Source organism: Coptis chinensis, chromosome 8 (genome assembly GCF_015680905.1).
Source record: "Coptis chinensis isolate HL-2020 chromosome 8, ASM1568090v1, whole genome shotgun sequence".
Lineage (NCBI taxonomy): Eukaryota > Viridiplantae > Streptophyta > Magnoliopsida > Ranunculales > Ranunculaceae > Coptis > Coptis chinensis.
The window spans coordinates 7942386-8014474 of NC_141463.1; the positions used below are offsets into that span (position 1 = coordinate 7942386).

General features: G+C 37.4%; 5 protein-coding genes across 5 annotated transcripts; 1 reads left to right on the forward strand and 4 right to left on the reverse strand.

The window, feature by feature from the left end:
• Window positions 1-6586: 6586 nt before the first annotated feature.
• LOC147479678 (major latex protein 146-like) lies at window positions 6587-8649 on the reverse strand. Its single transcript, XM_086580918.1, has 3 exons — window positions 8510-8649; window positions 7387-7660; window positions 6587-7086 (listed from the first exon to the last, which is right to left on the reverse strand). The coding sequence occupies exons 2-3, from the start codon at window positions 7574-7576 to the stop codon at window positions 6815-6817; spliced, it is 462 nt and encodes a 153-aa protein (XP_086437044.1). The 5' UTR covers window positions 7577-7660; window positions 8510-8649; the 3' UTR covers window positions 6587-6814.
• Window positions 8650-9805: 1156 nt separating this feature from the next.
• On the reverse strand, window positions 9806-20981 carry LOC147479679 (major latex protein 146-like). The gene is made up of 3 exons (XM_086578472.1): window positions 20792-20981; window positions 20561-20708; window positions 9806-9902 (listed from the first exon to the last, which is right to left on the reverse strand). The coding sequence occupies exons 1-3, from the start codon at window positions 20979-20981 to the stop codon at window positions 9806-9808; spliced, it is 435 nt and encodes a 144-aa protein (XP_086434598.1).
• A 6888-nt stretch (window positions 20982-27869) lies between these two features.
• Window positions 27870-28920, reverse strand: LOC147479680 (major latex protein 146-like). The gene is made up of 2 exons (XM_086581305.1): window positions 28646-28920; window positions 27870-28277 (listed from the first exon to the last, which is right to left on the reverse strand). Exons 1-2 carry the CDS (start codon window positions 28833-28835, stop codon window positions 28006-28008), a joined length of 462 nt encoding a protein of 153 aa, XP_086437431.1. The 5' UTR covers window positions 28836-28920; the 3' UTR covers window positions 27870-28005.
• A 29050-nt stretch (window positions 28921-57970) lies between these two features.
• Window positions 57971-58435, forward strand: LOC147479681 (uncharacterized). Its single transcript, XM_086578473.1, has one exon. The coding sequence runs from the start codon at window positions 57971-57973 to the stop codon at window positions 58433-58435; it is 465 nt and encodes a 154-aa protein (XP_086434599.1).
• Window positions 58436-69043: 10608 nt separating this feature from the next.
• On the reverse strand, window positions 69044-69734 carry LOC147479682 (major latex protein 149-like). The gene is made up of 2 exons (XM_086578475.1): window positions 69546-69734; window positions 69044-69271 (listed from the first exon to the last, which is right to left on the reverse strand). Exons 1-2 carry the CDS (start codon window positions 69732-69734, stop codon window positions 69044-69046), a joined length of 417 nt encoding a protein of 138 aa, XP_086434601.1.
• Window positions 69735-72089: the final 2355 nt, after the last annotated feature.

The window sequence follows — 72089 nt, forward strand, 5'->3', positions numbered from 1 at the left end:
CGGTTTCATCAGGGCTTACATCAAGAGCTTTATCCCATAGAAACCTTGCCAAGTTAAGGGTGGTCAAATAGAAGAGCATCTTCAGTTGCCAGCGCTTGAAATCAGTTCCATTGAACTTTTCAAGCTTCTCCCCATGCGGAACATAATGGGAAACAACAGTAGGAACAGTAACAGCAGGGGTAACTGGTGGTGTTGCCATATTTTGAAATACAACTACACTTTGTTATTCCCTTAAACCAAAAAAGAAAAGAAAATATTAACAAATTCTATTCGGTAAAGAAGAAGAAGAAAATAAAATATGTCTTAAGTTGTTAGGAATATACAACTTAATTGTACTTACTCTTTACCAATTACCAAACTATACAAACCTTTTGTCTTGTACGTGTCTTGTACTTCTTAGTTAAATCCGAGCATAGTGTAGATACACTATGTCCTTAAGACAGATTTTCAATTCCCCCTCACGATGCTTGAAGGTTGATAGGAAACTATCTCCCAAGATAGAACGGATTTCCTTCTATAGAAAGCTAGCACTTCAATTCTATAGAATCAGCAAACACAACATAGTATTTGACTAAAAACAGGGGGAGAAGAGAAAGATCAGAACTCTGTGTGATCTGGTGTGTCTTTCTCTCCAAATTCATCCACTATTTATAGGTGAGTGGTGCCTCTTCGAAACAATATAGTGACTCTTGGGAAAAAGTAAGCAACTCTTTGAAAAGTCACATGTTTCGAAAAGACACACCATTTCGGCATAAAGCACTGTTTCGAACCAGTGCCTATTTCGAAAGGTCACACCTTTTCGGCATGATGCACTGTTTCGAACCAGTGCACATTTCGAAAGGTCGCACCTTTTCGGCATAATGCACTGTTTCGAACAAGTGCATCCTTTTGAAAAGATTTTTCTCACTTTACGTATTGTTTCAAGATAAACCCATTTCATCTCAAGTGGGGTAACTTGGGAGACAAATTACTCATTTAAATCTCAGTAGACTTCATTTTTCTAACAAGAATGTCAAACAATTATTTCAACCAAACCAATTAAATTTTCAATAATGACTAATATTTTTACCCCTAACTCGACTAACATGATTCCCAATTCTTATTCCAAAAGCACCGTCACTCGATCCGCGTGTCAAAAGAGTTTTCCTAGTGAGCGGGATAAAACCCGTCCTAATGCAAAATACCTAAGCAGGCTGGTCAATGATCAGACCTCAAATATGTGTTTTTATCCCCTTACAATGCTTCAATTTAGTTAATTATAGGATTAATAATATGGAAAACTCATGTTCTTATTGTTTTTTCAGGGTACAAGCCTATTTTCGGATGAAATATCTTAAAATATGAATTATAGCACCAAAAGGAGCCTAACTATGACATTTTACGAAAACTAAAGCTTATTAGAAAAAATGTCAAAAAGTCAAAGTCAAAGAAAAAGGACGAAAGACCAAGGATTATTCTTCAAAACCCTAGAAGACTTGTCTTCAACTCAAAAGTCTACAAGATGAATTCATTTGATCTTATATAGTGTTTGTATTTGAAATAGAAAAAGTAATGGAGACAAAATCCATAAAGCATAAATCAAAAGGAAAAACAAATGTGATGTCACTAGAAGAATGGAATAGAGCAAATCTATAATCATGGAAATGTTCGCTACAAAAAGGAAAAATGTGGAGAGAGATATTAACTAGGATATAGGTAATTAGGTATAGAATAGTTAGGAGTAGGAGTAGGTTTAATTAAATAGTTTTTATTTGTTTTTCCTTATTTTCCATTGTTATCATTTCAAGTTTCAAGTTTTATTCAAATACAAAGTTCTTTTCTTTATTTCAATTTTGTTTCAATCATTGGTTATTTACATCAACTTGTTTTAATCATTAGTTTTCCATACAAACTCTTCCAATCATATTTTGATCATTAGCCTTCCATACAAACCATTCTAATCATGACTCTTCCATACAAATCATTCCAATCATGTTTTTAATCATTAACTTTCTACACAAACATCATTCAAACATGTTTTCATCTTGTTAATCATTAAAAAAAGTTAAACCACAAAAAGAGAGCTTCATAACCCTTTCTTCCATCAAAATCATCCCTAGTTCATTAGGAAATCCATTGGCGAACTTCGAACTCACACAAAAATACACAACTAGTCAAATAGTGCCACTGTCATGGATCTACCTCTTAAACAAAGAATGATTCGGATCAAAGAAGGGAAGCATCATTCTTACCCCTTCATATTTTTCATTTTTATTTTTAAGTTTTCTTTGTTTTTTCATCTTCACTACTGATCTGTGTGTGTGTTTACAAATACATGTACGAAGTTGGAATCTACTCATCAAGAAGAACCACTCGGCCCAAGTCAGAGCAATCTCGTTAGAGTTAGACGGGTGACCGCCCCTTCTAGGAATGCATCCACCCCTCTCGATGGAATGAAGGTTTTGTTTGCTAAGAATGAAGATATTAATGATGATCCCGTGTGGTATTATTGGTGCTCCTATCTTTGATGTGGGATTAGACGACATACCTAAAGAGATAGTAACTGCTGATAGGGGCAAACTTCTAGTGGTGCACCGGCTATGTTTTACTCTTAAAAAGACTGATGGTGATGGATAGCTCCGCAATCATATTTTCCAGTCGACTTGTACCATTCTCAGGAAAGTCTGTAAGCTGGTTATTGACTTAGGTAGTTGTGAGAATGTCATCTCTTCTGAAGTTGTACACACACTTAATCTATCCACTGAGAAACATCTGGCGCCTTATTCTCTCTCTTGGTTGAAGAAAAGAACAGAGGTAACAGTGTCTAAACGTTGTTTGGTTCTTTTTCTATTGGCTCTAAATCTAATGATAAGGTGTGATAAATGTGCTGTTGTTACTATACAATGGATGCTTGCAATTTGTTATTGGGTTGCCCCTGGCAGTTTGATTGCCCAGTTTCTCATGATGGTTGGAAGAATACTCATAACTTTTTGTTTGAGGGTGTTAAAATTGTGTTAGTACCAAGTAAGGAACCTATGCCAACAACACCTGCATAACTGAAATCTTCTTGCTTGGTTATCTTGCAGTTTTGAGATCTGAATTGATGGCTGCTAGTCGCGTGTTTATTTTAATGTGTGAACCTAACACGACAAAGGCTGTATTGCTAGAGTGTATGCAGGGCTTGTTACAAGAGTTCTCAAACCTTTTTCCGAATGATCAAGTACCGGCTGGGTTGCCTCCTATGAGGGATATACAATGCTAAATTGATTTGGTTCCTGGTTCTAAAATCTCTAATCGTCCACATTATCGAATGAGTCCGAAAGAGCATGTTGAGTTACAAAGACAGGTAAGAAAATTGTTTGACAAGGGATTTATTTGTGAGAGTCTCAGTCCTTGTGTTGTACCAGCAGTGCTAGTTCCAAAGAAGGATGGTACCTTGGCGTATATGTGTAGACAACAGGGCTATTAACAAGATCACTATGAAGTACCAATTTCCCATTCGTCGCCTAGACAATTTTTTTTATCAGCTACATGGTGCTGCAATACGTATTCACCAAGCTTGACTTAAAGTCTGGAGATTATCAGATCCGTATTAATACCGATGAGTGTAAGGCGACTTTTAAAACAAAAGAAGACCTTTATGAGTGGCTAGTTATGCCTTTCGGCCTTTCTAATGCTCCTAGCACCTTTATGCGTGTCATGAACCAGGTTCTGAAGCCAATCGTAGTCAAGTACATGGTAGTTTATTTTGACGACATTTCGCTATACAACAAGGACGTCCGTCCAGTCTCATATCCATGATCTTAGGACTGTGTTGTATGTCTTACGTCAAGCTCAACTCTTTGTTGTTTTTCTTAAGTGTGTAACGTATTTTGTACTGACTCAGTTTTGTTCCTCGGTTATGGGGTTTCGAAAGAAGGTATCTATGTGGATAGTTCTAAAGTCGATGCAGTTTGCTTCTGGCCTAGCCCGACGACATTAACTGAAGCATTTAGTTTCCATGGGTTTGCTTCTTTTTATCGTCGTTTTGTTCCTAACTTTAGTATTATCATTGCTCATATTAATTAATGAATGTTTGCATGGTAGTAAGTTTCTTTGGTCTCAGGCAGCTGAATAGAGTTTTCAATTTCTCAAGACTAAGCTTATTTTGGCACCAATCCTTAAACAGCCGGATTTTTCCTCTCCCTTTGAAGTGTGTACTGATGCTTCTAAAGTCGGTATTGGGATTGTTCTTAGCCACAAGTTTGGGGTTCAAAACCGTGTGGTGGATGCTCTTAGCAAGCGTTCTTTTTTATTGGTGTCCTTGTGTACTACTATTTTGGGGTTTGACTCTTTTCCTGATAAGTACCCCTGTGACCCAGCCCCTATTTTTCGCATATTCTAACTGTTATATAGTATGGCAAGTTATTTGAGCTTTCTTTATAGGAAGGGTTTTGTGTTTAAAGGTAAGCAATGACTCTGTGCTCCTGACTGTAGTGTTCGTCTCCGTCTCCTCACTGATTTGCATAATGAGGGACACTTTGGCCGTGACAAGACACTAATGCTCTTCTTATCTTAGTCTTATTTTTGGCATGGTTTAAGCATGGATGTTCATAATATAATAAGTTTGTTGTTAGTTGTCAGATTTGCCAAGTCTTGAAGGGCCATGCTACTAATGCAGGTTTATATATGTCTTTACCTGTTTCGAGTCATCCATGCATGGTGTGATATTAGTATGGACTTTGTTCTTAGTCTTCCTCGTTTACCACGGGGGTTTTGACTCTATTTTGTGGTGGTGCAACGGTTCTCTAAGATGACTCATTTCATTGTTTGCAAGAAAACCATAGATGTTGTCAATGTTACACAATTGTTCTTTCGTGATGTTTACCGTTTGCATGGTCTGTCTGATTCTATTGTTTTTTATCGTGATACTCACTTCCTTAGTCATTTTTGGTGTTGTTTATAGAAGATGATACATACTTAATTATTTAGAGTTTAGTAGTGCATATCATCTTCAGACTGATGGCCAGACAGAGGTTGTTAAGCACTCCTTAGGTAATTTATTATGTTGTTTGGTGGGTACTAAGGTAAAGCAGTGTGACTCTCATTTCGCCCAAGCAGAGTTTGCATTTAACCGTTCGGTTAATCGGAGTTCTAGGTATAGTCCTTTCCAGGTTCTCTATATATTAATCTCCTATTCTTGGTTTACAACCTATTCATTCTACTGCTTCTGAGATTGCTCGACACCTTCAGGAAACTCGATCATGCTACTATTCGTAAGAACTTATTGGAGTCTAATGCGAAGTACAAGACTGTTGTTGATCACCATCGTCGTAATATTCAATTTGAGGTTGGTGATTTTGTTTGGGTTGTGCTTACTAAAGACAGGTTTTTAGTTGGTGACTATAATAAGTTGAAACATCGCAAGATTGTTCCTGTTGAAGTGGTTGAAAAGATTAACTCTAATGCCTATTGTCTTCGATTACCCAATCATATCCATACTTTTGATGTTTTCAATGTCAAACGTCTCTTTCCATTCTTCGGTGACTCTTCCGATGATGAGGATGGATCGAATTCTCGAATGAATTCCTTCTATCCAGGGGGGAATGATGCAGTACAAGCTATAGCAGATGGTTTTATAGACACTCGTGATCGTGCGTCAAATGCTTAGTTGATATTGAGTGGAAGACATGGGCGGGCGCCTGTATTCCCAACTCAAATAAGGGGTGTGCGCCCACTAGTGAATTTTATTACATGTCTATTTCTTTTGGTAGTTTCGGGCCTTGTTTTGGCCCATATTTTCTGGTTTGTTTTAGGTCGCCTATATAAGGCTAAGTGTAAGGTTTTGAGACTCACTTCTTGATTAATAATATTATTCTTGATCAACTCTTGGTTAAATGGTGAATATTCATTATCTTTTCTTGGTTAAATGGTGAATATTCATTATCTTTTCTTGGTTAAATGAGAGGTATTTATATTGTTTGAGAGCTAATGCGCGTTCTTAATTAGTCATACATTAACATCTTTCACTAGGCAACAGTTCTTTCAATTATGGCTTGACGTTAATCACTAGGAATATTGTATGTAGTTTGAGAATATTTCAGAGCATTTTGATTTCACGATAAGTATGATATTTATAACATTGCGGAATAATATTTGATACTAGTTTGTCACATGTGGTACTGGTATTCCTAAATTTATATACGGACAACAATCTTACCATCTATACATATATATGGATCTAGGAGAGCCGACACATCTTTATCTATACATCTATATGGATCTAGGAGTGTGCGTGGGGGCGGACGCACCTTCAGAGATTTGTAAAAGTCAGATAATGTGTTAGTAATTTGTTAGAAAAATGGCTAGACTATAAAAATTCACAGCCTCCAAATTTTCTACAAATTGAAAGCTTCAATAGCTACCACACCCCTAGTTCAATTACTAGGTTGCATATACTTTTGCACCCGAGACATCGAATCCTGGTTCCGTCCGTGAATATATACCATCACTCCATCACCAACAATCTTAGCCTACGTGCCCCATGCCAGCATTTTGAATTAGTTGCAATAAGTATATGTCGCCCAAGTATTACCACTAATATAGATAATAATAGCAAATTAAGTAGTTTTCATATATACTATACAACAGTACATATTTTATTGAGCAACCGAAAGGAATCGAAAGTACATTGGGTTATTGGATCTGAGACTTTTATTCCAATAATGCTTATGCATGCACTGGGAACTAAGGAAACACACATTTTTTTAGAAACTTAAAATACATACATATTGCATACCCAGAAATAGATAGTTTACACAAAGCGCCGTGTTTCACTAAGCAAACACAGTGGCTTTTATGCCTTGTGAATATGGGCGTCCACCTTCTCAGTCAGAGTGTTAAGCAGGTCCAAATAGTGATGTGGATCAGGGATTTCACCATGGTGTTTTTCGAACTCCACTGTCCATTTCACCAAGCTCCCACCACCCTTGGGAGAAACTTGAATAGTGAGCGAAAAATGTTTATAATGATCATGCAGATCTCCTTCTTCCACATACAGCACTACAATCATATTCACGTCGTCCTGTTTGGCAGTCCTCGCCTTTACAGTCATTTCCTCGGTACTACCTGTGATCATTAATTAGTTCATCATGCATATATGGTGAATTTTTTAGTGGTGAGATCAGCAAGTATTTTGGTGAGCGACATCATAGCACTGTCATTCTAGTCTACTCGAATCTATGAAATTTCAAGGCAACCCGTGTTTCCAGTTTTTGAGTTAAACAAGTTTCATATCTAGAAAATTTCCAGTTAATTAATTAAAACTATTTTTTTCTTATATTCAAAATCATGCATTTTGAAGGAAAACGATTTGAGTAGTTGACAATTTAGGATTTTTGGACCTAGAGTATGTATGATCTTAATTACCTGGGAGAAGATATTTCCAAAGCCTAAGAGAGCCCTCACTCTTTCCATCTCCTTCGAGTATTTGAGCATCAGTATACCCCTCTGGGAATATGGCAGGGAGATCGTGCAAACTCTCCTTGATCAACTCATAGAACTTGTGTGGACTGCACTTCACTTCTTTCTCAGATACTGCTTTACAAACTCCAGCCATCTTTTAATTACAGGGAAGGTGGTAGTGCAAGTATAATGCAATTGAGAACTAACAGTGGTTTGTGTGTACCATGTCGTGATTCACATTGACTCTTCAATCGTTTTGACATTATTGGCCTATCCAGTTATCCTGCAAAAGCACGTAAATATTTAGATTTACTCATAATGGCAATTGGCAAGACGTAAGGGACGTAAATGCCATAATTTTTGGAATCATACTTTTGAGCATGATTCCGTTTTTCTTTTTTATGGTTCGACAAAAAATAGATAAAAAGTATCCGACAAATTTTGTTGCACAACGCCCCAGACAGTTCGGCTGGCCGGACACGCCACATTATATATAGAAAACTAGCATCATGCCTATCTTAACGTGGGTGAGCCCACCAAAAATTGAAATATTTTGCATAAACAAAAAGAATCAAAATCAAACTAAAAGACCTTTCCAAACATTTCATGTGGTTGTATCTTTAAAATAGGTTATGATTTTGCCTTTAAAAAAAAATTATACTATTTTAGGATGATGATATATGTCAATGAATTTACAATTTTTCATCAGTTGTAGCATTTTTTCTTTTTTTTTCTTAAAAAAAGTTTGACTATTTATTTAAACTTTTATTTTATTTTATCTGTTAAAACAAACTTAAATTAGGATAAATATTAAAATAGACTGATCTATGACAAAGACTACAGCTCCTTTAATAAATGATAAATAGTCTAGACATCTAGCATCTCTTAGCGTTGCTTGAATACAAACATTCATATTTAAAAATTGTCTTTTCCTTTCTAATATATATATATTAGATATGAATATATTAAAAAAAATTATGATACAAATTTTAACTAAAATTAATTGATCGAGTACGGGGAACAATTGCACTAGGCGGTCTAGGCCTATTCAGCCAAAATATTGAAGATGATAAAACAAATAAATCATGTTAGTCTTCCATTGACCGGGCCTATCCACTCAAAATCCTAGGTTCCCTTGTGAAGATAAATAGAGAAAATAATTTTGATCCCACTGTTATCCATTTCTAGGTTCAACAGAAAAATAATATTCATATCAATCAATAAAAATTTCCAAACATTTCAGGTGGTTGTATCTAGTGTGATTGGACTAATTATACTATTTTAGCATGATGATAACTGACAAGTTTGTCTTTTTAGGTTATTTATTTAAATTTATACAAATCCAATTGCTCACAATCATTTTTCAAGAAGTAATCTATCATAATTTCATCACTAGATCTTACAAAATCTGTCTCAAAAAACTTGTATAGACTAGTTAATAACAAGTTTTCGATATAGCAAATATTAAAATGGCACGATGAAGGAATTTATATTTGATTATTAGGATGACCTGCAACACGATCAAGAAAAATCTAATATCTTGTTTTTATTGGGGTGGGCACTTGGGATTTTGATAATCGTTTCAAATTCAAAGTTACTGGAAGCAGTTGAGATTTTGAGAATATATAGTAAAGATATACGTCAATCCCCAATTGGCAGGGTCAATTTACTTATATTTTTCATCAGTGACCATCTTTTTTTTTTCTTCTTTTTCTTAAAAAAAAAGTTTGACTATCTTACTAGTTATCATATACTAGCAAGATACACTTGCTATGCACGCGATGTCAAACAAAACTTACCGAAGAGTGTAAACATATATAATTTTGGTGAACACACTTACAATTGACATTATGCCTGAACAAACACACTGGCAGCCGTTTAAATAGCTTGGTTCCCAACTTCAACCTATGAGTAAAGTTCTTGGATCAATCCTTGGCGATGGTGTTGCACCGAGACCAGACTTTTGTTTTTGGGTATCTTTGGCCAGTCCATGGAAGCAACCACGCCTTTCATCTACCCACAAAATCAAACTCTATGTGTTGGGTAGTACTTAGGCTCCAGTCATGCCCCACGGGACATTGTCCCACATCAGAAGTATAAACTTTAAAGTCTTGCATAATAGCATATGTGTTCTTGGGTCGGCTCCACTCATTGCCAATTGATTTTGAGTTAGATATTCCAAAGTTTAATACACTTACATAATACTCTATAAAAAAAAATGAGAACACGAAAAGCTATAAATATTCATTTGAAAGCACTGTATTATCTTATCAGAGGAAGATTTATCTAATCCACTTAAGATCACTCTTGTAAGAACATATAAGAGCATTGTATTAAGAAGTTAATTACCCATTCAGCCAAGCTTCTATCAGATTTTGAAGACTCAGATTGCAAAACTTCTCCCACTTAGTAACTCCAACAGGAATACTCCATAGCTGTATACATCACTTCTATCTGAAGATCTCCCAAATTCTTTCACCCTATAATCAGTAAAAGGAGATAGATAAACAGAAGCTATAAAGAAAAATTGATTTTGGTACGTGATCACTTTATTCACTTATAGTAAAAACATAAGACCGTAATGATGTTGCAATACTCGGAAACCAACTTCATGGAGTTGAACTATGTATTGGTTTAAACTTTAATACCTAATGTACCATACTCACAACGCCCAACTAAGAACGAAATGTCTCAAGGCAAGCGCATACTCACCGGGAGCATTTATCCAAGCCCAAGGTACAGTTAACTTAATTTAAACAACACACAATGTTTTTTATTATTTGAAAATACAAATGATATAGTAGAGGCAAATAGGAAATTACCATTTTGCCTCTCAAAAAAAAAAAAAAAAAAAAAAAAAAACTACAAAATTACAACTTTACCCCTGTAACCTACGTGAAAACACTATTCATCAGCCCCCAGATTTTTCTATATAGCAAAGATATACATCAATCCCCAATTGGCATGGCCAATTTACTTATATTTTTCATTAGTGACCATCTTTTTCTTTTCTTTATTAGCGGGGAAAAAAAACCATTTTTTTTTCTTTTTCTTTTTTTTTTTAAAAAAAAGTTTGACTATCTTACCAGCTATCATATATATATAACATTTAGCCTGAATTTGCAATAATTTCTATCCATTAAGACAAACTTAAATTAGGATAGATATCAAAATAGACTGGTTTATGACAAAGACTACGACTCCCATAATAAATGATAAATAGTGTAGACATCTATCATATCTTAGCGTTGCTTGAATACTGTATGTACCAGTGTACTCATACCCCTACGAACGACTATCATTGGGTACTACTATAAGAGCTACTCACTAATGAGGCGTGCTTGCTTTCCCGCTACTGTGGCATTTCCGCTTGCCTACTAGTGAGTCGTGCTTGCTTGCCCGCTATTGTGGCATTCCCGCTTGCCGACTAATGTTGCACTCTGGCGTGCCCTTTATTGGAGCAATGGCACTGCCCACTAATATGGCATCCAAGTTATATATAGCAGGTCCGAAATATGTCAAGAGATTTTTTCCATACAAAGCTTTTGGAAAGATTTCGTACGAAGAGAGAAATATCTCATCAAATAAGGAAAGGGTATCTTAGGCAATAAGAAGCTTAACATATTCATTTTCCTATAAATACCCAACAATCATTTCAACAAAGAATTACGTGTATTTTTTAGACTTGATTCCAGAGAACGATGTGGTACAGTCTCTCTCACTTCATATCAACCTCTCTAACAAGATCATTGGTGTGTTTGCATGAGTTCTCATCCAAACATAATTGGTGTTGTCTGTGGTTCTTATCAACAGGCCCTCTTCCACGTTTTTTCTTCAAGCTCCATTAATGACCATAACTACAAGATCTCAAGTAAACAACTAGGCAAGAACACAACAGTCTGATGGAAACAACTTAGCAAATTTTGAAGATCGAGTCAATCAAGTTCCACCATACCAAAAGGCTTCATCTTTGCAGCTTCAAATACCACGAAAGATCTAAACTTTCACGGTCTCATTAGCTAGTATCTTCTCCTCATAATGGCACAATTTTGTGAGATGCAGATCTAAAAAATATGGAGACAGATGATAAAAGCCTAACCATGGAAGCGTGTTGCGTCAAAGGCTCATAAAAACAAAGAAACTAAACGATAATTTGCAGAAGCAACTAAACAAAGGGAGGCTAGTACAACTATCAACAATGGCAAAAACGCAAGAGAATTTCCACAAGTGCTCCAAAATGTTATCAGATCTCACACCCTTAAAGAAAAGAACACCAAAATTAACACTGGCGGAAAGCGGAATGAAGAAGTTAAACAAACATTCAAATTTCAAATATCAGCCGAAATAGATCTATTATTTTCAAGTTCCATCTATGGTTGTTACTCGATATCAGACAAACAGGCAAACAAGACCTCATCAGTCTAACACAACAACTCGATGGATCAAGAGACTCTATAAGCCAAAAGACTCAATATTAATTTGCATCCTCTACCGCCTTCATTAATGACCAGGCCACCACAATCCAAATCCAGACTTTTATGGTCTAAAGTTTCAATTTTTGCTTTTCTCTTTTTCTCCGTTTAAATTTTTGTTACTATTTATTTTCGTCTTTAGGCTTCAGCAATGGAAAACATAATTGCACACAAGACAATACCATCGTTATAGAGGAGACGATACAATATTGTCAGCATAAAGCAAAATGAAACAACCACAAGATAGACAACGACAATAACATTGCCACTTCTACAACACAATTAGATTTAATGTAAACTATAACATATGGACTGAATACAAGACAACAAATAACAAGAATGGAGGAAGACGACACCCTCTCGTAGGCACCAAAAATGGGCAGCACTAGTGAGCAACACTTCTGGGTGCCAAAAATGGGTAGCACTAGTGAGCAACACTTTTGGGCAGCACTAGTGAGCAACATTTCTAGGCATCACTAGTAAGCAACACTTTTGGGCACCAAAAATGGGCAGCACTAGTGAGCAACACTTTTGGGCGCCAAAAATGGGTAGCACTAGTGAACAACACTTCTGGGAAGCACTAGTGAGCAACACTTTTGGACAACACTAGTAAGCAACACTTCTGGGCATCACTAGTGAGCAACACTTTTGGGCACCAAACGTGGGCAGCACTAATGAGCAACACTTCTGGGCAGCACTAGCAACAAGAAGAAGAAAACAACTTACTAAATCTTAAAGTTCCGATTAATCAGGCCGCGATGGACTAACTAGCCGCACTAGATCTGCAAGCTCAATCTTCACATCTCCAAGTGCCACGACAACCCAGATCTAGACGAACACGATCTCAGGCTTCAATAACTCATCCTCAAGATCTAGATGCTACAAATGCAAATGAAATAGATCCAGAAAATATAGAGACAGGAGATGAAGACGTTACATTAGAAATGATGCTACAAATATTCAGAAGAGAAAAGAAACGCAACAAATACTTGTAGAAGCAACTGGACAAAGGGAAGTGAATACATGATAATAACGGCAAATTCCGTCTATTGGAACCTATCTTTGAAAATCATCCAAATCACTCAAGGTCAAGCAGACATTCATCCCATTCGAGGAGGTGATCCAGATCTTGAAATAACAATGACGACAGGGCGTAGCAAGGGTCATAACACAAGGCATTAAGAATAACAAAACACATTGTCAGGTAGTCATCATACCTCCCATGAGATTCCAAAATCATCGCGCGTTGATCGCAGCATATCAAAAAGATAAAAATAGGTGGACATATAAGAGGTGATGTCAGATGACAAGGCCATGCCATCAGACACGAATTGCAACATGACCTAAGACATGGTTTGAATGCAGCAAACCGATATAGAAGGTTTAACAAAGTTCAGCCCAGAATGTGGCCACTCTGAAGAAACTACTCCCCAATTTGACAGTTTATCCCGCATAATAATAGGCATAGGTCTCATGATCCCCGAAATCGTAAGTAAAGTAACAATTGGGGCAACCACACGTGAAATCACGGCCTCGAAGTTACTCCTCAAGTTGAAAATCAAGATGTCACCAACATTCACCAACAATCAAACATTATCAAGAAAACAATGAGTAATGCGATGTGGTGGAAACTATTGAAGGATCTTGCATGCGAAGATGTTATAAGTGCTCAAAAAGTGCAATTTAACCCTCGATTATGCCTCTTGTTTAGCCATCTTAGTGGACTAATAGTGAAGTTATGTTTTAAGATTCAAGTTTTGTAGAATATTAGAGAAAAAGGGATAAAATGGAGCAATTGAAAGCATTAAGAATCACATGGGAAGCCGTGGACAATCATGGAAAAGGCCAAGGAATTGAAGCTATTAAAGATAACTTGAACCTATTTTAAAGCCTATTTGGAAGCCCAAGAAAAAGGATTTGTTGCTTGGACCAAATCATCCAAAGGATAAAAGGATAGAAGCGAAGAGACAAAATAGGCTTACGGCGTCATCCCATGGATTGGCGTCCCGGCGTTGATCAAGTCCGGGAGGCATGGATCGAAAGGTCCCGGGCATTGATTAAGTCCGGGGCGCATGAATAGTGTGGCGGGCATGAATCGACAACGTAGCCAATTCCTTCTCGTTTTGAAGACTAAGTTGGACTCAAAAAAGAAGTAATTTGTATTAGGAAACAAATGACGGTTTGGAATGTTCTAGAGCTCATTGTAACCCCTATAAATAAAGGACCTAAAATCATGTAAATTGCCAATTCACTTATAGTCTTGCCTCAACTTGAAGAGAGATTAATAATAAAAGATCGGTTTTAACTATTAATAAATTAGTGATTCTAGTCTTATGTTCTTCTCTTCTTCTTCTCCGTTCTTCGTGTTCTTCCTTCTATATGGAAGGCTAATCTTCTCATTCAAGGGAGGAGATGAAGCCGGTAAAGGTTTAATGATTCTTACCGGTTCATGGTGTTCTTCAATCCAGGTTAGTTCTTTATGTTTTTAGTTATTAGTTCCATTGCCCACACCGGGGATGGAAGTATAAAATAGGGTTTATGTTTTGCAATATTAATATCATGCTAGTGTTCTTTACTTTTCTTCTAGTAGTATAGTTCTTTAGAGTTAGGGAAGTATTCTTTGTGTTGCCTTAGAAGGGGTAGCTCAATTGGGCTGCCTAGGGAAGTATTCTTTGTGTTTGCATTAAGTGGTGATTCATCCCCGCATTAGGAAGTACTCCTTGATGTTGCTCTCAATAATAATACATTGAATGGATGCCCGAGCTTACATAAAAAAGAAGATATTAATAGCATAAATATAGGAACAACCTTAAGTAGAGTTAATTGTTAACGATGTTTAAAGAGGCATCGGCACTCGCTTCGATTACTCCTCAATTGTAGTCTACTGAAAATCACCATGAGATGTCATAGATCAAAATATTGGTGGATTCTAATCTCTTGAATTCCCTCTCTTATAAATTCTCAATAGTTTAAATTTAGTTTAGTTTAGTATTAGAATCTAAATCCCTATAATCATAGTTTTAATCCCCAAATCCAACAAGTCTTGTCCTTCACATAACATACACTTAAAAGTGGAGCGATATCCTACTCATCCTTTACTTATTGAGGGATAATTAGGTTTTGATACGCTTCTATTTGTTCAACGACCATCATCTATCTACATCATTCATACACCATCTACACACAAAAAGGAGCGAGTGTCATTGGGCAATTTTTTCTAATGATACAAAATGCAGAACTGGGGACGACCGTAAGAAATCAACATCAAGATGTTGTATAATCTGGCATAAAATATTAAAGAACCCCACAAAGACATGGTCAAGAAGTCGTTCTTAAAGAAAACTGGAGACATATAGAGAAGTTGGTATTATAATAAAATTTAAGTTTCACCAATACTTTATGTACAACTCAAAACTTAGGGGTGACAAAATTAAATACGATGGTTTGAATACATATAACTATATATAATTAATACAAAATATTTACTGAAGACTAGCCTAGAATGCGACTGCATCGAATAAACTACTCCCAACTTCAATAATATATATAGTTCGTACTATAGACTCAAATATCGCAATCCAAATAACCAATGAACTCTAGAAGTAAGCAATAACTGGGGCCGACCACACCGTGAGAGGCAGCATAACGAAATTACTCCTCAAGTTGAAAGTCAAGAAGCCATAGGAGCAACATTTACAAAACAACAAATCAAAGGCATTATTAAGAAAACAATGAAGCAATGCAAGTATGGCTGAAACTTGATGGAAAGACCTTGCCATAAATGAAGATGTCGTTGGGTGATTTTCTTTGCCAATACAAAATGCAAAACATCATGAAGGGTTCAAACAACTAGATCTTCCCAAGTTTGATAATGCGAGAGGTGACCTGAACGATCATGTCATGGAGTTTAAAAGCATACTAATTCTTTAGCGTGGAGATGACCCCCTCTTATACAAACTTTTTTCGACTACATTAAAAGAAGCTCTCCGTTGGCTCTCTAGCCTGCCAGCTCGTTCTATCACGTCATTCCAAGAATTAACAAATCAGTTCACAAATCGGTTTAAGCATAATTGGGACCCCCCATAATCAAAGTCTAATTTGTTTACATGAACACAACAATTCATTAACGTTAAAGAAGATGTTAAAACAAAAGCCTCAAGAGACAAAGATTTTCGGAGTAGAGATTCAAGCGATGGTAAAGGTAAACAGAAGCAAAACGTTGCGGAAGGGTAACAATAAAAATCAGACTACAAAATGGTGAACACGGTTCGTGAAGAAATGAAGCTCACTCCATTAAATACCAAATATACAGCGATATATGAGAAGATTAAGAGACGCAACTTACTTTTCCTCCGATGACCTTACCTAAAAACACCAAGTCTAGACGTGACAAAAATCTTGGATGTCACTTCCATAACGATTTTTGTCATGAGACTGAAGATTGCAGATCCTCTCATGGGAAAGATACAGAAGCTAGTTGAAAAAGGGCAGTTAGACAAGTTTTTAATTTCAAAGACTATGAAACAAAGGTTAGCAATGACGAGCTACAATGTCATGGAGTTTGCATTTGCAACACCTCTCTCTATGCACCAAAAAGTGGTGGAGTTTGCGTTTACAACACCTCTCTCCGCACAAAACACAAAATTCATCCAGTAAGCAGTGCCAAACTATGGGTTCTCCTTACTAAATTAGCCTTAACTGATTTAATTGATTGCACACGGTCAAAGTCACTAAGTTTACTTGATCCAAGCTACCCGCTAGTTAAGTCGATCTCAAAATTACAAAATGTACTCGTTAAGTTAACCTTAACTAAGTTATTCACATGGCATCGTAGATATTTCAATTACACTATTTTATTATTTTGCAGTAATATTATATTTTATTCTTCGCCGCATGGAACAAATTCCATCCGACGAAGAGGGGACGGTGTATGTACTAGTGTACTCATACCCCTACGAACGATTATCATTGGGTACTAATATAATAGCTGCTCACTAATGAAGCGTGTTTGTTTTCCCGCTACTGTGGCATTTCCGCTTGCCTACTAATGAGTCATGCTTGCTTGCCCGCTATTGTGGCATTCCCGCTTGCCGACTAATGTTGCACTCTGGCGTGCACTCTATTGGAGCAATGGAACTGCCCACTAATATGACATCCAAGTTATATATAGCAGGTCCGGAAATATGTCAAGAGATTTTTTCCATACAAAGTTTTTGGAAAGATTTCGTACGAAGAAAAAAATATCTCATCAAATAAGGAAAGGGTATCTTAGGCAATAAGAAGCTTAACATATTCATTTTCCTATAAAATACCCAACAATCATTTCAACAAAGAACTACGTGTATTTTTTAGACTTGATTATAGAGAACGATTTGGATACGTAGGCAGCCATTGGTGGTACAGTCTCTCTCACTTCATATCAACCTCTCTAACAAGATCATTGGTGTGTTTGCGTGAGTTCTCATCCAAACATAATTGGCGTCGTCTGTGGTTCTTATCAACGGGCCCTCTTCCACGTTTTTTCTTCAAGCTCCATTAATGACGATAACTACAAGATCTCAAGTAAACAACTAGGCAAGAACACAACAATCCGATGGAAACAACTTAGCAAATTTTAAAGATCGAGTCAATCAAGTTCTACCATACCAAAAGGCTTCATCTTTGCAGCTTCAAATACCACGAAAGCCTATATCTAAACTTTCACGGTCTCATTAGCTAATATCGTCTTCCACATAATGGTAATTGGACTGCTTATCCATTTCCAGGGTTCAACAGAAAAATATTTATGTCAATCAATAAAAATTTCCAAACATTTCAAGTGGTTGTATGTGGTGTGATTAGACTAATTATACTATTTTAGCATGATGATAACTGACAAGTTTGTCTTTTTACGTTATTTATTTATTATTTAATTTATACAAATTATGTTCAAAAGCTCACAATCATTTTCGAGAAATAATCTATCATAATTTCAAAAATCTTACAAAATCTGTCTCGAAAAACTTATAGCAAATATTAAAATGGCATGTTGAAGGAATTTATATTTGATTATTAGGATGACCTGCAACACGTCATGAAAAATCTAATATCTTGCTTTTATTGGGGTGGGCACTTTTGATTTTGAGAATCGTTTCAAATTCAAAATTATTGGAAGCAGTTGAGATTTTGAGAATACATGGTATTAAAAGTGGGACGCAATTGAACGTAGGGGTTAATTGGTTGGTTGGTAAGCCCATTAATTACATTTTTTTTACTGTTAAGTCAGTGGTAGATTATTATTATTATTATTTTAATAATTATAACTATATAATAAATTACATAATGAGTTATACTGGTTAACTGCTAAGATACGGGAAGTGAGTTATAGAGAAGACGAAAGTTGGGCCTAAAATGGTCGCAAAACATTTATATATAGAAAACATTTATGGGCGTATTGACCTAACACATTGATAGTTAGGCCTTAAATGGTCGCAAAACTTATTGTTATATGTCTGATTTTTTTTTTTTATTTTTTTTCCGATCGATAAACTTATATGGCCCCAGTCTACCCCAGAATGTCAGGTAACTGACAAGTGATAATTGTATCATGTTTTTTATTTGGACTCAAGATCTCAACAATCGGTTACAGAGATTATTTCTGTAACCGTGTTATCTCGCCATTGATCCAATCCGAGATTTGTGTGTGTCTCGATACCTGTGTGTGTACGCCGAGATACGAGATGTATGTGTGTGTGGTACAGAGATCAAAAAACCCAGTTATAAAGGAATGGGACTCTTTTTATTTTCCCCTATGACTATAAAGGAACAGGACTCTTTCTATTTTCCCCTATGACGGGAGTTGCAGGTTGAACTCATTATTGACTATTAATTTCAACGAAGGCCCAAAATATTGTTGATATATTCAATATATCGGCAATATATATATAGTTTTTTTGGTATACTAATATAGATATATTCGATATATCTCAACTGAATATTAAATCATTTTTTTTTATATATTGTAATTTTCGATATAACGATTTTTCGACAATATATACGATATATCGACCAATATATACAATATATCCGATATAAATTGTTGATTTTGACCGATATTGTTGACTTTAACTAAATATTATTGACTTTGACCGATATATAGATGATATTTTCGATATAATCGATGATATTTTCGATATATCGATATACAAAACAAAATTTTGACTGGTCAACAAAAAAATAGATATTTTTGATATTTTTGATATATATCGGTTTTTGAATATATCAAAATATTCACTGAATTTGATATTTTGGGCCTTGATTTCAACTAGTTTGGCAACTGTATTGCTCGGCGTATAGATGGTGCGTGGTCGGCTGCCACGTATATAGGGTGAACACTTACTTGTTAAGAGCCCATTTACATCGCGTTAATTGAGTTCACAAAGCCAAAACTTTCTCACTCTGATGGTGCAGGGCACTCACAAGTAATAAATGTTGTAGCAATTTGTTGTTTGTGAAGGAAGAATGCATAATAATTGGTAGAGTTCACAAGAGAATATACGAGACCAATGTTGGGGAAAACAATATCAATCGATTCCTACTAAAATAATTTGAATATAAACACTCTAAACTCCAATCGATAAAATCTAAGTTTTCAATACAACCAACAATCTCAAACCTAAGCTATTAAATTAACTATAATAAACAAGTAATAACAATATAAAGTAAAACATACTACAATGAGACACAAGATATAACGTGGTTCGGTCAATGATGTCTATTTCCACAAGAGCAAATTCTTTTATAAATATGAAAAAAAATATTACAATCACTCACTCCTCTCAAATCTCTCTTCACTAATATCTTCTTACAAGTTTTATCTCTTTACAAGGGTTTTATCTCAATTTTGGTTACACTCAAAATTAGTTTATCTCATAAACTTATGTTGTTCAAAAACCTAATTTTTGTTTTATAATATTCTGAAATTTCAGCGAGCTATGAAATTTCAATTATATCCGACATGGTGGTGTCAAGATATCGACTTTCATTCGATGACGACGCGGTGGCATTGAGCTATTTCCTTTCAGTTTGATATGGTCCGTTCGGGAGCTCAAATTCAAAGAGCATTAGTTCAACCGATGTGAGCAGATCGTGGGAGAACTAAAATTTGAAGAGCATTTCATCAACGATGTCAGCAGACCGTGGGAGCTCCTTAAAGCCGATCCCATGAGATCGTTCCAGATATTGCAAGGGACCAACAACCAAAATGAATATGCAAGCGCGCAAGTAATTATCAGATATTTTGTGTTTCCTTTGTCAAGAAAACTAAAATAAAAATACACACATATTTTATTCAGCATCTCAACTTGCACAACAGTTAATCTTAATTACATGCACACCATTTGAAAGTAGAGTATTCAATTAAGTTCACAATAACCATACATAATTACGAAAGCATACATACTATCACTACTATTTTTGCACACATACATATCACAAGCAAATAATAAACTGTCTTATATATGTGGAATGCATTATCTTTCACTCAGCAGGCGGCCAGGCGGGTTGAATTTCTATGCCTTGTGAAGGTGAGCGTCCAGCACCTCATTAATCTTACCACACACGGCTAAATAGTCATGTGGATCAAGGATTTCGTCGTGATGCTTTTCGAACTCCAGAGTCCATTTCACCAGGCTCCCTTCGGACTAACATGAATCCTTGCCACGAAGTGCTTGTAATGATTTTTGATGTCTCCCTCGGTGACTTCTAGTGCAATTGTCATGTCATTGTCGTCAATTTCTGCAGTTTTCGCCTTTGCAGATATAATCTCAGAAGTTCCTGTATTCATCAATTATTACATATTCTTGCTTAGAAGACTAAATTTACACTTTCGAAATAAATATTGGGACTAAAAAGTTTACCTGGAAGTACATACTTCCATTGCCTAACACAGCTTGTACTCTTTTCATCTCCTTCAACTATTTGACCATCCTTGTATATCTCAGGGAAGATTGTAGGAAGGTGATGTAGACTGTATTTAACCATCTCAAAAAACTTATGTGGATCGCATTTCACTTCTGTCTCTATTTCAGCCTTACAAATCCCAGCCATGTATTGCAAGCAGAAGATAAGAAGTGGTGGTACTGTGGTACGTAGTGATTAGTAAAGATGTAGGAGATAAAGAATGTCCTCTATGTATATCTAAAGAATTTTTTCATCCTCCAAGAACAAATCAAACAATGTATAAAAGTATAAAACCCATCATGTGACTCATGATCATGAGCAACTAAGTACATCAAAACTCTCAACTTGTATATTGTTTATTTAAAAAAATTCTTTATTTAGCTTGAACAAATAAATCTCTGGTGAATGTCACTCTATCTATTGTATCCAATAATGTGATATTATATTATTGTGTCAATTTATTTTAGATAAAGTCAGATACGTGGATGATGGATCACATACTAATTAGTAGGACTCGAGATCTAACCGGTCTCCTAAACCCAATTAGTAATTGGACTGAAAATATATATAGTGGGTATAAAACTCGAGCACCATTGACTTGTCATCATTTTAGATCACCACAACAGTTGCCCTGCTCCCTTTCTTCGGAAATTATTCTTTCAAATAGTCGACGAACTATACTGTGCGATATTGCGATAATATATAGCACTTTAAATGGCGAACGAATATGGGACCAACGAATATACTGAGAGACTAGAAATGATAATATATGGAGCGTGTTTACAGACTAGTATGGTTTTCTTCTAAAACTGGTAAATACTCGGTCAATGGGCTTACTGGTTATTGGGAAACTAACTGGCAACTTATTCTTCAGATAGAGCTATGAGCTCAATAATCGTTTCACGCTCTTGGTACTCTATATCAAGCCCCAAAATATCGATATCGATCAATATATTGGTGTACCCAAAAACCGATATATATTAGATATATCGGATATATCCATTTGTTTGGTGACTAATCCAAATTATTTAAAATATCAGAAATATCAGATATATCGAAAATATATTAGAAATATCGGATTTATATTAAAAAATAGTCAAAAAATCAACCGATATATATCATAAATATTGGATATATCGATTATATCGGCGATATAAAATTTTATATCGGAAATTCTAATATATATCGGGAAAAAAAAAGTTATATATATCAATGTCGGTGTTCCAAAATACCAATATATATCGGCGATATTTTGGTCCTTGCTCCATATACCAACTTAAGGAGAAATCATTATCACACTCTTCCAGACAACCTGAGAGCATCTCTAGGTGGTAGTAGCATACTCTTCAAATTTGAAGAATGCGACCACAGAATCTGGTAGCAAATTTCGACCAACTCTAGGTGGTCGCAAATTCGTGGTCGCAAAATTCATTGGAGATGACCTACGACATTAATCTTGTCGGCGCCAATATCAACGTCGCTAGCGACATTACCACCGTCCCCTAAGTTCAAAAAAACTCACGCGACATTCCCAATCGCCGCACCAAATTGAAAAAGTAAAAAAATAACTTGTGCAACATTAGTAGTGGTGGCGCCCGATTCTTTGGCGTGCGGTGGTGTTGGTCAAAGTCAAAAAAACTTGGGGCGACATTAGTAATGCACGACATTACTATTGTCGCTCGCATCCGCATCCAAACCTCCGTTTTGCAAACAAGAATCTTGAAACGGGCGGGTTATCGACCATGAATGCGACCACCTAGAGTTGGAATTTCGGGAAATTCCGATGCATTTCTTCAAATTTGAAGAATGCGACCACGGATACGTCCACCTAGAGATGCTCTGAGCTTTTAATTTGGTTGGTCCTCTATATACAAACTTAAGGAGAAATCATTATCACACTCCTGACATACTGAGCTTTTAATTTGATGAAATGCAAGGTTCCCTTGGCCGTGGCCCTAGTTACTTACTGTAGTGGGCAAATAATATCGTACCTTTAAGTATTTTTATCTAATATTTCAAAATTCGAGATATTGATATGAAGGTCAATATCTCGGTATATTTCGTTATTATTTCAAATATTTGTAGGTATTGAGCGGAAAAAAGGAGGAAGACAATGGACACGTGTCAGGAGTTGATTGGGCCAAAGCTAATTGAGGACACTATATAAAAACTGGATGAAGTGAAAGAAAGATTTTTTTTCATTCGATCATTCCCACAAAAATTATCAGAAACAGGAGAGAGAAAGAGAGAATCAGAGTGATTGTAAAACATTTATGATTGTTCAATAAAAAAACTTCATTTACTTTATATATGATCTATAACTTCATTCAATTTCATTCAAATCATTCTTAAATCTTCATGATCTTATAACAATTAAGAAAGATTGTTCTTAGACATTACATTAGCGCCGTCTGTGCATCGAGAACAAGAAAATTGTGAAGTTTTCTTCTTCTTTGATTTTGAATTCGTAGTTTTGTTCTGAATTTTGAGTGAAAGAAGAGTTAATATATAGTGAATTGAGGAGTGAATCATAATGGCTCCAAAGAAGAGAGAAAATAGTAAGCGAGTGGATAATGATAATCAATCGCAAACAAGGAATACAAGAGCTTCAGTAAGTAAGCGATATCAGGAGGAAAACGTTGAGGTATGGTAGAAATTTCACTTCAATAAGTCTTGAAGCGGTTGAAGGAAGTGGAAAAACAGAATGCTATATTACTTAAGGAGAATCAGGAAATGAAGAATGCAAGTCCAAGTCAGGTTTTAAAGGATCTCCACGAGGAAGAGGAGGAGGCTTGTAGTTCAAAGTCAATAAGTCATTTTACAGAAAAGGCATCGACAAGAAACTAAATGAAAGAATTGCAGAAGAATCGCCGATACCTATAATTCCGATACCACAACCCATCACCAAAGAGATGATACAAGAGATGATGCAGAAGCAGTTGGGAAACTAGCTTCTCTATAAAACTTCAGCATCGATACGAAGATTGGCAGATGATGCCAGCAGAAATCCGATACATCAAAGTGTCGAGATGATGCCCATTCCACCTAAGTTCAAAATTCCTAAATATACTCAATATGATGGGACGTCAAATCCGATGGATCATCTATTTGGATATCGACACCAGTTTTTGATATCCAAGGAACAACCTATCTAGATTCATTACTGTGCAAGTCTTTCTCTTCAAGTCTGAAGGGGAAGGCGTTGAAGTGGTTTTGTTCTCTATAGGAGGGGTCAATATCATGTTTTAGGGAGATTGAGGAAAAGTTTTTGACCAATTACGGGCATCAGCGAGTAAAACAAAAGCAAGTGTCGGTTTTGTTCCAACTCCAGCAAGGGAAGAAGGAATCGCTTAAAACTTTTTTTATCGTGTTTCAAGGCAGAGGTGTAGCTCGTAGAGCATTTAGATGAATCAGAAATGACAGCAGTGATGACATTTCAAACAAGGCTTATTCCAGGTTCCGATATGCACAAGTATATGTTTCATAAGGATATTAAAACTCTGAGAGAGTTGCATGATAAAACTGAGAAAGATGTGCAAGTTGAAGAATGTATTCTAGCAGCATTGGTTCAACCAGTGTTGCAAGTGTCAGAATCAAATAAGTCTACCAAGGAGGATAACTATAACAAATCCGATAAAGGAAATCAGCTGATCCTTATCCGAAATCAGAAAATCAACCTTCACAGAAAAAGTGGTTTGAAAGATCACTGAAAGAGGAATTAGATCCAAGTAATTATATTGCAATTAATACTACAGTAGAAGACATTTTAAGGAGGGTGGGGAAAGAACCTTATTTCCAGCATCCAACTTACAAGCTTCGAAAAATAGCAGATAAACCTTTCTGTAATTTCCATAAGGTCAAGAATCATGAGACAAATAAGTGTCTGCAATTGCTTAGAGAAGTGGACAGATTAATGCGAGATGGTAAGCTTCAGGAGTTCAGAGCTGATGCTAGACCGGATACATCTATGGTGAATGATAAGCCCTTAGGGGTAATCAACATGATATATAAAGGGGTTATCTCACAAAAAAAGATCATAAGGGATAAGATCCGTATGGTAAGATATCGACAGTCAAAGAGGTACTAGAAGTGAACATGGAGCCGATACCAGTGAACCCCGCATTAGTATCGGCAAGCATACCTGGAGCTATTATGTTTGTGGCTGATGATCTATCAAAGGTAATGTTACCTCATGATAATGCTTTATTGATTACATTAAGGATATCAGGATATGATGTGTAAAAAGTACTGGTTGATTGTGGAAGTTCAGTGAATATTCTTTTTTGGAAAACATATACGGGTATCGGATTTGATGAGTCGCATCTGAAAGAACCTCAATTTAATTTGTTTGGGTTCAATGGAACTTCTACTAGGCCAACTAGGGAAATTAAATTGCCAGTAAGAGCAGGTCCACAGAAAATTATGACTAAATTCATAGTCATCAAGCATCATTCAGATCATAATCCTATCTTGGGACGAAAGTGGATACATGCTATGAGAGCAGTTCCGAGTACTTTCTACCAAGTTATCATATTTCCGACTGCGTATGAGCCACATGAGATAAGAGGTGATTAGTCAAAATCCGATAAATACAATTTTGTTACTGTCAAGGGTATGATGAAAGAGAAAAAAAAAGTAGACACTGGGGGCGTCTCGGAAGACACCAGATAGCAATTAGCAAAAATTTCATCTCCAAAGTCCGATACCAAGAAATATCAGGAGGATATTAGGTTTACATCGGAGATGAAAACAGAGGTGGAAATGGTTCCGAGCAAGACAATGGAAGAAGTACAGAAAGTAAATATCGGTCAGAATAATGAAAGTTGCTTTACTTTTATTGGTACAGAGATGAGTTCAAAAATCAGGCAAGAGTTGATAGAATTCCTAAAGACTAATAAAGATGTATTTTCTTGGTCGATGGCTGATCTTCCAAGTATCGATTCTCTTATATGTTCTCATAAGCTGAATATGCGAGAATGAGCAATTCCAGTGCATCAGAAATATAGGAGGGCCAAACCAATATATGAGAACGCGGTACAAGAGGAAATTCAGAAGATGTTGAAATGTATTCATAAGGGAAATCGATAATTCTAAATGGGTAGCAAACATTGTTGTTGTCTCAAAGAAGAATGGCAAGGTTAGAATATGTGTGGATTTTACAGATGTTAACGAGGAATGTCCCAAAGATTACTATCCGATGCCAAGGATTGATGAGTTGGTCGACCGAACAGCTGGTTTTGAGTTGTTAAATTTTTGCGATGGTCTTTCAGGATATTTTCAAGTTATAATGGCAGTATTAGACCAACTAAAAACAGCGTTCATTGTAGAAGGAGGTCTTTACTGTTTCATCAGAATGCCATTTGGTCTAAAAAATGCAGGAGCAACTATCAGAGGTTGGTAGAGAAGATGTTCAGAAATTTGATCAAGCATATTGTGGAAGTATATATCGATGATATGGTGATAAAATCAAAGAAGGCAGAGGATCATGTTAAAGACCTCGATACGGTGTTCTGAATATTCAGACAATTCAACATGAAGCTCAACCCAAAGAAGTGTACTTTCGAAGTAAGTTCAAGGAAATTCCTGAGATATATAGTCACAATAAGAGGTATTGATGTGAATCCATATCAGATTCGAGCTTTTCAGCAAATGCCTTCTCCGAATACTAGGAAGTAGATACAAAAATTAACATGAAGAGTTGCAGCTTCCGACCGACGTGTGTAGGCACACGTGCACTAAGATTTTCTAGAGCTCCCACCACCCAAGACCCCCCAAACCAAGGCGGCCTTGTGTTCCTTATATTTCTCTACACTATTCCTCCATAAGGACACAAAGCAATATAAACTTAAGATACTTAAGTTTAGTAACCAATGTGGGATTAAAGCCCCCGACATCTACATTAGAAAGTAGAAGAGACATAAGGTCATGGGTTCAAACCCATGAGGACACAATTTCATTCAAGTTTCCAACAAACCCTTAATGATTGTTCAATAAAAAAAACTTCAAACCCATGAGGACACAATTTCATTCAAGTTTCCAACAAACCCTTAATGATTGTTCAATAAAAAAACTTCATTTATTTCATATCCGATCTACAATTTCATTCAATTTCATTCAAATAATTCTTAAATCTTCATGATCTTAGAGCAATTAAGAAAGATTGTTCTTAGACATCACACTTACCATAGAACAAAATATTGTATAGGACATCTGTAATTCAGTATAATGAAAAACCAAAACTTTAGAAAATTTTGGCACATAAAGCCTGATACCCCGAACAACCAATATATATTGCCTTATTTCGTGATATCCCGCCGCCCATCTTGTACAAATAACAAGTACAGTAGTACTTGTATGTTGCTATGATGTTCAGCACCTCTGTTTTACTTTTACATCATGTCCTTCCTGAAAGAAGATTGTCCGTTTCACCTCTCACCCTTCGAACTGACCAAATCCCTCCATAACTATTACAACAATTAGGGGGAAGTTTTTGTTCTTCTGGATTCTCAAGCCGCAAATAAGCTTTGTAATTTTGAATGCAACGACTTTGTTTCTTCTCCATTTCTATAACTATTAAGCAATCAATTTGGTACTGAAGGAATGAATATAAGGTTCTAGCACGCACATAGCCCCTTCAGTTTCCATTCTACCGGCACTATAGCACTGGATCAAACTTAGTAGATGCTTCTTATTTCAAAGACACAAAGATTGATTCAGCGGCAGAAGATGCTCTCGATGACTGGGGGGATGTATCAAATTCATGAAGCATAGATTCACGCGATAGAATCTGCTATTTTGGTAGCATTAGATGTAATAATTGGATGTTATAGTTTGTCTTTGGTTATATTTTGCAATGGTGGCTCCAATGTTCAGTCCAAATCAAATTGGATTCTTTGGATGGTTTAAAATGTATCCAAATATTTGTATATTAGTCCAAATCAAACTAGTTTTACAATACCCACACACCATCTTTTTTAAAACAACTGAAAGGAACATAGTACATAGGTAGTACATAGGGTCACATTCCAAATGTGGCCAAATATCGCCCTTACAGGGAGCTTATTTCAACTTATTTCCATAGAGCTACATATAAGTTCTTCACAAACAAATTCAAACAGCTCACATATGTGAAAGCACCATGTATCTTTCACTAAGCAAAGAGTTCTGGCATCTATGCCTTGTGAGCGTAAGCGTCCATCTTCAAATTCAGGTTATGAAACAGGTCCAAATACATATGCGGATCTGGGACTTCACCATGGTGTTTTTCAAACTCGATAATCCATTTCACCAAGCTCCCCTCGCCCTTTGGAAAAACTTGAACCGTGACCTGGATATGTTTGAAACGACTGTGGACTGAACCTTCCTCTACGAACAGAACTAATGTCATTGTCTTGTCGTCTTGTTTTGTTGTCCGGCATTTTACAACCTCTTCCTCTGTAGTACCTGTGTTCATCGATTATCATGGATGGTGAAACTGTAACTTGACTATCTATAAAATAAAATTGTGAACAGAGTATGAAAACGTTGACAAAGATATAGCTATTGGCATTTCGGGGAAAGTAAAGGCAAAAATACTTACCTAAACTTTCATATACTCGTGGTACAAAACATAAAAGTAAAGCTATGTAGAGACTCATTTCTCAAGAGAATTTTTTTAAACCATATTCTTTCACGCTATGATAAATTGCGCATTCCCGCTAAAAAAAAGTGTTGTTGTTTTAATTATTGGTGGAATTTTTCATACATTTGTGCATATGTTTTATACATGTAACATTTTTTTTTGAATATCTTTCGCATGATCAATTTGTTACCTGGGAGGATATATTTCCAAAGCCTAACAGAACCCTCACTCACTCCATCTCCTTCAATTATTTGAGCATCAGTGTATCCCTCTGGGTAGATGGTAGGGAGATGGAGCAGACTATACTTAATCATCTCAAAGTACTTATGTGGCTTGCATTTGACTTCACTATCAGCTTCAATCTGACAAATTCCAGCCATTTTAATTTATTTGTACAAGAAGGTGGTATTATTGGTGATAATGCAAGAGAGCTGAGAATGGTGGCGTATGGCAGATAGCCCGATACCGTCCCATTGATAAGCCTACTACTTATAGGACATACCATGTCGTGATTCACATGGAACAACTACAGCAACCTGATCCAGCAATTATTGATGATTTAGTTTTCTATATAACATCCGATCCACCATGAACATGACCCCTTATTACTGTACATATTTTTCTTAATTCTGTATAGTGAGAAAAAAAAAAATGCAGTTTAGCAGTTTTGCACCCAAAACTAGCTTCACTTGCAAAACACAACTAATTAATATGCTGGGACTCCTAATTAATATGATACCTACCGAGTCCGAATTTGTTCACCAGCGCTAATTGGAGCCCATGTGTATTAATAAAACTCCCCCATTTTCTTTTTTCTGTTTTTAGAGAAACTAATCAAAAATATATATCCAAAAAACCAATAAGGGAATAATGATTTCGTCCAAGATTTTTGTCTCCAAAATATTGGTGTACTCTCTCCCAACTTACGTTCTCTCCCTCCATCCCTTTCTTGTTCACTCTAAAATGAAAAAAACTTAAAATGAACGTCATGGTAAGTTCTTGCATCTTCTTTTGATCTTTTATTCCGCTGGGTGAGCACTGGAGGTTTGTGCCATCCTCGGAAAGAATAGAGTTATGGATTTCAAATGAAGAGCTTATCTGCTTATGGAGTTATGGGTGGAGTACGTGGATATAATTTTGATGACACATAAGTTAACATGACCTTACGATGCATTTCAAGTGAAGGAGAACAAATTCTAGGTGCTTTATGATCAACAGGAATAATGCAATACCGAACCTTAGAAGGCTATGAAGCAGATCAACAACAGATTTCCTTGGGTTCAGTATGACTTTTACGGTTTTACTATACCTTAATGGAGACACGTACTGACGTACAATTGATCTATTTTGCAGAGCTTTCTATTAATTTTAGTTCTCCATTAGACTTAAAATTAGGTATCATTACATGAAGAACTCATGTACACCAAGTCACCAACCTTAGCATAAACCTTCTCACAAATAAAGAAACAGTAAGAAAGATATAGGTCGTTGTCTGTCATCTTTTACTATTTGGTCATGGTTACACTATGGCCGTCCCATTTTAGCTTTTATTGACATTTCACAATCTAATTCAATTAATAAAATAGGTAACTGGCAACAAAACAAGAAACAACATCTAACTACACCAAAAGAAATGACCACAAATTCTGTATGCACTAGCGGCAATCCGGCTTCATAGACTCAATAGCTAACTGTTCATCTGGTATGTTGTCTAGTTTCGAAAAAATGGCCGATTACATAATTGTACTATATATTTTCACAATCAGCTCTTCAAAGGTCATTGTATTAGTTTAAAAACTATGAATAGCATCTAAACATGCATCGTCATTGCCTTTTGTGTTTGAACCAATAATCCAAAAGTCAATAATCTAGGAGTTAATTAGCACTTGCACTGGACCAAGTGCTTTGCTGAGGAAAATTGTCATTGCCCTTTGTGTTTGAACTAAAGCATGTTTAAGTGAAGCAAGTATACGTAAGTGACCATCAATGCTTCATGAAAGTTGATACAGGAAGAGCTTTAGAAAGGGATTAAGCTCCTAAAATAGGTTTTGCACCTGCAGCAACTGCCTACGACTGATTTGTTGGGTATTAACCTCTTTTTATATGAATTGTCAGCGTTCAATATTTGTTTTTATAAATTGATTCAATGAACACAGAATAGTGGAGAAGAAGAGGAGAAGAGGGATGGAGGGAGAGAATGGATGTCGGAGGGAAATGGAGAGAAAATCTTGGAGGAAATGGTTATTTCCTTACTAGTTTTTTGGATATATTTTTAGTTAGTTTCTCTAAAATAGAAAAAAGAAAAAAAAAAATGGGAATTTTAGTAATACACGTGGGCTCCTACTAGCGCTGGTAGATTTCACCAGCAAATATGCTGGTGAACAAATTCGGACTCGATACCTACCTCACTGGGACTCCTAATTAATAGCTTCACTTGCAAAACTAACTTCCTACCTCACTGGGGACTCCTAATTAATATGCTAAAAACTAGCTCCTTAAGAGCAAGTCCAATGGGGTGCTATATGGGTCGCCAAATGGCCATATAGTACCCCAAACACCAAAATGTCATTCCAATGGGCTGCTAGAAAGGTCTTAAATATGGCTGCTGTGATAAACCCAACTAAATTTGTGGCCTTGTCTAGCAACTACCATAATTATGTTCTAGGAGACGGACGTATGTTAAATTTCAATAGACGGCACACTTTCTGCCGTCTGTGCTTTAACTTTCAATCTAAGTTACGAAAATATTAGACAGACGACATATTTTCTGCCGTCTGTATCAATTTGGCACTCCAACTTTAAAACCCCATTGGAACTACTTTTCGGTTTTCACATGCCAAATTTGACTTGCCTAGCTAAACCTGCCAAAAAAGGTTAGGTGGCCCCTTTTAGCATCTCTATTTAGCAACTCTCCATTGGACTTGCTCTAACCAACTTCGTTCTACTCATTTTTTATTTTTTCTTTCTTAAAATAAGAAAATAGTTGGTTGGTTAAAATTTTCAAACCTTGCCAAAGAAAAATATAAAGATTGTTATTTTATACTAGGAGAGTCATATAGTTGTTAGCTGGTTAGGTTAAGGAGATAAAGTGGAGAAGAAGAAGGATGGATGTACAAGAAGAAGGTAGGGTTTTTAAGTTAATGTTCTCTACCCACCAATTCATATATTTATACTAAACTTATCTTAGGTGATAAGTTTCCCTTATACACCAAAATAGAAACTATTAAAGACGTGTCCACACTTAGAACATTGTGGGACTTTACATATATACTTCAACACCCCCTTTCAAGCTGGAGCATAGATATCGCTCATGCCCAGTTTGTTACCAATATAATTCAAAACTGGACGAACCACTGATTTGGTGAAGATATCAACTAACTGATCTTGAAACGCCACATAAGGTGTACTTATCTCTTTTGTTTCAACCTTATGTCGGACATAATGACAATCTACCTCTATGTGCTTAATTCGCTCATGAAATACTGGATTAGAGGCGATATGAATGGCTGCCTGATTATCACAATGAAGTGGGAACGGTAGCTATACCTCAAAACCTAACTCATGTAGTAGATTACGAATCCACATTAACTCACCAGTCCCCTGAGCATAGCTCTATACTCAGCCTCTGCACTAGACTTTGACACAACTATTTGCTTTTTACTCTTCCACGTCACCAAATTTCCACAAAGGAAGGTAAAGTACCCAATGGTGGATCGTCTATCTTAGACTGATTCTGCATAATCAGCACCTGAATATCCAACAACATCAAAATTTCCATTAGAACGATATACCAATCCACGACCAGGAGAACCTTTCAAATACAGCACAATACGAATAACTGCCTGGTAGTGAGGAATCCGTGGTGCATGCATATACTGAGATACTACACTAACGACAAACGAGATATCTGGGCGAATGATAGTAGCATATATCAGCTTTCCCACCAGTCTACGGTACCCCTCAATGTCGGCATACAACTCTCCAACATCTGACTGGAGTTTGTTGTTTGAATCCATAGGAGTCACTGCTGGGCGAGCTCCTAAATTACCTGTCTCACTGAGCAGGTCTAATACATACTTTCTTTGTGAGAGATGAATTTCACCAGGGTACCTTGTAACTTCAAACCCTAAGAAATACTTCAGTTCTCCTAGATCTTTGGTCTGGAATTGTCTTGCAAGATTGACTTTAAGTTGAGCAATACCCTATTTGTCAGACCCTGTGGCAATGATATCATCAACATGCACAACTAAGATAATGATTCCTTGCTGGGTCTTTCGGTAAAACACGGAATGATCATATTCACACCTAGTCATTCCATTAGCCATCAAAACCTGACTAAACTTTGCAAACCAAGCTCTAGGAGACTGCTTGAGCCTATAAAGAGACTTCTTTAATCGACAGACTTTCCCCCCTTGAGCAACAAAACTAGGAGGTTGTACCATATAGATTTCCTCTAGGAGATCTCCATGTAAAAAGGCATTCTTCACATCCAATTGAAACAGAGGCCAGTGATGATGAATAACAATAGAAATAACAATACGCAAAAAGGCTAACTTTGCAACAGGAGAAAACATCTCGGAGTAATCAATACCATAAGTTTGGATAAATCCTTTTGCAACAAGGCGAGCCTTTAAACGAGAAATAGTATCATCCGAATTATGCCTAACAGTGAAAACCTACTTATAAGCAACTGCTTACTTCCCAGAAGGAAGATCTGTAAGGACCCAAGTGTCATTAGAATACAAGGCACTCAACTCCTCGTCCATTGCTTGCATCCAGCCAGGATGGGATAGAGCATCCCTATAGTCAGAAGGGACAGAGATAGACAACAAGGACGTAGCAAAAGACTTGACAAATGGTGGTAAATGATCAGTGGAAACATACTAAGAAATAGAATACTAGGCATACTTACTAGGAAGACGCATACTGGCAGGTGGACGTTCAAGTTTCCGTAGGGTAATAGGAACATCGAGGTCAGACGGAATGGCAATAGGATCCACACATAGTGGGAAGAGGTGAGGGCAGTAGAGCAGTGGAACTGTCAGCCTCAAGCTCGCGAACATCAGCTGCAGGCAAGGGGTGCTCACACGCTCCTGTAAGGGCATCTATATGGCGTGCACGCGTTCCGTCTGCTGCCTCTCCATCATCAGTAGTGGTAACATGATCATTAGCTCCCTCATTAACACCAATAGTCATAGGAAGATCAACAACACCAAATGGCAGAACACAATCCTCAAATGGTTCAGAGGACACATTCCCTTCTGAAGAGTAAAATGGGACATCTTAAAAAAAAGTAACATCAGCACAGACAAAGGATTTGCGCAGATGAGGACTATAACACTTGTACCATTTCTGTGTATGTGAATACCCAAGGAAAACACATTTAATAGCACGAGAGTCCAATTTATCATGACTCGGTTGAAGATTATGAAGAAAGCAGACACAACCAAAAATACGAGGGGGAAGATGGAAAGAAGGTTGAATAGGGAAAAGAACATAGTATGGTGTTTTTCCACCTAACACTGAAGAGGGCATATGATTAATCAAGTATGTGGCAGTAAGGACTGTCTCTGCCCAATAAAACTTTAGGAGATTTGTTTGAAACATTAAGCATCGGGCAACTACAAGAATGGGTCTGTTCTTTCTTTCAGCAACCCCATTTTGTTGAGGTGTATCCACACATGAGGTTTGATGTGTAATGCCATGGTCATCTAAAAAACACTTGAATATGGCAGAGGTATAATCTTTGGTATTATCAGTTCGAAAAATATGCATGTGTGCAGAATAACGATTAGTAATCTCAACATAGATTTTTTGGATGACAGAGAATACTTGAGAACGATTTTCCATAATATATACCCAACAAACACGAGAGAAATCATCGATAAATGTAATAAAGTACTTGGCTCCAAAAAGGCCAGTGGTTCTACAATGACCCCAGACATCTAAATGAACTAACTGAAAAGGAACACTAGAACACTTATTTAACCTATTTTTGTAAGTAGCACAACGATGTTTAGCTAACTCACAAGCCTCACAACTTAAAGACTGAATACTAGAAGAAATACTGGGAACTAAACTTCGCAAACTAGCCAGAGGAAGATGACCAAGACGTCTATGCCACTGAACAGGGGAGACTAAGACTGTGAGAGCCTACTTCTGGTGAGAGTGCCCATAACCATCTTGAAAGTAATAGATGCTGCCGTGCTCATACCCCCCACCAACTAATGTCTTTGTCTGTAGATCCTGAAACACAACATGAGTGGAAGAAAACAAGACATTACAATGAAGAGATTGGGTGAGACGATGAACAGACAATAGATTAAAAGGGAAATTTTAAATAAGCAAGATAGAGACAAGTGACACATAACGAGTTAAGTGAATAGTACCCCGACCAAGAATACTAGCCTTATCCCCATTTGCTAATATGACATATGATGGTGTGTGAGTATACTCAAGATTAGAAAACAACTGGGGATTACCTGTCATATGATCAGAAGCTCCTGAGTCAATGACCCAAGAGTTGTTACTACTTGTATGAAGACATGTTTTACCTGAATCGGTTAGGGTTGCAGTGGGTTGGTTGGATGGACTCGATGAACTGTCTGGAATAGCTTGTATCCGCTTCATCAGGGCTGCAAGGTCTTCTTGAACTTGTTGAAAGTTAGCCATTTTCTGATCAACTACTGTGGCATTGTTAGCTTTGTGCAAAGGTAGGCGTCCTGTTATATCCCAACAAAAATCAAAACTATGATTTGTGCACCCACAATGCTCACAAGGATCAAAACCTCCCATACCACGACCACAACCACTCCCTTGGTTACGACCACCTCCACGTCCACGACTGGCTCTACCCTCTCTACCTTTATTACCACGACCAGAGGAGGGGTTGTTATAATTATTGCTGCTTGGAGGGATCAATAAAGCCGCACTTTCATTGTGCCTTGGAGGAGGTGCAGTAATACAAGAAAGACAATAATAGGCTTCAGACAGAGTAGGGAGCTTAGATTCAGCTTGAACTTGAGCTTTCACATTAGCAAACTCGGGATGTAGCCCAGATAGGAATTTTGAGACTTAAAATTCCTCTCTTTGTTTCTTCAACTGATTTATGTCTGTAATAAATGGCTGATAAATATTCATTTCTTCCCACTTGCTACGAAGAGAATTATAATACTCAGAGATAGACATATCGCCTTAAGTTAGATCAAAGATGTTCTCATACAACTGAAAGATACGTGAAGTATTTTGAGATTGAGAGTCTAATTCTTGTAGATTCCCAAATCTCCTTAGAGGTTTTGAAAAACCGCACAATATTACAAACATCCTTCTCCATAATATTTCACAGAAAATTCTTAACCAAGGCGTCATCTTTCGTTTAGGTTGTCTTTACTTTATCATCTGAGATTGAGAGTCTGATTCTTGTAGATTCCCAAATCTCCTTAGAGGTTTTGAAAAACCACACAGTATTACAAACATCCTTCTCCATAATATTTCACAGAAAATTCTTAACCAAGGCGTCATCTTTCGTCTAGGTTGTCTTTACTTTATCATTTGGAGGATCTGTCAGATGACTTTCCTTACCTTTTCCAGTAAGATAAAAAGTAATTGCTTTTGCCTATTGAAGGTAATTGGTAATACCCTCCAATTTGACAGAAGTCATACCAACAGAGAAAACAGACGTATTACCGAATTCATCGGATTTTGGAACAACTTCAGTCATTGTAAAGATAAGAAAAACTCACTGTATGGAAATGAAGATAGATTGTAAGATACATGCCCAGAGTGCGTGTGCACCTCAAAGAATCCTTAAACTGAGCGCGTGCGCGCCTGCCATAAGAAACTACGAGATACAGGCCCAGAGCGCGTGCACGCCTTGAAGAAGCTTGAAACCGAGGCGTGTGCGCCTGCACTTAGAAACTGAGAGATACAAAGGGATGGCGATACCACGCCTTCCCCCTCTGAAAACCTAACATACTCCTCTTTATCAATACTGAGAGATTGCAGAAGCGAAACAAATACTAAGACGACAATTAATACTAAAACTGGAACCTTGAAACTACGGATCTCTCTTTTAGCATTCTCTAAACAGAGTCAGCTCTGATACCATGTTATTTTATACTATGAGAGTCATATAGTTGTTAGCTGGTTAGGTTAAAGAGATAAAGTGGAGAAGAAGAAGGATGGAGGCACAAGAAAAAGGTAGGGTTTTTGAGTTAATGTTCTCTACCCACCAGTTCATATATTTATACTAAACTTATCTTAGATGATAAGTTTCCCTTGTACACCAAAATAGAAACTACTAAAGACGTGTCCACACTTATAACATTGTGGGACTTACATACTTCAACAAAGATGAAATGAGGGTGGATTTTATAATTAATTAAAATGTCGTTGTAACAAGATCAAGAAATATCTAGTGTAGGGGAGTTTTCGAGTATCCCCTGATCTTCCTCTGTGCCTTGTGATCTAGAAGCTATTACTTGGTAGAGAAAGGATGAGATAATTTTGAGTTCAGGGTTGAACCACCTGGCGGCTGCCTACGTATCTCCTTGTTTATTTAGGAGAATCAATCCCTCTTTTGCGTAGTTCCTAAGAGCGAAACCCTATGGTTTATATAGGAAGAGCTTTGAGAGTCCTAGGGTTAGGGCTGTCCTCACCACTTGTGAGTTATCTTCCATCTTTGGACTCTACCTTTCTATTAGGAATTCTCTCCTTATGAAAGTCTGAATCTAGACCATATCTTATTAGAGGTAGGTTTTCTTGTTGATCATAATGTCCCATCATACATGGGAAGATTATATCTAAAAGGTAACTCTTAAAGATATGCCATCACGATTCCTTCTTTATCATCAAAGATCACCCTTTTCAGTTTCCTTATGTTCAGGAACTGTCCATATCAGTTCCTAATGACTTGGAGAACTGTTATGCTTAGAGGCAGTCAATCACGTGCCTGACACATGCCTACTAAACAATCGTGCTAAACACAAGATCACTTATTCGTAAAACTGATCCGATGGTCCTTGTCTCATTCTAGACATCTATAGTCCTGGTTATTTCTCATACACGTTTCATCTATCCAATGACGGGAAATCCCCCTTACAGATGCCCCCTCTCGTGCCATGTAGCATGTGGGCGCTTGAAGCGACACTAGTTTTGGCGTGAGAATCTTTTTGCTAAACAGTTGTTGGAACTGCTTACGTACTCAACTAATTAAGGCTATGAAAAGATGGCTCAAACAAACACGCCGTTTCCCGAAAAAGGTAATGATGGCAGTTCCATCCCGAAAAGACGCAATGCTTGGGCTAATCGTAACCGTCCATCTTATCTATATATAAAGGATCTGGTAAGAGAACCCTCATTATCTCTTCTGCTACTTTTTTCCTGTATACTGAACCCTTTGATCTCCCATTAGGGTTTAACCAAAACTCCAAACTTTCTTTCTTTTCCGATCATGAATCCCAACTGGTCACTTATAAACTTTGGGGATCTCTTTCCTTGAACTGATCCGAGAGAATTTTCACATCCTTGATGACATTGGTCTTGAATGGGGGAGGTTGTCTAACGAGTTGGCCTACAAGGAAGTAGCACTTGCAACAATCGGTCAACTTAGGGCTGGACTTACTCTTCCCCTCCACCCACTGTTAAGAAAGTGTCTGATCCACTTCAATCTTGCTCTTTGTCAAGCAGCACCCCTGTTCCACAGAACTGTCATGTCCTCTGCCATACTGGCCGAGAGGCATGGATTCCACCTAAATCGTTGGGCGTTTGGGTACTTTTACGAGGTCCGGCATATTTGAAACCAATCTTACTACTACCTCATGACTAGAGACAAGAAGTCTCCAATTATCTTTTTCGAGGGGAAGCAGAGTGATGAGGGTTGGGTTGATCACTACCTTTGTGTGTTGGGTGATGGGTGGGACATTTGTCCTTCTGATGCTGATGGTGATCTTGTGGGAATTCTTGTTCCCAGAAAACACACTTATTCTTCAACCAGTAAGTCTTTTTTCTCACGGATTTTGTAATCATTATAAGATTCTTTCGACTGAGTTTTTGCTATTATTCCTTAGATGACTCTTCCCTTTGGAATCAACTAACTGCAACTGATGCTGCTACGGTGGACTTCATCAAGAAGATCTCCAAGGAACAAAGGATGCCTTGGGTGATAGTTCCTGATCCCACTCATCTTTTTGAATATTTCAACATGCATGCTGAAGAATTGCTGCAACTTGCCCCCGGCTTTTCCCCTTTTGGGATAAACACTGCAAATTATGGGCGCACAGTACTCCCTCCTCCTGTAGATCAGGATGCTGGACTTGTTCCTCCTCCAGTTCAGGATGAATCCTTTTTGAATATTAGAAGAAGAGGAAACCATAAGGAGAAGAGTTCTGTGGCAACCTCCGGTGATGCTGCGACATCGGGCTCAGTTCAGGAGCCTGCTGTTAGTGATGAGTGTGTGATCACTAGCAGAAGAGGCCCTGAACTACCTCATGAACTGTTGGAAGCTAGTAATTTTAAAAGGGAAGTACGTGCATCCCACCGTTCAAGACCGGAGAGAGCTGATCCTGCTCTTGCTTCTGATGTTGCCCCATCTAGTAAGAAAATGAAATTTTGCCCTCTCACTGTGAATGAAGAAAAACTTTTCAAGGTTCCTATGAGTATTCCCCATTTTGGTAAGTCTTTTGAGAAAGTAGTTTTGTCCCTACCAGTTCCAAATCCTCCTATAGGTTCTGAACAAGCTGGTGACAATGTACCTTTGACTGTTAATCCTTCACTCCCTGTTAACCATAAGGGGAAGGGCATTGCCGAGACAACTGCTGTAACTATTGTTCTCCCTCCTCCTTGATTTGGTGAAAGGAGGAGGGTGAGTGATGACATTTCCTTCTCGCCACAATCTCCAGATTCCCCTGAAAGGGAGATGATCATGGAGATGAGGCGTTGGGGCCAAACTGATGAACTTCCTGTTACCAACAAACACTTTGTTAATGATGTTGATATTACGCTTGGAGTTCTAGAAGCTGTGCGACTTCCTGTTGACAAAGCTGAAGCCAATATGGCTGGGAGTCTGGATCTGTCCTTTCACCGATCTACCGTTTATCTTGCCAAGGTAAGACTTTCTTCTCTATTCAATGTTTTGTTTCTCTCATTGTGTTACTTACACATTCTATATCCTTTTTCAGTTAGTGAATAACTTTTTGGCCATGAAAAAACCAATCTTTGCGCCTCAGCCGACACAGCCACTAATGACATGGCTACTGGTGAGCTGATCTGGGCAAAAGAGGCTGCTGAGAAAAAAGCTGAGGAGCTGCAAATCCATGTGGACCATCTTTTGGCAAAAGAGAAGAAATCTGATATTGGCTTTAAGAACATAAGAGATATTACCTCCAACCTCCGCAACTCTCTGGATAAAGCCCAAAAAGGAGCTGCTGGTGCCACCTCCCGGAAAGTGAAGTTATTGGAACTGCGCTCCCACTTCACCACCCTGCAAGCAAAGCATGACCAAGTTCAAAGAGAACTTCACCGTAGGAATACCGAGATAAAAACCCTTGGCCAAGCTATTACCCATGCAAATGAAGTCATGTCAGGTTATGAGAGGGCTCTCAAAGAGAAGTGTCTACATTATGATAAGAAGGCTGGTGATCTCTTGGCAGAGACTTCTGAGTTCTATTCCAAAGTGGTGCAGTAGGTGAAGAAGAGGTCAACTAAAAATGTCATTCGTTTTCCTCTAAGAGTACTTGATGTTTCTGAAGAGTCCTTCAATGCAGCCAAACAAGTTAAGTTTGAGGCGGCTATTGAGGCTACTGGGTATGTTTCTCAGTTGGATGATCAAGGGCGGGTGACCAACCCTTTCATCTTATTTCCTGATCTGAACACCAGCATCTCAGCTATTCAGAATGAACTTATGCCTGATGCCTCCTCATCTTCTAAAGAAGACACCGATGATGACATGCCTCCCGTTCAGCTTCCTTTTTTGCCAGTTCCAGTTTCAGGTGAGTGTTATGTTCAGCCTTCAACCGTTCTAACTAATCCAACCACACAGTCAATTCTTGAAAGTGATCTAGGGGTTCTTGATGATGGTGCAGCAGGAAGTATTAATGCTTGACCAAAGTTTGATTCTACCCCTGCTCAACAGGCTAAGTAAAGACTTAGCTCTTCAGTTCATGATTTAGAAAACAATTATTTTGAAACAATTATTATATGGGTCTGTAATATTAAGCTATGTAGCTCACATACTATTTACTTACTGAGCTCTGTAGCTCTTCTAGTTTATGCATGCATTTAAAGTATTTAAAGCATTTTATGTTACATGACATGTACTACTATGCATATTCTACCCCTGATGCCTCCAAAGTTCATTTGGAACAATAATAGGTGACCCTAGTAGGCTAAACAGATTAAAATGAGGCATAATCAGAATCTGATCAGGATATCATGGGAGCCATTTAAGTTAAATGTAACTGAAAGTTCGATCGCAATAGAGACACAATGCTAAGAGGAGCCATGTGTCTTTGCGGATGTAACTTGGTGCCATGAGAACAACACTGTGTTCAATAATGACATGCCCTATTTATTTAAAAAATAAATAGGTTATCGCCAGAACAACAGTGGGGGAGTCTTCCTTAGCACTATCATGCCGATATAATTCCAGGCTAATGATTACGTGCTAGGATCTGGATCCAACCTAGATCTTCCCAGCAACCCCTATGTTTAATGTTATGAGAGCTCTAGGAACTGTCCTACAGTTCGGGCACTCAAGAACAGTATCTCTTGTTCCAAGTTAAACTGGCATAAAGTTACTGAGCAGTTAGTGTGGTTAAATTCCCTAAAGGCTTAACCCCATCGAGGATAATCGCAGTTTGAAAGAACTGGCGTACAGTTCAGGTTGCATGGGGATGAGAAAGGAACTAGCATATAGTTCGACTTCCCCAAACTCAATATCACTGGTTCTAAAGCAAATTGGCATACAATATTCTTGAACAAATAGTGAGAAGATAATTCTCTAAAGGCTTAGTCCATTGTGGATAATAAATAAAGAATTGACGCAAGGAATAAATTCTATTGCAAGGTGAGGAACTTTATTGATGACTGGAGAGAAGAAACAATGCATAAAGGAGCATGAAATAACAATTTACTGATAGTACTTACGAAGGTTCTGGGCGTTCCATGGTTTGACAAGAATGTCCCCTTCAACAGTACATAAGTAGTAAAAACTAGTTCGGCCAACCTTGTTGATGAAGTATGGTCCTTCCCAGTTGGGCCCAAGCTTGCAGTTATGCTCTGGGATCTCACACAGAACCAGATCGCCAGATTTGAAAGCTCGAATTCGGACTCTCTTGTCATATGATCTTTTCAGAATCTACTGGTTGGCAGCCAAGTGCAATGCAGCACCTTCCCTCTTTTCATCTAGGATATCCATTTCTCGGCATAATAATTCTTCATTGTCCAGGGTGTGCACAACGTCTGATTTCTGAGTGGGAGCTACCAGTTTGGGAGGTATGACAACTTCAGTTTCGTAGGTCAGTGAAAATGGGGACTCACTAGTCGATCGTCTGGGTGTAGTTCAGTATGCCCATAGGACCTTAGGTAGTTCCTCGACCCATAAACCCTTTACTTCATCTAATTTGCACTTCATGTTATCCAAAATAACCCTATTGGAGGCTTCAGCCTGGCCATTGCCTTGTGGATACCTTGAAGTTGAGAACAGGTGGGTAATGTAAAACTCTTCACAGAGTTCAGTGATGTTTCGACCAAATATTATCAAAATACAAAGTGGTGATGAAAGAGATGAATAACGTAGAAAAATAGTGAGAAAAGTGATAGTGATCGAGAGAATGATGAGACTGTACCTTTCAGTTGCCTACATACCTAAATTATCGATGGGATCAAGTCTCAAGAACATAGTTCTTTATGAAAAATAGTTTTATATTTATATGTGTAGAGTAGAAACTTCTTGTAGCTCAAGTAATTGTAATTGAATATGACTCTCAATTGATAATTATCTCTTTGATAAGAAACGAATCTAGACATAATTAATGTACGTTAATGGCAAGCCATGTGGCTAAGGTTCAGCCTTAGACACATGAGTTAATGGGCATGTACATTGATATATGGTATTTGCAAATTGGGCATTAGCCCTGTCGATTAAACGAATAAAAATGGAGACCCCTACTAATGGATGTTTACCACATAGGTGGGGTTCGAAACACCGCCCCCTCTTTGAGCATGCGAACAAAGTTCATATGGCAAAGAAGAGAAGAAAAATCAAGGAAAAAATGGAAGAAGAAAAGAGTGAGCAGAATATATAACAAAGTGTCGTGTGAATGTAAATGATAGGAAAATTGACTGTTAGGAAAAATTCGTGAATTATTGGGAACGAAATAATGTCAAACTAACTTATATGGGATGCAATGTAGTTAAATGAAAGATGGCTGAAGTGAGAATTGAAATGGGTGGCACATAAAAAATTGCAAAAGAAATTAATGGCAAAAACTGTACCGAAATAATTACGTAATAATAATAAAATTGATTTTGACTACTCATGCCAGTGGAAAATTTATATTAGGAGTAGACAGTTAAAATTAAATATAGGGGCAGTTTAGTAATAATAGGAAGAAAATGAAGTTAAATATGAATTTGATTCGAATGTGAAGACTTTAGCGACTAAAACTGGATGCCAACTTCGGATTAGATAAGAATACGGATTAGATAAGAATATGGAGTAGATAAAAATTCGGAGGATTAGATAAAAATGTGGAGTAGATAAAAATTCGGATTAGATAAGTGTTTTTCTGTTTGATCCATCCAAAATACATTGGGCCTACTTAATTTTTGGTTGGGCTGCTTAATTATAGGTTGGCGAAACCATAACAAGGTGTATAAAAGGATTACGATCTCCTGCCTTAACTCAAAAGGCAAGCTAAAACCGAAAAACCAAACATGGTTGCACACACGTAACTCCCAAATGGTAGTACTTTCCAAGATTCAGTACCTATCCCGTCGAAAATTTCGATTGTCTTCCGAACTCACTCTAACACTATCAATGACTATAATGGACTCACTAGGAACGAACTCTACGAAGCCTCAGAATTATCTTAGAGCAAAGATGATACAAGAATTCCAAAGCCAATACCAAAGTTTTGGGTTTCAATTTGGTGGAGATTGAAACTGTTTCAGTTTGGATTTTGATTAAGGGATAGATTAGTGGTTTGTTGTGGAAGGTCAGGAGGGCGTGGTTGATGAATATTGGCGTAGGTTTGTAATTCGATACTGGTGTTGGGGTTAATTGGTGTCGGTGGAAGTCATTGGTGGTGGTGGGGTTAAATTGCTGTTGAAGATTGGTGGGAATGATTTGATGTTGGAATTCGGTTGGTTGTTGGATTCAGGAAAAAACTTAACTGTGAGAAAGTTGTGATGAAACTGGTTGGTGGTGGTGGTTGTGGGTTGATAAATGGTGGTGGTTTATAGTTGAGAAATCGATTGGTTGTTGATGGGGGTGGCGTTGGGAAAGAATTGGTTGTCAGAATTCACCTGTTTGAGCGTCAGTGACTGGTTGGTGGAAGGTGGGATGGAGCAATGGCAGTCGGTGTACTGTGGGTGGTGCGTGGAAGACGATCGGTGTTGTCAACATCTTCACCCGATTGTTTTGCTCTTTCTCTTTTGTTTTGAAGCGTAGCAACAACGATCTCTTTAGCTATGCTTAACTCCAAAGGGAACTTGACCAAACTGCAGAAAATCTTGCGGAATTTGACAAAGCTGTGTAATTTGAAGTGATGTGAATTTTTGCCGCACAAAAAAATGGTGGTATTACGAGCAAAATATATTCACAAAGAGTCGACAGAAAAAGTTTCGCGTAGAACGGTGTCCAATTAATGTCGTAGAAGAGTTAAAGAAGCTGACAGAAGTTTCGTTGAGAAAGAACGGCTCAATGCTTTAGAAAAAATAATGAAGCTGTCGGAAAGTTGCAATTCGCTCGGAAAGATTCGCTCAGAAAAAATGGCTCAATGCCTTAGAAAAAATAATGAAATTGTTGGAAAGGTTCAATTAGCACGGAAAGATTCGCTCAAAAAAATCGGCTCAATACCTTTGAAAAAATAATGAAGCTGTCGGAAAGTTTCACTCAGAAAGGTTGGCTGAATGCCTTAGAAAAAATAGTGAAGTTGTAAAAAAAGTTCGCTCGGAAAATTTCTCGAAGAAAGATCGGCACAATGCCTTAGAAAAAATAACGAAACTGTTGAAATTTTTCGCTCGGAAAGTTTCACTCAGAAAGATCGACACAATTCCTTAGAAAAAATAATGAAGTTGTCAAAAAATTCTCTTGGAAAATTTCTCGTAGAAAGATCGGCAGAATGCCTTACAAAAAATAATGAAGCTGTCAAAAATTCTCACTTGGAAAATTTCTCGTAGAAAGATCGGCAGAATGCCTTAGAAAATATGTAACGAAACTGTTGAAAATTTTCGCTTCGAAAGTTTTGCTCATAAAGATCAGCTTAATTCCTTAGAAAAAATAATGAAACTGTCGAAAAATATTTAACCAAAAGCGCTAAACGAAGCGAATACAGATTTCGAAGAAGAAAACGAAGATTTAATTGAGCGACCGTAAGAAAATTGACAATTGACAGAGACTTCGACAGAAACGATAGATGAACTAGAACGTGAAAAGATATATTATAAAGATTTGTACGAGTTGTATAAGTGAAAACTGATAAGAAACCATTAGATTTTTCCAAACCGGCCAATGATTATGTGATTGTGTGAATGTAATACCATAGAGCTAAAATTCCTTTTGATGAAAATAAAAATGAAGTATAGGTTTGCTATTGAATATTGTTGTTGTGTTAGAGAACATACCTGTGGAAAACTGACAGTGTTGGTGATTGATGTAGTTGAAATAGAATAGAACGAGACGCCCCCATATAAAGAAAAACGCCCCCTATGCTAACTTAACTTGGTAAAATTAGAGTAATCGAGCATAAAAACGTTCAAACTTAGATTGATGAAGCTAAACGTGGTAACTTCGTCAGATTTTTCTGTAGCGATAGTATAGTAATGTACTAAGCGAGCGTAAAAGCGTTCAAACTTAGATTGACGAAGCTAACCGTGGTAACTTCATCAGATTTTGTTATAGCGATAGTAACAAACTAAGCAAGTGTAAAAGCTTTCAAACTTAGACTGACGAAGCTAAACGTGGTAATTTCGTCAGATTTTGTTGTAGCGATAGTAAAGAACTAAGCGAGCGTAAAAGCGTTCAAACTTAGACTGACAAAATTAAACGTGGTAACTTCGTCAGATTTTGTCGTAGCGAAAATAACGAACTAAGTGAGCGTAAAAGCGTTCAAACTTAGACTGATGAAATTAAACGTGGTAACTTTGTCAGATATTATCGTAGTGATAGTAATGAACTAAGCGAGCGTAAAAGTGTTAAAACTTAGACTGACGAAGCTAAACCTGATAATTTCGTCAGATTTTGTTGTAGCGATATTAAATAACTAATTAAGTGAGCGTAAAAGCGTTCAAACTTAGACTGAGGAAATTAAATGTGGTAACTTCGTCAGATTTTGTCGTAGCGAAAATAACAAACTAAGCGAGCGTAAAACACGTTTAAACTTAGACTAATGAAATTAAACGTGGTAACTTCGTCAGATTTTGTCGTAGCGATAGTAACGAACTAAGCGAGTGTAAAAGTGTTCAAACTTAGACTGACGAAGCTAAACGTGGTAACTTTGTCAGATTTTGTCGTAGCGAAAATAACGAACTAAGCGAGCGTAAAAGCGTTCGAACTTAGACTGATGAAATTAAACGTGGTAACTTCGTCAAATTTTGTCGTAGCGATAGTAACGAACTAAGTGAGCGTAAAAGGGTTTAACTTAGACTAACGAAGCTAAACGTGGTAATTTCGTCAGATTTTGTTGTAGCGATAGTAAAGAACTAAGCGAGCGTAAAAGCGTTTAAACTTATACTAACAAAATTAAACGTGGTAACTTCGTCAGATTTTGTCGTAGCGAAAATAACTAACTAAGCGAGCGTAAAAGTGTTCAAACTTAGACTGATGAAATTAAACGTGGTAACTTCGTCAGATATTGTCGTAGCAATAGTAACGAACTAAGCGAGCATAAAAGCGTTCAAACTTAGACTGACGAAGCTAAATTTAGTAATTTCGTCAGATTTTGTTGTAGCGATAGTAAAGAACTAAGCGAGTGTAAAAGCGTTCAAATTTAGACTGACAAAATTAAACGTGGTAACTTCATCAAATTTAGTCGTAGCAAAAATAACGAACTAAACGAGCGTAAAAACGTTCAAACTTAGACTGACGAAATTAAACGTGGTAACTTCGTCAGATTTTGTCGTAGCGATAGTAATGAACTAAGCGAGCGTAAAAGCATTCAAACTTAGACTGACGAAGCTAAACGTGGTAACTTCGTCAGATTTTGTTGTAGCAAAAATAACGAACTAAGCGAGCGTAAAAGTGTTCAAACTTAAACTGACGAAATTAAACGTGGTAACTTCGTTAGATTTTGTCGTAGCGATAGTAACGAACTAAGCGAGCGTAAAAGCGTTCAACTTAGACTGACGGAGCTAAACCTGATAATTTCGTCAGATTTTGTTGTAACGATAGTAAAGAACTAAGCAAGCGTAAAAGCGTTCAAACTTAGATTGATAAAATTAAACGTGGTAACTTCGTCAAATTTTGTCGTAGCGATAGTAACGAACTAAGCGAGCATAAAAACGTTCAATCTTAGACTGACGAAGCTAAACGTGGTAATGTCGTCAAATTTTGTCGTAAGGATAATAATATTGTGATGGAAACAAAATTATACCATTAGAAAAAAATTTGTCCGGTTTTTCGTTCAACTTGTTTATTTTGTCTGCTCACTTAGTAAAATAATTTGTTACGACGAGCAAGAAATGAACACTGCCGGGGATGTCAGAAATAAACCAACAATGTCAAGGCCCCATTTTGCAAATGACCAAGGTTTATGAATTGGATGACGCTTCATCGCGGGAAGTTTGACCCATATCACATATTATGTTTTTGACAAGACATACACTTCTCGGACAAACGCTTAACATCCTTTGGCATGTATGGCCACCAATACCATTGGGTCAATGCTATGCGAGCGAGACTTCAGCCCCAGGAGTGGTGTTCACATAGTCCTGAGTGAATTTCTTCGAGGCCTAGTAAATTGTTCGTTCTGCCCAAACAACGTAGGATAGGATTGAAACTTGTGCCGCTGCGATAGAGTTTTTGGTCATCAGGAATTCCGGGACATCGTCAGCTACAAGATCGTCGTCAGTAGATACCGAGACATTATTAGTGCCAAGCTCATTGGAATCATCTGATAGCATAAGTGGTTAATTCAGTATTGTCGTGACAGCGATGACTTAATTTTCCACGGATAAGGATGCGATAGAATCAAGGAGCCTTACATTATAACGCGGATACTGTATAATATTGATAGATGTAAAATTTCATGCAATTTATTGAACGAAGTCCAAATAAACTTCCATTCTATCATCGTGAGCCGCATATTATCATTCAAAATGGCTAGCGACTAACTTAAAATAATTAATCGTAACTTAGTCGCCCCCAGCTGAAGAGTTGTGCGTATACCGCAAATGACAGTTTTGTACTCGGCTATATTATGTGAAGCATCAAAACCCAAACGTAGATACCTCCCAATTATGTCTTCATTTAGCTTCAAGATGACAAAACCAAGATCGGAGCCAGACTTATTATGCAAACTATCGGTGTAAATCTAACAATCAGTCGATATATCTGATAAGTATTTCAAGTCATCGCCTCCGGGAGGTAATGACAATTAGGGATCGATGTGTTCCTCATCGAGTAATACATTCGACATAGGAATATCATCGATAAGAAAATCATCCATTAGCGAAACCAAAGTTTGTCTCTTTTTAACTGTATGAGTGTTAGAGACAATGTTGTAAGCACTAAGGTAACTTTTCCATTCTGCGACTCGATCTGTAGACATTGCGAAAAAAACTTACGCAACAAATATTCAATCAGTATAAACTTCTACTATTCCTTATTTAAAATACGCTTAAGACATCTGACAGCATGAAACAAGGTCAATGCAATTTTCTCAATGCAAGAATGCCTCTATTCAACTGATATAAGAGTTATACTAATAAATAATATGAGACGACCATCGTCACTATCAAATGACAATGGACAAATATGAATTAAATACGCTTTGCTGAGATTCGTGAAAAGTAACCATTGCGAAGTCCATATTTATTGTCTTGAACTCGTGGATAACCATTGTGAACAATGAGAATCTAATCATCATCACTTAAACGATCCCACACACAACTATGTTGTTGGCGTGTGTTACGTTATGGTGTGACAAATACAACACCATTTTTGAGAACTCGTGGATGACGTATATTGTGAACAACATGAATCTCATCCTCACCACGTAAATGATCCCACATGTTACAATGTCATTGACGTATGTTATATTATGGTGTGACAAATACAACATCATCTTCGAGAGGAATGGTTCATTTTTAGACGACGTTTGTAGTAGTTGTTATGTTTGTCGTACAGTCGTGGACTTTTAAAGAAGTGTTTCTCGAGACATATGACTGACATTATCCACAACAGATGATGAAGAATCGTCAGAGGTAATAACTTCGTGCTGAATAATTTGGCACATCGGTGGAATGGTAGCCGGGTCGCATGCAATTGGGTGTTGAAAAGGAATAGGAGAGAGTAGTCTGATACCACCAGGTTGACCTTGAACCTCATATTCGCGATGATCATCAGTAAGTGCATCGAGAACTTAGGCTCGTCGAGTATTCGTCATAACTTTTGTAGAACGTGATCGTCGATTTTGAATAAGAACCGCAGACGGTGCCAATTATGTTTCAACCAAATTTGATCAAAACACTAAGTGGTGATGAAAGAGATGAATAACGTAGAAAAGTAGTGAGAAAAGTGATGGTGATCGAGAGAATGATGAGACTGTACCTTTCGGTTGCCTACGTACCCAAATTATCGATGAGATCAAGTCTCAAGAACGTAGTTCTTTATGAAAAATAGTTTTGTATTTATATGTATAGAGTAGAGACTTCTTGTAGCTCAAGTAATTGTAATTGAATATGACTCTCAACTGATAATTATCTCTTTGATAAGAAACAAATCTGGACATAAATTAATGTACTTTAGTGGCAAGCCATGTGGCTAAGGTTCAGCCTTAGACACATGAGTTAATGGGCATGTACATTGATCTATGGTATTTGCAAATTGAGCTTTAACCCTATCGATTAAACGAATAAAAATGGAGACCCCTACTAATGGACGTTTGCCACGTAGGTGGGGTTCGAAACAAGTGATCAATCTGCCAGCGAATTATTGCCCATTATCTGATATGATAACTTTGGGTACGCCAAACCTGTAGACAATGTTATTCCAAATAAACTTTTTGATGTCCTGTTGTCGAATGAAGACAAGGGGAACTGCTTCTATCCACTTGGTGAAGTAATCCGTCGCGACCAATAAGAATCTGACATTGTCGGGAGCGAGTGGTAAGGGTCCTACAATGTCAGTTCCCCACTGTGCAAATGGCCACGGGCTGGCCAACGGGTGCAACTCTGTTGCTGGAGAATAGATAAGTGGAGCATGTCGTTGACACTTTTCACATTTGCGGGCAAAAACTTGTGCATCCTTTTGCATATAAGGCCAAAAATACCATTGCCTTAAGATCTTGAGGGCTAGAATTCTGCCCCCAGTGTGGTTGCCACAAATTCCTTCGTGAACCTCTCCTATGACCTGTTCAGCAAGATCTGGGAAGAGAAATTGGAGATGAGGTCCAAAAAAAGACTTCTTGTAGGGATCATCTTCAATGAGGGTGAATCTTAAAACCTTTGCAAGCAAACGCCTTGCTATGTTCTTATCTGCTGGGAGTGTTCCGTCTTTGAGGTAAAACTTGTATGGATCCATCTAGTTTGGTGTGGTGGTTGGAATAACACAAATTGTCAAAACATTGAGTGCTTGGATGCTAGGTCTGCTTTGGAACTCTATAAGGATGGAACGAGACTCACTGTTGCCCAGCATTGAGGCAACATATGCCAAAGCATTTGCATGTCAATTTGCTGATCGAGGTAGCTAATAAAACTAAATATTCTTAAACTTGCTCTGAATACCCCTTACAAGTTCCAGGTATTTGGTTATTCATTCATCCCTTTCCTCGGATCCTCCATCAACTTGAAACACAACTAGATGTGAGTCACTAAAAATTGTGAGGTGGGTTAGGCCCAAGTCGAAGCCATTGTGAGGCCAGCAAGTGTCGCCTCATATTTGCCTCATTGTTAAAGGCATTCAAACCTAACCGGATGGATTTCTCCAGCCGCATGTTGTCATGAGTGACTAACACAGCTCCAACTCCTGCTCCTTTGTCATTAGAAGATCCATCCACAAACAGTTGTCATCTGGAGCTCAGCTCCCAAGGGTCTGGTCGGGTGTTTTGGGATTCAGGTAGGATGCCATCATCTGAACTAGGGTTTGTTGAGTTGTACCCAGTGTAGGTCATTGGGAAATCTCCTAAGAATTTTGCTAGTGCTTGACCCTTCTCTGAGATTCTTGGGTCATAAATAATATCATATTCTGACAGTTGCACGAACTATTTAGCTAACCTTCCTGACCTGTTTGGCCTTTCTAGAACTGATCATAACTGGTACTCTGTGCTTACTCTGATAATGTGGGACTGGAAGTATGGTCGTAATTTCTTTGCTGCGAAAATAAGGGCTAAAGCGACTCTTTCGAGTTTAGGGTACCTTGTTTCTGTTGGTAGGAGCATTCGGCTCAAGAAATAGACAGGTTTTTCAACATTCTTTTTATCCACATGTATTAGTACAGAACTGATACCGTGGTCATATGAACAGAGATAAAGACCCAAAACTTCTCCCTCAACTGGTTTAGAAAGGATTGGTGGTGCCCCCAGGTACATTTTGAGTTGATTGAATGCTTTTTGGTATTCATCCATCCATGCAAATGAGGTATTCTTTCATAATAACTGAAACAGAGGTTTGCACTTATCTGAACTCTTGGAGATGAACCTGTTCAGAGCTGCTAATTTGCCTGTAACTTTTTAAATGTCTTTCATGTTTTTAGGTGAAGGCATTTCTACGAGCTCCCGGATCTGATATGGGTTTGCCTTGATTCCTCTCTTAGTAACTAGATACTCTAAAAACTTCCCTAATGAGATAGGGAAAACACATTTTGCAGGGTTGAGCTTCATGTGATACTCTCGAAGAATGTCAAATGCACACTTCAGGTGGGAGAGATGATCTCCTTGTCTTAGGCTTTTGATCAAGAGATTGTCTACATACACCTCCATAATGTCGCCTATCAATCCTTCAAACATTTTGTTTACCAAACGTTAGTACGTGGCTCCCGCATTTTTCAATCCGAATGGCATGACCTAATAACAGTATATGACATCCTCGGTTATGAAACTAGCATGCTTGTGGTCTTTCTCATGCAATGGGATCTGGTTGTAGCCAGACAACCCATCTGTGAAAGATAACAGTTCATGTCTAGCCGTTACATCTACCAGCTTGTCAATCTATGGCATGGGGTAACTGTCTTTTGGACACGCGCGATTCAAATCCATGAAGTCGATACAGATTCTCCATGACCCATTCTTCTTTCGTATTGGGACAATATTAGAAATCCAGGTAGGGAAATTGATTTTCCTGACAAAATTAGCTGCCTTTAGCTTTTCAACTTCAGCTTTTACTGCTTTGGATCTGTCAGCACCTATTTTTCTCGATTTCTGCTTGACTACTACTACATCACTGCGGACATTGAGCGGTGGCACGCCACATGGGGGTCAATTCCTGGCATTTCTTTGAATGACCAAGCAAACATGTCTTTGTGTTCTCAGAGGAAATGTATCAGAGCCTTGCGCTCTTAAGAACTCAATATGGTGCCGATGAAAGTGGTTTTTGGCAAGATGCCTCCCACAATTTCCACTTCCTCTAACGACTCTAGTGAGGGGCGGGTGGGGTCCTCCCTCTCTCTTGGGACCAGGTCCAGGAGAGGGGGGATCCAACTGTAATTGCTATTTGGCGGATTACCCCACCCCCATTGGTTCAAAAGGTAGTGGGGACTGCTTTGTCGCTAGAGCATATCATGTTTTAATAGCCACCTGATCTCCTCTGATTGTCTCAATTTTCCTTTTATGTGGGAATTTTAGACATTGGTGATAGGTGCTGGGATCAGCGCGGAGTCTGTGCAGCCAGGTCCTGCCCAAGATCATGTGATAAGGTGTGTTAGCTTTTACCACAACAAAATTTATGATGAGAGTTATCAGACCCATAGCTACGGGTAGTTGGATCTTCCCAACTATTAGAGCTTTGTCCCCGCTAAATCCATACATGTTGGAGTTGGTGGCGACCATCTCCAAATCATGAATCTACAGTTTTTTTAATGTGTCATAGTATAACACATCTGCTGAACTTCCTAGGTCAATCAATATGCGATACAAATCATAATCTCCAAAAGAGAGTGTAAGAACTAGTGTATCATTATGTAGACTCTAGATGCTAAGACAGTCAGCCTCAGTGAAAAGAATGAGTGGATCTTTATAGGGTGACGTGTCGACTTGAGCACTCATGGTCAGTTCAATGTTCATGATCCTCATTTGTTTGGCGACACGCATTTGGTATCGCTCCCCCTTTTTCTGTGACCTGGCCACTCCGTTTGCTTGCCTTTCCTAAAATCATGTTTATTTAGAGTCGGCCATTGAGTAGTCCATTACCTGGGGGATCCTGAACTGGCGTGCTAATCTCCTCAAGTTGTAAAGCGTTCGCCTGTTCATGTGATATGAACTGCTTCAAATACCCCCTCTTAATCAGATCCTGTAGTTCATTTTTCAGGGTCCTGCAGGCTCTGGTAATGTCACCCTTACTCTTATGAAAGTTGCAGTAGGTCCTCTGGTCTCGGTACCCAAGGAGCCTAGCTTGAGTAGAGCTGGCCATTTGAGGTAACTCTGGTTCTTGATCGAGTCCAGGACCTCATCTGGTATTTTGTTCAGAGGGGCAAAGTTTTCTGTCCATCGAAGGTAGAGCTTCTTCAGCTCTTTCCATACGTGGCTTCTTTTATGGTTTTTCATCTGCACTACTGGCTATATTTTGGTACTGCCCTATGGGCATTCGTCCCTTTAATAGGGATTCAGCCCTTTGGCAACCACGATGACGGTCTCTTTTAGCTTTTAAGGGGAAGAGTTCCCGTTCCCCTCTCGAGGGGCCACAGGAGCTGTCCGATTAGGCTTTTTTGCTTCCTGACGTCGGTTCAAGACATCCTCCTCCCACCCCGCATGAGTTTCAATCCTGTCTAGGAGTTTCTCCAAATCACGGGGTGGTTTCCTGGAGAGAGATCCAAATAAGGGATTATTTTCATCCAACCCTTGTTTGAAAGCTATTATAGCAGTCTGTTCATCACAAGACTCTATCTAGATTAAAATTTCCATGAACCGTTACATGTAGGACCTCATTGCCTCTCCGTCCTTTTTCTTGATATTGAGCAGTGCATTGATCCATTTTGGTTGGTGCTTGTTGCACGAGTACCTGTCTATGAAGGTCCTAAATAGTTCTTCTGAAGACTTGATCTGCCGTTCAGGTAACATGTGGTACCACTGGAGCGTAGATCCAGACAGGGAAGCTTTGAACTCCTGATACATGATGTGATCATACCTTTTATATTGTCCCATGGTAGCTCAATATCGGAACACGTGATCCACCAAATCTGATTTGCCACTAAATACACTAAACTTCGGTTGCCGGTAACCGCGGGGATAAGGCTTTCTCATTACTCGTGATGCAAAAGGAGATCTGCCTGCCCCCATTATGGCAGATTGAACAAGGGAGTCTTGCATTTTTCTTCCTTTGCTTGTCATCCGATGCATCTGACGGATCAAGTCATTCTTCTTAGTTTCCCATGCAATTTCTTTGGTAGAAAGTTTCTTGTTCTAAGCTCTTTTTCGGTGTCGAGGGTCAACATCGCGATCCTGGTCAGTTGACTCTGGTTCTGATGCTGTATCCGAGTCCTCATCTGAGTTACTATATTCTAACTCAAATGGCTCGTGACAAACTGGATCCCCATGCCTAGCTTGGGTTCCTAGCACGATCGCTTTCTGGAAGGTCGTCATCATCGAGATTGATGAGTGGCTCCTTTCCTGTGTCAAATTGATACAAATGCTTCAACCGCTGTAATTCTCGCTCAAGGTTGCTTCTTTGCTGTTCCAAATTCTGTACTGCCTGGTTCGCCTGAACAGACTCTGGGTTAGTGAGGACAGCATTCTCACCATTTTGACGTTCCTCTTGAGAGTTATTCCTGGGGCCTGCACCGGGAGCTACTGGTCCATCGGTACTGGTCACAGGTCCTTAGAGGGGGTTATTCGCATCATGGTGACCGACATTCTCCCCTCCCTCAGGTATCTCGTGCTCTTCTTCTTTGACAGCCACGCTGTGTGTGGTAGTGCCGCCCTTTGTTTTCTTTGCTCCTGCCATCACAATGGTAAAAGTTTTTAAAGTAAGTCAGTCATTTGGAACGAATTTTTACCCGCTTTCGTCCCCATAGACGGCGCCACAAGATGTAGGGGAGTTTCCGAGTATCCCCTGATCTTCCTCTGTGCCTTGTGATCTAAAAGTTGTTACTTGGTAGAGAAGGGATGAGATAATTTTGAGTTCAGGGTTGAAGCGGCTGCGTACGTATCTCCTTGTTTATTTAGGAGAATCAAACCCTCTTTTGTGTAGTTCCTAAGAGCGAAACCCTATGGTTTATATAGGAAGAGCTTTGAGAGTCATAGGGTTAGGACTGTCTTCACCGCTTGTGAGTTCCCTTCCATCTTTGGACTATACCTTCCTATTAGAAATCCTCTCCTTATAGAAGTCTGAATCTATACCATATCTTATTAGAGGCAGGTTTCCTTGTTGATCATAATGTCCCATCATACATGGGAAGATTATATCTAAAAGGTAACTCTTAAAGATATGTCATCACGATTCCTTCCTTATCATCAAAGATCGCCCTCTTCAGTTTCCTTCTATTTAAGAACTGTCCATATCAGTTCCTAACGACTTGGAGAACTGTTATGCTTAGAGGCGGTCAGTCACGTGCCTGGCACATGCCTACTAAACACTCGTTCTAAACACGAGATCACTTATTCGCAGAAATAATCCGGTGGTCCTCGTCTCATTCTGGACATCTATAGTCTTGGGTTACTTCCCATACACGTGTCATCTATCCAATGATGGGAAATCCCCCTTACATCTAGTATAATAATAAAGTGGGTCTCCTTAAGTTCATAGTTACAGTGGGAAGTTAGGAATGGATATCGATCATATCTTATGGGAAAAAGGAAAATATACTTTTTTTTTTCTGGCCTGAGAAAACAGATAATCATGATACTGATTAGGGAGAGAAATCTTTTCACTATGCACACAATGTAACCACTCTGTAAACTAATGAAGTTGCATTGGGCTGAAAAGTTCAAGTTTATCTCATACTGCCCGACCTTGGCTCCATTACGCCTTCCAGCAAAAAAAGTTGGAGCACCTTAGCTTGAGTGGAATGAGCCACAGCTCGATCATTGAGTGGAATTTGGCACCAGGTTATATTGGGAGTGCAACAGATCGATCGAGCAAAAATGATACTATACTAATCCCAAATTGTGTCTACCGGACCTACCAAGAAATGGATACAATACGAGCATTATTTGTGGGCTCAATCGGCCATACTGAAGTTAATAAGCCAGATTTTTTTCAGTAATGATGCAGTTCATGAATAATAATACTACACTCACACATGAAAGAAATACTACACTGACACAGGAAAAATGACACAGTCAAGACACAGTGACATGGCATGTTGCAACATCAATGTTGCAGTGGTGAAAATAAGAGCCAAAAATATCTTTTCTATTACTCAAAACACTTCTTCTCAATCTTTCCAATAAGAGCCAAAAATCCCTTTTCTCTTACTCAAAACACTTCTTCTCGATCTTTCCATTATCATCTTCCATTCTTATTTTGCCATTCTCATCTTTTCTTTATAGCAAACCATCCATTCCATTGATTTTTCATGGTACAACATTGATGTTGCAGTGGTTTTCATGGTGCAATATTGATGTTGAAGTGATATTTCTTGGTGCAACATTCACGTTGCGGTGGTTTTCATGGTGCAACATTGATGTTGCAGTTGTGGTTTTTTATAGTGCAACATTGATGTTGTAGTGCCACATCACTATGTCGGTCAACTGTGTCAAATTTTCTGTGTCAATGTAGAATTATTGTGCGGTTCACTTGTGTGTGGTTAAAGACTATATGTTTTCTTAAATTTAATAAGTGTTGCATTAATGTAGGAGTTAAACATTAATAGGGATGTTGCAAAAGAAACATATAAATAGGGAATGTAATCACATTTTCAAATCATCGAATGAATTAAACAATTCTTTTTGTCACTATTAGTAATCATTATTTGTCAGTTTGTATTTAAGAGAACAAGTTTTTTTTCCTTAATCATTTGTTGTCTAGTTACCCTTGTTGGTAATATAGTGACATTAAAGCCTTGTTAAGATCCATAACTATATCCAACAACAATATGTTACAACCCCAACTTCCAAAGTTTAGGGGAAATAACTATAGTCAGTAGAGCATACAAATGAAAGTCTTATATGCGTCTCAAGATTTGTGGAAAATTGTCGAGTCTGGTTTTGTAGAGCCAGAGAGTCAAGCAAATCTCACTGTAGAACAACTCACTGAGTTGAAAAAAAGGTGAAAGAAAGACAAAAAGGTGTTGTTCTTTATCCACCAAGTTGTGGATGAAACTATCTTCGAAAGAATCTCAGCTACTACATTGTCAAAGCAAGCATGGGATATCCTTCATACTTTCTACAAAGGTGAGGAAAAAGTGAAAATGGCGAGACTACAAACTTTGTGTGGTGAGTTTGATATGTTCTGGATGAAAGAGTCTGAATCAGTTTCTTCAACTGTGTAATCTCTCTTGTTAATCAACTGAGATTAAATGGAGAAAATATTGAAGATCAAAGAGTTTATGAAAAAAATCCTTAGAAGCATGACTCGCAAGTATGAATACATTATGGTGGCGATAGAAGAATCTAAAGACTTGTCTACCTTGTCTTTGGATGGTCTTATTGGTTCTCTTCAATCTTATGGGTTACGATTGAAGCAGTTTGAATCTTCTCCAGTGGAGCAAGCATTTCAATCATAAACTTTTTTTAGAGGGAGTTCTAGAGGAAGAAAATGAGAATATAATAATAGTGGAAAAGGAAGGAGTTCCCAGAGTCATGAAAGAGGAGAACGAGAATCTTATTTTGAAGGCAGTACAAGTAATTCTCATGGTAGTACAAGCAACTACACTCCTACGAGAGGACGAGGTAATAAAGGAAAAGGACAAAGCTATTCTCTAGCTGATGTCCAATGTTACAATTGCAATCGATATGGGCATACCAAGGCATATTGCGAAGAGAATATGGAGGATGAAGCAAAATTTGAGTCTGGTTTCATGCATGAAAATACATCGAGTAGAGAAGGTGATGATATGGTTTTCGTTGCTTGCAAACCAAGTGGAGATGTTCGAGATGACATTTGGTATCTTGATAGTGGTTGCATTAACCACATGATTGGAAACAAAGATGGGTTTGTCAATCTTGACAACACAGTCCAGTCCGAAGTCAGAATTGGCGATGATCGAAAGCTCTTAGTGAAAGGTTGTGGAGATGTTCTCTTTCTATCCATGAAAAGAGAACATAAGAGAATATCAAATGTTCTCTATGTCCCAGAGTTGAATCATAATATGCTTAGTGTTGGCCATCTTGTTTGGAAGGGCCATGAAGTTATTTTCAAGGGTGATCGATGTGAAATTAGAGACAGGAACAACTCTCTAATTACAAGGCTACAGATGTCCGAGAACAATATGTTCACCTTGAGTATATAATATGATTCTTTGGTATGCTTAAGTGCGCTCATGAAGAACCCTTCGTGGCTATGGCACCTTCGATTTGGACACCTGAGTTTTGGTACTTTGTCATTGATGAACACAAAGCATATTGTATGAGTATCCTCTGATCCTCCTCTATGCCTTGTGATTCATGAGCTTTTTTCTTGATAGAGAAGGGATGAGATGATTTTGAGTTCAGGGTTGAACCGCCTGGCGGCTGCCTATGTATCTCCTTGTTTATTTAGAATAATCAAACCCTATTTTGCGTAGTTCCTAAGAGCGAATCCCTATGGTTTATATAGGAAGAGATTTGAGAGTCCTAGGGTTAGGGTGAACCTCACCGCTTATAAGTTCCCTTCCATCTTTGGACTCTGCCTTCCAATTAGGAATCCTCTCCTTATGGAAGTCTGAATCTAGACCATATCTTATTAGAGGTAGGTTTCCTTGTTGGTCATAATATATCCCATCGTATATGGGAATATTATATCTAAAAGGTAACTCTTAAGATATGTCATTACAATTCCTTCCTTATCATCAAAGATCACCCTATTCAGTTTCCTTATGTTCAGGAACTGTCCGTATCAATTCCTAACGACTTGGAGAACTGTAATGCTTAGAGGCGATCAACCACGTGTCTGGCACATGCTTACTAAACACTCGTGATAAACATGAGATCACTTATTCACAGAACTGATCCGATGGTTCTCGTCTCATTCTGGACATCTATAGTCCTAGGTCATTTCCCATACACTTGTCATTTAACCAATGACGGGAAATCCCCCTTACACATATGGTGAGAGGTATGCCTATGATTGATCGGCAGTCGCAAATATGTGAAGGATGTGTACTTGGAAAGCATCATAGAGGTTCTTTTCCTAAGGGGAAAGCCTGGCAAGCGTCTCATTTGCTGGAGCTAGTACACACTGATTTGTGTGGACCCATGAATACAACATCCTTGGGAGGTAACTACTACTTTCTTACTTTTATTGATGGCTACAGTAGAAAGACATGGGTATACTTTCTCAAATGAAAGTTTGAAGCATTTGGGTACTTCAAGACATTTAAGGCCTTGGTTGGAAAACAAAGTGGTTTCATGCGGCTAAAGACTTTACGTTCCGATCAAGGTGGTGAGTTTACTTCAAATAAGTTTGAAGATTTTTTGAAAGAAAATGGTATACGTCATCAACTCACTGCTCAATATACCCAACAACAAAATGGAGTGGCGGAATGAAAAACCATGACTATTATAGAACTGGCTAAGAGTATGTTGAAAGCTAAGAGGATGTCTAATAAGTTTTGGGCTGAAGTTGTTGCATGTGTCATCTATCTCTTGAATCGCGCCCCATAAAAAAAGGTTCAAGATATGACTCCTCAAGAAGCTTGGAGTGTTTTCAAGTCATGTGTTAGCCACTTGAGAATACTTGGTAGCATTGCATACTCTCACATTCCTGATGAGATAAGGAAAAAGTTAAATGACAAGTCATTAAAATGCATCCTAGTTGGATATAGTGAGAAGGCCAAAATATACAAGTTATTCAACCCAGTGACAAACAAATTTATTGTTAGTCGAGATGTGACATTCAATGAAGAAGAATCATGGAGCTGGAAGGAAGGTGAAAAGCATAATGCAGTTTTGCTTGATGTGGAACCAAAAAAGCAAAGAGAAGCGATGACTCCTCAACCGCATGCAAGTCCTCAATCTTCACCTTCATTATCACCAGCATTATCATCTTCGTCATCAGATGATGAGCGTCCTGAGAATATAGAAGAGCATGGAGAAGAAAATATGCCAAGGAAGACTAATCGTCCACATCAGTCGTCCAATAGGTATCCGTCAAATGAATACGTTAAGATTACTTATGGTGGTGTGAACTTTGCTTTGTTTGTACATACCAATCCAATTACTTTTGAGGAGGCTAGAAAAGATGAAAGGTGGATTAAGGCTATGGACCAAGAGATTGAGTCCATTGAGAAAAACAAGACTTGGGAGTTAGTTGAACTTCCAAAAGGCAAGAAGACCATTGGCGTGAAGTGGGTCTACAAGACCAAGTTGAATGCGGATGGCAGTTTTGAAAAGTTCAAAGCTTGATTGGTAGCCAAGGGCTACAATCAGAAGTAAGGAATTGACTATAATGAAGTCTTTGCCCCCGTTGCCCGTTTTGACATGATCCGTATGGTGTTAGCACTAGCCGCTCATAATCAATGGAAAGTCTATCAGATGGATGTGAAGTTAGCATTTTTGCATGGTGTTTTGCAATAAGAAGTTTATGTCGATCAACCTCTCGGTTATGTGAAGAAAAATGAAGAAGCTAAGGTGTGTCGATTGAAGAAAGCCTTGTACAGACTAAAGCAAGCACCGAGGTCCTAGTATAGTGAAATCGACAAGTATTTTAAGGAGAATGGGTTTCTCAAATACGCATATGAACACACTCTCTACACCAAGAAGAATTCACAGGGTGAGATTTTCATTACATGCATATATGTTGATAATTTGATCTTTACTGGTGATGGTGTTCGCATGTTTGAAGATTTCAAAAAGTCCATGATGCAAAAGTTTAAGATGACAAACTTGGGCTTACTTCATTTCTTCCTCAAAATTGAAGTATAACAGAATGAAGATGGTATATATTGTTGTTTCTCAGAAGAAATATGCAAAGGAAATGCTGGAAATGTTTAGAATGGAGAATGCTACACCAATTAGCACTCCAATGGAAGTTGGCATGGTTTGAAGCTGAGTAAAAGTGATGGAAAGTTAATGGTGAATCCAACACTTTATCAAAGTCTTGTCGGAGGTCTTATGTATCTGACCACAACCAAACCAAATATCACATATTTTGTAAGTTTTCTTAGCTGATTCATGGAGGCCCCTAGAGATGTTCATTGGGAGCTTGGAAAAAGAATTCTGAGGTTCATGAAAGGAACAGTAAATCATGGTCTCCATTATTTCAGTGTTAAAAATTCAAAGTTGGTTGGATATTGTGACACTGATTGGGCTGGAAATGTTGATGATTGCAAGAGCACATCTGGGTATGTCTTTAACATTGAATCTAGTATTGTTTTGTGGTCTTCAAATAAGCAACAAGTTGTGGCTCTCTCTACAGCTGAGTCTGAGTATATTGCTCGATCTTGCTTCCGCCGGTTGTCAAGCAAGGTGGCTAAGATGGATTCTAGAGGAATTGAACCTGAAACAAGCAAAAGCTATGGAAATGTTGTGAGACCACAAAGTTGCTATTTCCCTATCCAAGAATCCAATGTTTCATGCAAGAAGTAAGCACATACGGATCAAGTATCACTTCATTCACAAGTTGGTCAAGGAAGGTAAAGTTTAAGTTGTATATTGCAAGTCTCAAGATCAAATGGCGGATATATTTACAAGCCATTGAAGAAGGATCTATTCGTGAAGATGAAGACTTTGATAGGATTGAAAGAAGTCTAGCTTAAAGGGGGTTGTTAGAAGTTAATAAGTCATATTATTTTCAATAATGATGTGGTTCAATTGTGTGTGGTTAAAGACCATATGATTTCTTAGATTTAATCAATGTTGCATTAATGTAGGAGTTAAACATTAATGGGATGTTGCAAGCGCAACGTATAAATAAGGTATGTAATCACATTTTCAAATCATCAAATGAATTAAAAAAAAATCTTTCACCATTAGTAATTATTATTTGTTAATTTGTATTTAAGAGAATAAGTTTCTTCTCTTAATCATTTGTTGTCTAGTTACCCTTGTTGATAACAAGCGAAACATTGGTATTAGTCTCTTAGTTTGTTGGTCCACAATCAGACAATGAAGAGGTCATCAAGGTGATCCTGGAGTCTTCGCACATAGAAGAACAAGATGCAACATCCATTCCTAGAGCATCGTTTTTACGAAGATCAAGTTAGTTACAATGCGTACTATCAAGTTGGCGTCACTCAAGTATGTTGATGCCAAGGCATTCCTAGCTTGATGCATGTATCTAAATCTATGATTGCACAGTGGGAGAAAATGCTCATAAGTGATATTAGGAGGCCACGTCAGCGGTATTTTTAAGTGGGTACACAAAGTTAATTAAAAGTCAGGACAATATTTTAATTAATTGCGAGTCAGTCCCTACTACAAATTACATCTGACGTTGGATTTCCTCGAGATTCTCTAGATGTTCTCGAGATACATATTATAAGAACAAAACAATTACACGCCCAATCTCTAAACCAATTCGCGATAACTACGAATCATTCAAACACAAAATTTGAATCTAAAGAAAAAAAACCTCTTCGACTTCAACTAGGAATCCTACCTTTGACTACTATTAACCAAAAAAAATAAAACACCCAAAGCCCAAACCGATGAGTTCTCAACCTCAAAAAAATGAAGAGTTCTCTCATTGACGAAGGAAGAGGAAGCAATTCGCCAGTCCATTAATTCGTAAGGTTTTTTAGTAATCTATTTTTTAACACCTGTTTTTGGGTTTGAAATGTCTATTAGTAAATATCGATCAACCTCTAGGTTTGAGATAATATTGCAAGTGAGCCATCTAAGCTAGACAAAATCAGTGAGTTATCATTGTGATTGTATTTATCATGAATTTAGTGGTGCTTGCGTAAGTTGGTACTTCATCTTATTAGATGATTTAGCTCAATAATATTTTTAGAATTGTATTCAATTAGATTGTTGTCTTGATATTTCACCGGCCTGTATCAACTGAAACAAAAACAAAGAATTTGAATCAAAGGATATGATTCTCCTTTTCTTTTAAATCTACTTTTTAAGTACATTAATCTTGCTTGCAGCATTAGGCGAGTGCTAAAGACACATGTGCATTTGGTTTTGGGGATGATATTTCACAGGAAATGGATTCAAGCTAGGCATGGCCTGAAAGATTGAAAGTTGTTTATCAATCATTGGAAGGGCAAAGGTATAACCTCTTTAAGTTTAAACTACATTTACTTGCTTTAATTTATTTGTTGTTTATATTGGACATCCACGGTGTTGTGCCTGCTTTCATTGTAGTTCTTAAAAATGTCTATAAAGTCAATGAATCTTTTTGGTATGGGAGAAAGGAGAGGCTATCCAAGTTTTGGAGTGCTTGGATATGTGTCGTGATGAGGTACATTTAGTACATTACCTATAAATTTAGCTGCATGATATAATGCTATAGTGAGATCATTGTGATGCCCTTGTGTTTAGTAGCTTTGGCATGGGGTAACCTAGAGAAATGAAACAGGATCATCCCTTTTCCAAATTTTTATAGTTCATAGTTGTCCATGTTAGAGAAATACATTGAAGATGGAAGTGATGCATAACATATAATTTAACTTACTCATCTTTCCTTCTAAGTTAAAACCCATTAAAATGGAAAGAAAGAAGAGCCTGACGTGCAAAACATGTCATTGTTTGAAGTGTGACCTACAAAACATGTAACTTAGAAGTGAGACCAAATGAGATAGAAGTAAGTTATTTTTCATAAGCTTCTTTGTTTTTTATGATAATTGTGGTAATGCAATGATGTTTGGAAACCATCTTTTTATTGGTTAGTGTAGGTTTTTTTTTTTTTTTTTTGTCATTGAATATTGATTAAGTGATGTATGGCAAAGATTAATTAGGTGATATGGATGTGGAAGAAGCAATGTGTCACTATATTTCGATTGTTGCCGAGTTATATCTTTCTTAGACAGATGGTTCTACGTACTTCTGTAAGTTCTTACCATTGACTTTTTAAATATGTAATTTTTTGCTCTTGGTGTTTGTATGTGTGGTTGTGCAATTTGTTATATTCTTTTCTTTTAATTGCTTAAGAATTGATATGCAGAAGAATAAAGAAGGCGATCAACTATGAGGAAAGTAGTTTCTCGGCTAAAGAAATAGTTGGACCAGTTTTCAGTACTATAGCTTTCTACATGAGGATTCTAACAACGAATTGTAAGGTTTCTTCATAATGCTTTGGTAATAAGTCTTTGATATTGCATATTTTTTTCTCCAATTGGTGATACATTTAGGCTTTGATATTGTTAGTTTCTTGGTTAAACTTTAGAGGTTGGATATTGGTGAACTAGCCACATTTCTATATATGGCTTTGTTCTATTATGAAAGAGTTGAGTTTCAAATTTCATATTCCTGACTATTATATATTGAAGGTTAGGATAAACGATTAATAAAATAGCAAAAGGTTATTGAAGGACGTGATATGTATTTCCTTGAAAAAAAATATGTAGGCAATAATGTGTATAGCCCTCCATAGTATTGCTTAACACTTATTTTTCTAATCCTGTGCCAACAATTACTATCCCCAAACCCCATCTTCTCTTGCATTCTAACATCAAACCAGTTGATGTTGAAGTCCACATTTCTATATATGGCTTTGTTCTATTATGAAAGAGTTGAGTTTCAAATTTCATATTGCAGACTATTATATATTGAGGGTTAGGATAAACGATTAACAAAATAGCAAATGGTTATTGAAGGACGTGATATGTATTTCCACGAAAAAAAAAATATGTAGGCAATAATGTGTATAGCCCTCCATAGTATTGCCTAACACTTATTTTTCTAATCTTGTGCGAACAATTACTATCCCCAAACCCCATCTTCTCTTCCATTCTAACATCAAACCAGTTGATGTTGAAGTCACAAAAATATTTTATAGATGGGTAGGTGGCTGGGTGCTTTACATGAACACAACCACACAACCATATGAAACCAAGTCATGACACTCTACAAGTAACAGAAATATTCAAATTGTTATTGTGAAATTCTCATGATTAGTGTATTTTCTTATAGTAAGTCAATGAAAAGTGTAATAAGATTATCAATAACAGTAGAAGTACATCTTCCAAGTTGATTGTGCCATAGTTGAAGGATCAGGCTAAGGGTGTTCTAGGATTGGCAATAAGTGTAATATGAAGATGTTGGCGTGATGTCATCATGATTTTATCTATTCATTGAACACTCGGTCCCAATGTTAATGAAGCGTCTCTTATATACTATTCAACATTTAAAACTGGTAAGTATATATCCTTTTGTTTTTCAGGTTAATTTTCTGTAAGGCTTTTGCAATAGATGGTGTTATTGTGGCAACCGTCGTACATACAAAGCTTGGTGGGTAAAGCAAAAGTTGATATTGAACTTGATCAGGTACATTCTCTATAATTTCTCTTTTCTTACCTCTTAGTACATAATAAGACTTTTTATAGACTACTAAGTAGTGTTACTTTTTCTTCGTCAATTTGACATTTTATCGAGCTTTGGAGCTTTGGAGCATATGTTTGTAATGTTTAAAGGGATTTCTATAGACATATACATAGTGGTGCCTAAGTTAGAGGTTCAAGGTTACAATGTATAATTAGTCATTGGTTTGCTTAAATTGAGTTATTAGATTTTGAGTGTTGAACTTCCCTGTTTTATCAAGGAAGCTTCTCTACATTGTTAATCTATCCTATATTTGTGTTGTTTACTAAAACATTTTGTGCATTGAACCAGAGTTTCAAGAAGCTTTCCTGCTCAACAGTGTTGTCATTAGCTTACCAATGTCTTGGTGTGGTTTATGGTGATCTCAGTAGATCTTCTCTCTACGTCTACAAGACCGACTTTTTAGGAAAGTTGAGCCTCCGTGAGAACTCTCCTCTCATTTAGGAAGTATATGGGGTGCATTATTTTATCTTTTGGACCTTAGCTCTCATCCCTCTCTTCAAGTACATCTTCAAATCTTTGTACAAATTACACAAAATCAGTATCTATGTTGAGCATGTGCACAAACTAATGGCATTAAGCTGCAGCCTTGAGGCCCAAGGTTAAACGCTTCTTAACATTAAAAGTAGCTTTACTAAGAATTTGAGATATACAATTTTATTCCTGGAAAGGTTCTTGCCAAGATAAAGACCTAAAATTGTGCTAAGGATTGCTAGAATTTGAAACTTCAACTATTTAATTTCCAAGTGAAAGAAGGAAAATTAAACCGTCACATTTCACATGTAACATAGGTGGTATTTTCGCATTGTATCTGCTGCTCTGCAGACATGCAAGACGTTTCATTCTGCTCAATCAACAGGCATCAGATGAAAAGTTGATGACGTATGGACTAGAAGGATCAGCATATACATGGCAGAGTTCTGTCGTGAAATCACTTTTTGAGAAGCATCCAAATATTCGTAATAGATATAGTTTGTTTAGCTAAAATCTTAGATATAGTATACATACATAGAGAATTGTTTCTTGCTAGCTTTAGAACCAAACAATATGATTCCCTCATTCCCATAATGAAATAATATCGGCCTAAACTTTGTTAGTTTGGAGCTATAACTTTGTCAATAGATATAATTGATAGCATTTATAACTTTGTCAATAGTTTAGAACTTTGCGATACAACCGAAAGTCTATATCTTGGAGGTATAAATGTTCATTTCAAATGTATATATAACTTTGTCAATAGTTTTATTGCTATCTCTTTCTGAAGTTTATATATAAACAGGAAAGTTGCAAGTATGTCACGCCATATGCAGTTGGATACTAATTCACTGGGTCTCTCTCTCTCTCTTTTTCAAGAACAGCTGTTTGGGCTTACTCTGGGGTTGAGACAAACGTATGCACTTTAGAGGCTCTAATGTCGATGTCTGGAATGGTAGTTGTATTTGTGTAAATTAGCATGCATATGGCTTATAAATTTCTTTCTTCGGTATTGATAACATCCAAATTTTTGCGAGATTTAAAGCAATTTGGGACCACTAAATGGAGTTGTATGTTTGATGAAGTCGAGGTCCATTTTGAAATATTAACTGATAGTGTGCTTCGGTGTCATGTTCCTGGACACGCTTCTGGACGTATTCCGTTTTATGTCACCTGCAGTAATAGGCTGGCTTGCGGTGAAGTCCAGGAGTCTGAGTTTTGTGAAAATCTATCACTTGAATCTTCCTAGACTGTTATAAGTTAACCTAATGATGAAATGCAAATTCAGATGTCTTGAAAAATATTATGTCTTGGATTGAACTGAAAGAGCTTGGACTGCTCTGTTGAAAAATGTGATAAATGCCATTTAAATGATGAATTATTTTCTTCGCAAACGAAAGATGTAAAATAGTAGGAAACTTTAGAGAGGGCCTCCATTGTTTTTCTATAAAACCATGAAAATCCTAGAGATGCACTGATCAAGAAGTTGCAGAAGGACAGGTTGTATGAATGGCTTGCATTCATTGCTGAAGGACCATGTATTATGAAGGATGAAGGCCAAGGAGTTATCCATTTGGCGGCAGCTCTTGGATTTGAATGGGTATAGGTCGAATAATCGTTGCAGGCGGAAGTCCCAATTTCAGAGTTGGACATGGAAGGACAACACTTCATTGGGCAACATATTATGGGAGGTTACTTTACTAATCTGTAGGTTCATTTACTTGAACCTTTTTTTGTTTCCTTAGTTGTTAATTTATCTATGTGAAAGGATTATATTGTGTTCCCAGTTGCACTAAACTTCAAAGTGGGTATGTGAAACCGTCGACATAGTACCTTGGCAACTGAGAAATAGGTCGCGTCATGCATGTTCTGGGAGCTTCACTTAGAGTTGATGTCTTCCTGATTTTTGTTTGTAGGCCTCCTCTCCTTTATAAGGTGGAGGACCTCATATATTGTTTCTTGATGTAAAGTACTCTTAATTAGGACATGTTGATTTTGAAACTACATTCAATGTAATCAAACCTTTATGCAAGGCTGTAACAATTCCTAAGTCAGGTTCTCATTTTCTTTCTACGTTTGTAAACTATACATTTTACTCAATAGAATTGACATGCCAAGGAAATGAAAAAAGAAAATGGACTACTGTCAGATAATCTCTTTGAATATACTTTATCTGGTTTTAATGTTTATTTTCCATTTCTACTCTATCAACAAATCCAAATAACAAATTATTAATATGCTTGAGCAAATCAACTATTAATGGAGCAAGCCGGCCACAGGCCGGTATATTGGCTAGTAAGTAATAAGTCATGCAGTCATGCCCAGCATATGGCCTTGTGGATTTTTTCAGCCTTGCAGTAGATATAATAGATTTTCTACCAATGATATGATGCAGAAGATAGTCCGTTCATCACCTTAATCTCAGGACAACTTGAACAAGTAATTCTGGTGTTCTCTACGACTCTACTTCATCGATGACGTACATGTCGCAGAAGTTGTCAAACACAATTTATTGTTCGATCTACAATTATGAAATTGGGCATAATTTGTTTGTTCTTGTACTCTGGTTTTCTCCTTGTTAAGTTTAGGCAATATGTTGGCAAGGCAGGTTTCCCAGGCAACATGGTTTTCTGAGATAGCTGCCAAAAGGCGCTTGTGTTTTATGTATTTGTTCTTTTATCCCCATTTTATAATTGTTGACTTTGAGAAATAATAATAATAGCACCATCTTTTATTGAACTGAAACTCTGAAAGTATCAGAAAGTACATGGGATGGCTATATATGCCATTACATCGAAGAGAGAGCATTAAACATTCCGGAAAACTTAGATATAGGGTTACTGTACTTGATAAGAACTTCAATACTAATAACTCTCGGATGGAGTATTACAACGTTACGAACAATTATAGTCGGCTTGCATGAGTGAAAAGGCGCTATAACTTTCATACGGTATAGGCTTCTATGCCTTGTGAACATAAGCATCCACCTTCTCATTCAACTTACAATAAAACTCCAAATAGTGATGTGGATCGGGGACTTCATCATTGTGCTTTTCAGACACCACAGCCCATTTCACTAAGCTTCCCTCACCCTTTGGTTTAACTGAAATTGTAACCGTAAAATGTTTATAATGATTGTGGATATCTCCTTCCTCCACAGACAACACTATAATCATATTCTTGTCATCCTGTTTTACAGTCCTCCCTTTTACAGTCAATTCCTCAGTAGTACCTGTGATAATCAATCCATCATTGTTGGTGAAATTGTAATGATATACTAATCAAAAGAATAGAAATGATAGCAAAAGTATAAAATACTGATGTAGATCTCTATTTTTATTCTTAGTGTAGCAATTAAATTTATAAACTAACTTTTCCATGTATTTTTTAGAGCAATGTACATTTGAATTAGTGGAGTTTTCGGATTTTTAACTTAAACCACTTGACTGTGATGTTAAGTACCTGGAAGAATATATTTCCAAATCCTAAGGGTGCCCTCACTCTTTCCATCTCCTTCAAGTATTTGTGCATCAGTAAATCCTTCAGGGAAAATGGTAGGGAATGGTGCAAACTATACTTCATCGTCTCATAAAACTTGTGTGGATTGCACTTCACTTCCGTCTCTACTTCAGCCTGACAAACACCAGCCATGTTTTTCACACCAAGAGGTATAAAGAAATGAATACAAGAGGGAGTGGTGGTTTGAATATACCTCCCCAAAGATCAACCCACGCTATTTATAAGAGTCCCCATGTCGTGATTCACATGCAATACTGTATTCATTATTTCCTACTATCATAATTGAACGGATTTGACTAAAGTAATTTTTATGTTTAAAATTGACAGAACAAAATGGTTAATTAGGGATGAACCCCGTTTACGAAAAAACTTAGGGATACCCCAGTTGCAAAATCCAACAGTTACTAGATGAAGTTTTTTTTTTCATGTGAAGAAGCATTATGGTACTTTTCTTTTTGCTAAAGGGTTGATTATAAAAAGAAGAAAATGTACAATTGATTGGTATGAAAACAATTCAAGAAAAAACGAAAGGAAGAAAGGAATTACATAACAGCTGGTCATTGGAATGTAATTCTAAGAGTTCCTCACTAAATAAATCTATAGTAAGTGGCTGCAGGGTCTTCAATATTTGTTAGAAATCCTGGCCTGCAATTCCGCCACTGCTTTATGCAAGTGCGCAGCCTTGTCTAGCACAGGTATTTACAGCGCTATTGTGGCAGTACTTGCTTATAGAATATCATCTTACTATTTTGTTGAAATTACTACAAGTGAGGTCAAACTTCAAGTGTTTTTTCCGGTAAAAATGTCTCATTGGACAGACTGTACTGCTTCAATCTAGTTATGTTCTGCATGAATAATCTCTTCAAATAAAACTAAGAAAATAAGATTTTGGTAGACAAAGCCATCAATTTTGGGGGGGGGGGAATAAAACCTTTTGTCCAATTTATGGAGAAGACAAATTTATAAATCTAAGTCTGACACTCACAGGGAAATTCAACAAGTCCAATATAATATACCAATAGTTAATCAGATCTTAAAAAGAGGTGGATTGGATCTGTTAGTTCATGTCATCTATGTCAAAGATGTTTGAATGAATATTTCTAATGATCTTTATTGATATATCAAGGGGGTATATATACTTGCTAAACATGCCCAATTTGACAAGAGAGTCAATAAACACCTTGCTAGCCACTGCTTTAATAAGGATATTTGATAGTTGGTCTTCAGACTTTACAAATGGAAAAGTAATAATTCCAACTTCAAGTTTTTCTTTGATAAAATGTCTATCAATCTCCACATGCTTCATCCGATCATGTTGAACAGGATTATGAGCTATCTCTATAGCTGAGGTATTTCACAATATAGATTCATTTCCTCTTTTGGTTTAATACCCATGTCCTTCAACAAATTTCTCAACCACAACAACTCACATACCCCATATGTCATACCTCTATATTCAACTTCAACACTTGATCTTGATACTACTGGCTATTTTTTACTCCTCCAAGTCACAAGGTTTTCACCTACAAAAGTAAAGTAGTATCCTGAGGTAGGCCTTCTGTTGTCAGCTAAACCTGCCCAATTAGCGTCAGTGTAATCTTCTACTTTTAGGTGATCATGATTCGAGAATAATAAGCCTTTACCTGGAGCAGATTTCAAATATCTCAATATGCGCTCTACAACATCCATGTGAGGTTTACGTGGGTCATGCATAAATTGACTCACGACACTAACTGCATACGCAATATCTGCCTAGTATGAGATAAATAGATCAGTTCTCCTACAAGCCTCTGCTATCTCCCTTTATCGATTGGAGTAACATTCAAACACAGAAACAACTTGTGGTTCTGCTCAATGGGAGTATCAACTGGCTTACATCCGAGCATTCTTGTCTCAGATAATAAATCAAGAATATATTTCCGCTGGGAGAAGAAAATACCATGTTTTGATCGGGCTACCTCAATCCCAAGGAAATATTTAGTCCTTGTTTGGCTGCAGAAGATTTCGTATAGCTTAACACCGTTTAGGACTTTAGGTGATCAAGTTGTGTAGATGTATTACTCAAAATGTTTAATAATCAACATGACACATTTTACTTGTTGACTGTTTGGTTCTCACATATATATATATATGCTAATACTCATTTTGTTAATAATGTTTTTTTAATATATCATATTCTTCCCCAAATTCAATTGTATGAAAAAATTACTAAAACAAACCCAATATATCATGGTCTTCCCCCCAAAAGAAAACCTTCAATTATCATGTTCTCTTCCAACCAATTTCTTCCACAAGCTTGATTATGTTCAATACCCAAATTAATCAAAATACTACTCACATGTTGAAACCCATTATTTGAATCAAAACCAAAAAATAAAGAGGGGATAAGAAAAACATATGTAATTTCTAATCTTTCCTTCTTCAATATTTTGCTATTGATGGAACCTTGAAAGCACCAAGTTTATTCCTTTGTTGAAAAAAGTGAGA

Excerpts from the sequence above, each read along its gene's own strand:
- LOC147479678 (XM_086580918.1), bottom strand. The coding sequence starts at position 7,576 with ATGGCTGGAGTTTGTAAAGCAGTATCTGAGAAAGAAGTGAAGTGCAGT. Across the intron at positions 7,087-7,386 it reads TTGGAAATATCTTCTCCCAG|GTAGTACCGAGGAAATGACT; the intron begins GTAATTAAGATC and ends TAATGATCACAG.
- LOC147479679 (XM_086578472.1), bottom strand. The coding sequence starts at position 20,981 with ATGGCTGGGATTTGTAAGGCTGAAATAGAGACAGAAGTGAAATGCGAT. Across the intron at positions 20,709-20,791 it reads ATGGAAGTATGTACTTCCAG|GAACTTCTGAGATTATATCT; the intron begins GTAAACTTTTTA and ends TGATGAATACAG. Across the intron at positions 9,903-20,560 it reads GTTAGTCCGAAGGGAGCCTG|GGTGAAAGAATTTGGGAGAT; the intron begins GTGAAATGGACT and ends TACTGATTATAG.
- LOC147479680 (XM_086581305.1), bottom strand. The coding sequence starts at position 28,835 with ATGGCTGGAATTTGTCAGATTGAAGCTGATAGTGAAGTCAAATGCAAG. Across the intron at positions 28,278-28,645 it reads TTGGAAATATATCCTCCCAG|GTACTACAGAGGAAGAGGTT; the intron begins GTAACAAATTGA and ends CGATGAACACAG.
- LOC147479681 (XM_086578473.1), top strand. The coding sequence starts at position 57,971 with ATGGAGGATGAAGCAAAATTTGAGTCTGGTTTCATGCATGAAAATACA.
- LOC147479682 (XM_086578475.1), bottom strand. The coding sequence starts at position 69,734 with ATGGCTGGTGTTTGTCAGGCTGAAGTAGAGACGGAAGTGAAGTGCAAT. Across the intron at positions 69,272-69,545 it reads TTGGAAATATATTCTTCCAG|GATGACAAGAATATGATTAT; the intron begins GTACTTAACATC and ends ACTGTAAAACAG.